The sequence below is a fragment of the Micropterus salmoides genome, unplaced genomic scaffold (genome assembly GCF_014851395.1).
Source record: "Micropterus salmoides isolate LMB-PRFRI ecotype aquatic unplaced genomic scaffold, ASM1485139v1 Ms_hic_scaffold_1, whole genome shotgun sequence".
NCBI classification, from domain to species: Eukaryota; Metazoa; Chordata; class Actinopteri; order Centrarchiformes; family Centrarchidae; genus Micropterus; species Micropterus salmoides.
Genome location: NW_024040040.1, coordinates 994244 through 1063437, shown reverse-complemented (window position 1 = coordinate 1063437; position 69194 = coordinate 994244). Strand labels below are relative to the sequence as shown.

General features: G+C 42.5%; 3 protein-coding genes and 1 long non-coding RNA gene across 5 annotated transcripts in view; 3 read left to right on the top strand and 1 right to left on the bottom strand.

Annotated features, from left to right (window-relative positions):
- Window positions 1-3019: 3019 nt before the first annotated feature.
- Window positions 3020-4225, bottom strand: LOC119912658 (stonustoxin subunit beta-like). Its single transcript, XM_038731976.1, has 2 exons — window positions 3961-4225; window positions 3020-3791 (listed from the first exon to the last, which is right to left on the bottom strand). The coding sequence occupies exons 1-2, from the start codon at window positions 4037-4039 to the stop codon at window positions 3238-3240; spliced, it is 633 nt and encodes a 210-aa protein (XP_038587904.1). The 5' UTR covers window positions 4040-4225; the 3' UTR covers window positions 3020-3237.
- Window positions 4226-8643: 4418 nt separating this feature from the next.
- LOC119915983 (NLR family CARD domain-containing protein 3-like) lies at window positions 8644-36011 on the top strand. The gene is made up of 10 exons (XM_038735840.1): window positions 8644-8709; window positions 12301-12414; window positions 12502-12639; window positions 25639-25717; window positions 25853-26081; window positions 26252-28058; window positions 28155-28328; window positions 30652-30825; window positions 34158-34204; window positions 34365-36011. The coding sequence occupies exons 2-10, from the start codon at window positions 12326-12328 to the stop codon at window positions 34982-34984; spliced, it is 3357 nt and encodes a 1118-aa protein (XP_038591768.1). The 5' UTR covers window positions 8644-8709; window positions 12301-12325; the 3' UTR covers window positions 34985-36011.
- A 9261-nt stretch (window positions 36012-45272) lies between these two features.
- Window positions 45273-69194, top strand: part of LOC119885568 (NLR family CARD domain-containing protein 3-like) — a 40173-nt gene continuing 16251 nt past the window's right edge. The window contains exons 1-11 of one of the 2 annotated variants that reach the window (XM_038696049.1): window positions 45274-45659; window positions 45747-45869; window positions 46260-46385; window positions 49138-49242; window positions 50543-50621; window positions 50783-51011; window positions 51157-52963; window positions 53051-53224; window positions 58333-58506; window positions 60050-60096; window positions 60266-63366. In XM_038696049.1, the coding sequence (XP_038551977.1) occupies window positions 45523-45659; window positions 45747-45869; window positions 46260-46385; window positions 49138-49242; window positions 50543-50621; window positions 50783-51011; window positions 51157-52963; window positions 53051-53224; window positions 58333-58506; window positions 60050-60096; window positions 60266-60819 (3555 nt within the window). In that variant the 5' untranslated portion in view covers window positions 45274-45522 and the 3' untranslated portion in view covers window positions 60820-63366. Of the gene's footprint in view, window positions 45660-45746; window positions 45870-46259; window positions 46386-49137; window positions 49243-50542; window positions 50622-50782; window positions 51012-51156; window positions 52964-53050; window positions 53225-58332; window positions 58507-60049; window positions 60097-60265; window positions 63367-69194 lie in introns of those variants that run through there. The other variant, XM_038696873.1, reaches the window with a different exon arrangement.
- The window catches only part of LOC119917858, a 3302-nt gene continuing 1032 nt past the window's right edge, over window positions 66925-69194 (top strand). Inside the window, exons 1-2 of the long non-coding RNA XR_005447359.1 lie at window positions 66925-66978; window positions 68870-68963. This is a non-coding gene — a long non-coding RNA (uncharacterized LOC119917858). The remainder of the gene's footprint in view (window positions 66979-68869; window positions 68964-69194) is intronic.

Below are 69194 nucleotides of genomic sequence, written 5' to 3'. Positions count from 1 at the left end.
GATTAGTGAAGAAAATTATCAGCAGCAGAATATATAAGAATGAAGAATGTATAATAAAGAAAAGTAGAAAAATTCTGAAAATGCTTAATTTATGCACTCAGTACTTGGTCAAGGCTCCTTTTGCATAAATTACTGTATTAATGCAGCATGGCATGGAGGTGAATTTTGATTTCCATGGGCTGTATGCCGTACTCATCAAAATTGAAACAAAAAAGGCCTGAAATATTTCACTTCACGTGTAATGAATATATCTCATTTTCTTTTTAAAAAGTGTAGGCTAATTGCCTTTTGTGTCTCGCCTTGTACATTTGTGTGTGTTATGATTGGTCTATTTCTAGGAAGTTTTTGAGGGTGCACCCATAATCTAAGCCTACCTTGAAAACACAGTGTTCAGATAGGCTACTTGTTGTCTCAAATGTTTGTATTATGTATTATGTGGAAAACGTTAATCCGAGTAGAACATAGTGGCCATAGTGAGTTTTTTGTGCCAGTGCGCCCCTGGGTCCTGAATTTCACGAATAAAATGAAAAGCATCCAAGTAAATATAAAAACTGTGAAGGTCATTAGTTTGTGTCTGTGACGTGAAGCCGTCCAGAGTGGTGTGACTGCTGCTCCTTGGATTCTGCTGGACCAGGTTGCAACCCCACTGTTAAGGTTGGGTGGTGGTAGAACTCAGGTGCAAACACAGACCCGGTCAAGGTGTGAAAAAAGGGTTTATTCTTGATAACAAAAACAATAACTAGGCAAGGGTAGGGAAGCTAGAGAGCTTGTGGATCCAGGAGTGTGGCTGGCGAGGCGAGGGGGCACGAGGCAGCAGAGGTCTGGAAACAAAAGAAGAGACAAAAAACAGTTAGGAACAACCTTTAACACGAAGGCTCGAGTGGAACGAGAATCGTCTGAGTAGGCCGACAACTGTTACCACGGATGGCGAAAAACAATCTGGCACCGGCCCTCCAGGAAGCTGGAGCTTAAGAGCACAGCGGTGATGAGTTGATCTGCTGCAGGTGTGGAGGAGAGCCAGGTGCCGAGCCAGCAACCACGCCCCCTGCACAGAGAGAACACACCTCCCAAGCAGCCATACAGCCCAAGCCGTAACACCCACACAAGTAAAGAAATAAAAGTGATTAATTTAATTTAAAAAACTACATATAGCCCCTTTAAATAAAAAGCTTTCAATACGTTCTCATATTTCTTATTACTTAATGTTACTTTTCATCCCAGGGCCCTTTCATACCTGAAAGTCTGCACCATACAATTTGGTACATTCGGTTAGTTTTGGTTTCACACTGCATTTATGCGACCGCACTAAAGAAATTTGTATGACAGACTTGAGTCCTGTTGTCATCATCTATGTGGTCATATCTTCCAATATTTGACATTGATTGGTTTGTAAAGAGTTAAGGAGTGGCTTGACAACAGCTGCATATTGTTGCTGCTACACTGTTATGGCAATACTACCTACAGCACCAACTGCGCCCGAGGCTAGTTCAAATTCACCAAATGAACGTCTGCATTGTGTGAACATTATATCGTTGCTGGCAGGAAAGGAGGAGTAGACAGTAAGCAATCCTTCTGCACCTCCGTTTGAGCAGAGATTAAGGACATGAGTGGCAGTTTGATTCCATATTTTCAGTGTTCAATGCATTTCCTCCTTCCTGTAAACAGTGAAATGCTTTCACACTAGAAACAAATTAACCTATGGTTCAGTTTGATCCGGACCGTGACTACCTATTTTCGGACCATGGTTTCACACCTGTAATTTTGGTTAGGATTAAATTCAAAAGTCCAAAAGTCCAGACCAAACGAAGTAGGTGTGAAAGCCCAGACTCTAGGCTGAACTGTGACATTTTACTCCTTTTGTTTGCTAAGCCAGACATTTTCTATCTGCGCTGCAGAGATAACAGTTACACCATTTAATAACAGACACATTTAACTAGTTTCAATCACATTTTGAACTGACTCGCTTAAAAGAGCTCCGAGATACAGACAGAAATGCCAAAAATGTTACAACCACGTCCATTCTGTCTATTCTACCTGCGGGAGCTTACTGTAAGCTTTGAACAATGACTGATCTTGCGACATTTACAAAGAAAAATGCAGCAAGATCAGACAAAAGGTGGTTCCAACTTTGTGCAGCTTGAGAAAAGCAACTACTGATGGCAGCTGTCTTGCGGACACAATTTCTAACATGCATTCCTTCTGTTAAGTCCAGCAGGCATCACATACAGTCATCTCTGTGCAGCACCACATGAAGTCAAACGCACCTATTGATCTTGAAATGATTAGGTTTTTTGCCCTCAGGTGGTCACAGTGAGGAATTATACCTGAAAACATGATGAAAGAATTGCTATGCCAGGACATTGACACTGTAATTACTTCAGACGATGTACTGTTAAAATACAAGAGCGGGACACACACTGTAAAAAATGGCAACAGAGGATGTCCTGTCAAATACAAGCCCAGGACGTAAACTGTAAAAATTACTATAGAGGATGTACTGTTAAATACAAGACCAGGATATACACTGTAAAACTATTTGAAATGAGCTGTTAAAGTAGAAGAACAAACAGTGCATTGTAAAAATGACTACAGAGGATATACTGTAAAAATACAAGTAGAATTAATACAAAGGATGAGCTGTTAAAATAGAAGGCTGGGATTAATAAAGTAAATAATGACTATAGAAAACGGACTGTTAAAATACAAGAACTAACTGAATAAAACTGCGAAGAGAATAAACTTATAAAATTGAAGACCAGAGTGCATTATTATATAGTAAAACCAGGAAATACTGTAAAAAATGATTCAGGTTGATAAACAGGACATCCGAGCATCAGTGAGGTTCAACACCAATGCTGTGATCAGGTCTGACTCACAGTTTGTTTTCCACTTTATCCCAAAGGCGAGAGATGGGGCCAAAGGTCTGAGCTCTGTGCAGGCCAGCCCAGATCTTCCAAACCAAACTGGGAAAAGCATTTCTTTATGGTCAACGGCGTCCACAAACTTTTGACCATATACTTTATATACTATACTTCCAGCTTACTCATGTCAGTGAGACAGACATGGAAGTGGAAGAAGTTTACAATAGAAAAGAAAACAGAAAAGGAAACTTTGAATCAATTCTAAATTTATTGATGAATTTATTACAACCTATAAGATTTCCGTAACAGTGATTCTGTTGAGACTCAACTTACTTGTTCTCTAAGAGTAAGAGACTTACTCCCTAGTAAGTCCCTCCTACACAGAACACAGAGACACAGAGGAACCAGACAACCTGGACCAGAGCCCAAAACCAGGATAAAGAGGTTCGGTGAATGTGGTGTTGAAGGTGTGGAGGTGGATCAGTGTGTCAGAGGAGACTCTGTAGAAGGACAGAGAGCCAGCAGGACAGTCCACATACACTGCTACTCGTTCAGAGATAGAGGAGGAGGAGGAGATGGAGGAAGAGAAGGATGTTGCTCTCTTATTGTGCCAGATACAGTAACCCCTAACGTTAGAGCAGGTCAGACTCCAGGACTGATCATTCCATCCAAACATACAGTCTTTGCTGCCTCCTCTTCTTTTTATTCCTCTATAAGTCACTGATATATTAACCTCTCCTCTCCACTCGACCTCCCAGTAACAGCGACCAGTCAGACCATCTCTACACAGCAGCTGAGGCCAGTCTTCAAACCTGTCTGGATGATCAGGATATGGCTGATCCTCCTCCACACATATCGCCTTCTTGTTGTTGTCAGACAGTTTGAGATTTCTGTGTACTGTGTTTGTGTCGAGTGTGAAATCACAGGAATCTGATGGAGAGAACGAGACACAATAAAGCTGCAGTTATTGATCTATCATCCGTTCATTGATTGACACTTTGACAATGACATCAGAGCTTTGACTGAGTGATGTAACAGTCTGAAGATGGTTGAATATGTGCTGCTTTGTTTTCATGAATCAAATGAAAAACACACTTACACTTTCTCAGACCTGGTCTCAACCATCGGACTCCAGCAGGCTCCACCCTGAAAGGAGGAGGGGGGTCAGAGCAGCACATCCTCTTTCAGCATCAAACATGGACATTACATTCCTCTCATACACATACGATATCTCACAAAAGTAAGTACACCCCTCACATTTTTGTAAATATTTGATTATATCTTTTTATGTGACAACACTGAAGAAATGACACTTTGACACTTTTGTAGAGATTCCACAAGGTCGATCTCGTTCCATAGTCAGCACCTACAGTAGCTCTTTCCCAGACTCACACAATCTTGGCTACACACCGGTTCATCCTCAGAGCAGCTCACATTCCTGGCCACTACAAGACCATTAGTGATTTGTCTCGTCTCTCATCCAAATTCAGACACTGATCCCCAGAATTGTATCTTCTTCCCATTCCAGTCTTACCGTTTTCAGCTATATCATTCAACCAGCTCCACAGCTGAGAAACCTCTCTACGCTTCACAAGAAGTCATCCTCAACAGCCTCGGCCCAAGCTTCTCTCAGCATACCTAACTGGCTGGAATCGCTTCAAGGCATCAAGCCACCTTTTATCGGTCATTCTCCTCTCAGGCCCTCAAGTTCAACAACAATTTCAGCACATACGCTCTTTCAGTCCAAGTCCGTTCCTCCGCTATAACATGCTAAGCAAGGCTCAAGGAAATTTGAACCCAATCTTAATCTGACTCTTTAATCTATCCTCTATAATCAATGCATTCCACATTTTCGTCTGCATTTGGGTTCAATCCCCATTGTCCAGCATAACCCACATTGACACATACGCTGTTTGTAACACCCTCGTTAAAAGCTGCATCCAGTAGCAACATCTGGCCTAAGACTTGGCGTGCATGAATGCTGAAGACTGCAGGACACTGCCTCTGGACTCGAATTCAAACTCAAAAAGTAGGGGGAAGCATGTCACACATCAGGTCATAACTGCTTCTAATTGCCGTTAGCTAGTTTAGGTCGCAGTGGAGCTAACTTTTCTGTCTTTGTACAGGAGCTTTGGACCCCCAGTAGGAGGTTTTCAGGCCAGGCCAGCAGGAAATGAGCCAAGTTTAGCAGCCTCCCAGTGAACACGGACTGGGACTGAACACAGCCTCCAATAAAGCAGGTCAGACCCAGGGACTATGAAGACATGGCGGGTTCAGGCAGGGATAGGCGATTGTGACAAGCAGTAGACCACCAAACCAGAGCGGGTGATTGTTGGAACAGACTAACCACAATTGTTTTGGTGAGGTTTTTTTTGTTTCTGTTGAGTTTTATGATGAGTTAACAAGGCGATTAGTTAAACTTATATATTCTCAAATCCATTCTTACATATTGCGCCCTTAACATGCAGAGAGATCTGTCCAAAATGTATTATTTAATTATTACCAACAGGCAATTACGATGCTTGTTCTTAAAGATGTTTCACTTAGAGACCTCCTTTTCCAGTTTTTTTGTTCTGAGCAAAGGCCTACATGTGTTTGTTCAAATAAGCCTTATATCCACCATTAACAAAAAAATACCTCCTCTATCAGATTGATCAGGTTTTCTGTGGTCGCAGCAGGCCTCTTCATACCTGAGATTGTCCAGTCTCCAGTGTGGACCCTCTAGTCCTGCAGAGAGCATCGTAACTCCTGAGTCTTCTAGATGATTGTAGCTCAGGTCCAGCTCTCTCAGATGGGAGGGGTTGGAGCTCAGAGCTGAGGCCAGAGAAGCACAGCCTTCCTCTGTGATCAGACAGCCTGACAGCCTGCAAACACACCAAAGAATGCTCATGGCAGATCATCTGAGGTTCCTGCAGTGTTAGTCAGTTACAGGAGGAAATTATAATAATAATTTGGGGAGTTAACACCACCATGTCACTGTAATCTCCATGTTAAAGTGTATACTGCCATGCTAACAGCTTTGTGAGGCTGTATTAGCTAAATGGTAACATCAGTATGCTCACAATGACAATCTAGCCTATTTAGAAGGTACAATGTTATTTTCTAACTTGCTAATCTGTAGTAATATACAGTGGCCTGGTGGTGGTATACAATTGAAGCAGCTCTATATATGAAAATGAACACCTTAAACTAAATCCTGAACCTGACAGGGTGCCAATGTAAGGAAGACAGGATTGGTCTTATGTGACTTGTCTGTCTAGACCAGGTCAACACTTGCAGCAGTGTTTCAGACCAGGGCCGGCTTGTGGCATAGGCGACATAGCAAATTGCCTAGGGTGGAAAATGTCAGGGGGCGCCACAAGAGAAAGTTTTTGACTTGGTGTGAATCTACTCAGCCCAGCTAATACAACACCGGCGTAAACCGTGATAGTAATCAAGTGCACCTCGCGCTGTGAGACCAGTCCGTTGTGACGAGTGATAACGTAACTTGTAGAGTTTTGCAATATAAACCTAATTAAAACTGATGCGCAACCTTTCTCTGAGCAGAAATCCTTCTGAAACACAGGAGATATCAAAGTCCAGGAGTTTGTTACTGAATTAAAATGAATTAATTTATCGTTGAGGTGGAAAGTTGCAATATACACATTTAAAGAGGTTACTTCCCCAAACAAAGACACATTCCTGACGTTTGCTCTACAGCCAATGAAAGTGACCCAGTAAGCTGAGTGATCATGGGAGCTATGCTATTGGGTGCAACAATAAGGACCTCTGTCTTGATTGTATTGAACTGTAAAAAATGGTTAGCCATCTAGTCCTTAATGACCAAAGGAGAGAAATTAATTGCAATCAAAGTACATCAGGGGGTGAAGAAGTGACAGTGTTTTTGATTTTGTTAAACAGGACTTTAGGGTTGGGTTTACTATAAGAAATTAATGTAGCAAAGTAAGAGGCCCTCGCATCCTTTATCACATTATTTAACTCAGTTAAAAGGTCCTTGTAATAAAAGTGGTGAATGTGAAGCTTAATGGATTTCCAGTCATGATTATGCATGGAGGACTCATCGTTAACATGTACAAACTGAAATCGATCTGATAAATAGGACTTAAACCAGCTTAGAGCGGTTCCTTAAATGCCAATGAAATGTTCCAGTCTCTGCAATAGGATCTGATGGTCAATGGTATCAAATGCAGCACTAAGATCTAATAAAACCAGTACAGAGACAAGTCCTTTGTCTGATGCAATAAGGAGGTCATTAGTAATTTTCACCAGTGCTGTCTCTGTGCTATGATGAGCTCTAAATCCTGACTGAAAATCCTCAAATAAACTATTGCTCTGTAGAAAGTCACACAGCTGTTTAGCAACTGCTTTCTCCAGAACCTTAGAGAGAAATGGAAGGTTAGATATAGGTCTATAGTTGGCTAAAACATCCGGATCAAGTTTGGGCTTTTTCAGAAGAGGTTTAATTACAGCTACTTTAAAGTACTGTGGTACATAGCCTGTTGATAAAGATAGATTGATCATATCTAGTATAGAAGTGCTGACTAAGGGTAAAACATCTTTAAGCAACCTAGTCGGGATGGGGTCACATATTGGAACACAGTTACGTCTTTAGAAACATCGAAATCACGGTGAAATAGGCTATTCGTTTTTTTTCCCTCAAACATGATCTTTAACATGACGCTTTTATGATCAATCTGTCATGGATGTATGGACAGAGAGTTATCTTTGGACATCGTAAATTTATCCACAGCACAGAATAAAATCTATAAGCTACACTGTCCTTTATGACACAGTGACTCTGTGGACATTAAGGCAAAAAACTTACTGTGCGCTACAGTGCTGCAGTTTAAAGTAATCTGTATAAAACAGATCAGTGAACAGTAACCTTTCATCTTGTTGTCGCACTGATCATAGTTGTCAGCTAGATTATGATGTGAATATCTCTGAGTGAGGATGACTGCGGTGCAGCTGAAACAAATAAATGTAATTTAAAAGTGAGTTTTTCATTATCTGCTGATCGTCTGAATGTGTTTTGACAGCATTTCATAAAATACTAAATGAGCAAGATTTTATTAATGTAACATAGACGTCTAAAACTTCACAGTCAGTTTGAACCTTGACACATTTTACATTATTAAAAAATCATTAATAGGCCGACTTAGTCAGACTGTCACCACAGGTCCATGAGGAGCCTAAACTGTGTCTAATCTGTTCGATTAATATTTTCATCTTCAGTTATTTCCACCGGCATTTAGTCCCGTCAGGTTCCAGCTGAATAAACAGGCCTGTAGCTGTTTAAAATGAACAACAGGCTGGAGGAGAATCCTGCACTTTATCAGTCATTAAGGAAACTCCAGTCTGGTAAATGATGAATGAGCAACGCTGTAATAAATGTAATGTTGTTCACGTATCGATCCTCCGCTCCTGTGTTTTAGAGCCAATCATGTTGACACGTTGGCAGCATTCATATTTGTAGCTCCACCCGATTAAAATGGAGGCTCTGCCTTTATTTAGCCGTTGCCATGGTGAATCATAGTATCGGAGGTCTATTGATGAGGCTTTTTTTCATCCTCACGCACACGCTTCAATCAGGCTCAACATACTCTGAGTTGACTGAACTTATTTTGATCAGCCTTTCTGAAATGGAAAACTCGGAGTTTGACAGCTCAGAGTTCAGGTTTACAACTCAGAGTCTGTTGAACCTGCTTTCTGAAATGGGGCCCAGAGGTACTGTGGTCTGTGTTCACACATGCGCGTCTCACTGGGTGTTTCCTGTTTAAATTTTAGTTTCACTTTCTGCAGACTTGTGGCGCAATTAGTTTTCACCGTCTGAACCTCCAGCTGAAGGTAGGCTACTGTAAAATGTTTGAAAGGTTTTCCTCGTTAACCAAAGCTGTGGTTATCTTAGTTACACTAGAAGCAGCAGAAATCTGCCGCTTGATGAGTTTCACTGTGAACTCAGGTCGAAGGAGGAGAAAAAGCTGCTATTAAGATACATATGGCCGCCATGTTGTGTGTCTGGTTAAAGTCGATTTATTCTCAGGAGTTGAACACGTAGTAGTTGTTACTATGTAAGTAGACCAACACTGAATCAACGTTGAATCAACGAAACTATCATTGAATTGAATGCAGTTAGTTGAAATGCAGCATTCATTGTTAATCAGGTTTGCACCCTGAAATAATGTTATTTCAATTATGAAAAATAGATCAAAACGGTCATGAAAGCATTAGTTCAGCCGAAATTCAATCGTTGATTTAACGTTAAATCATCATTAAAACAACATAAAATCAGCTTTATCTACAGCAGGATTCTGTGCAACTTGCCAGCAAATCATGTCAAGAGTTTTGTTTTGACACATAACAGTGGATGAGAGTTTTTAGCAGCTATAGCAGCACAGAAAGAGAAGCTGCCTCTGGTAGCAGTGCAGCCTTCTCTTTGATAGAAACACATGTCAAAAGGTCAGAACCTTGTTGCCTATTGGCAACAGAGTCAATGTTCTGCAGCCATAGATTGTATCTTCAATGCCTTTGAAAGCATGTATGTGCTATATATGTTGAATAAATGTTGTATGGATTCTCTTCACTTGCATGACACAATGGGAGTGTTGTATGTTACACACTGGAATGTGTACGGAGAAGAAAGATTCACACAGTATAAAGCACACTGGTAAATCCTTCTTTTGGCCAGATGGTGACATTTGGACATTTCTGATGTGAGTTTGTTGTCAGAGCTGCTGAGAAGCTGACAGCAGAGTTAGAACCAGGTTAGAACAGAAGGGCATGCAGGTTTAACTCTGGGCTGAGGGTGGATGATGAAGAGGATAACTAGGCTGCAAATAAGACATAAAGATAAAAAACCAAATGAAATGAACAACAATAAATCCATATATATCAGTAATCTGGATTTTAAAAAAACGTGACTCGTATTCGTATCTTTCAATTCTTGCTTCTCTTAGTTGAGTACATGTCTTCACTGTAATTATCTAATTATTTCCATCCATCCATCGTCAACCACTTACCCTGCATACAGGGTCGCGGGGGGCTGGAGCCAATCCCAGCTTACACTGGGCGAAAGGCGGGGTACACCCTGGACAGGTTGCCAGATTATCTAATTATTATTTTTCTTATTATTTGAGTGGGGGCTAAGGACCATGTTTGGGTAGCTTTCGCCTCCCTAAAATAGGCCTAACAACGTCCGTGCTAGCGTTCCTTCTTTAAGTCAGTTTGAAATGAAATCTAATTAATAAGTCCTTCACAGACTCAACAACAGAAGGGATCGAGCTTTCTCAGTCGCAGACCCAAGACTACAGAATGAATTGCCTCTTCATGTCAGACTGACCCCCAGCCTTACGTTTTTTAAATCGCTACTTGAAACTCATTTTTACTCCTTGGATTTTAATACAGGATGAGCTGTATGTTGCTGTTTTGTTTGGTGTTGTATTTTTGTCTATTTATTGATTCATGTCAATGTACAGCACTTTGGTCAATTTGGTTGTTTTTAAATGTGCTTTAGAAATAAAGCTGGATTGGATTGGATAATTAATAATTAATTAATTAACTTTTAATATTTTATCAATGAGCTTTATTGAGACTATCAGTCTTTTATTTTGGTAGGCTGTATCTGCTTGGGTAACAGTAGTGGAAACTAAGTAATCCAGTAGGCTCCAAATGTAAAGTACTTTCTTGAGTATTTCTGCTCCTTTCTACTGTAAAGGAGGATTTGAGTTGATGTGCAGATGAATGATTTGTGTTTCCTCTCCAGGTGAAAGTGGATGTGAGTTGAGCAGCATGAGTCAGTGTGAGGACAGAGAGGAGGGAGTCCCTCCCTCTAAAAGCACTCTGTGTGGGGAACATGACAGCCAGACCAAAGCTCAGAGGTGAGATGAGGATCTCTAACTGTCCAGGACTCAAATCACTCCACCATCATTATTCACTCTCAAAGCTCTGTGTGTGTTGTGTTGAAGCCCAGAGCAGCAGCAGGGACCAGACTCTGCTGGACCTGGACCTGGACCTGGACCTGAGCCCAGCTGTGTGTCCTTCAAGAGTGACCAGTCAATGGGTCGACTTAATGAATTTAAGCGAGGACGTGAATCTGACAGACAGTAAGTATCAGTCAGTATTAAACAGTGTTGGCCAATCAGAGCTAAATGTTCATGTCTCCCTCCTCATGTTGCTCCCTGCTGATGTTTGTCCTCATTAAAACCAGTCTGACCAGTTGTCCTTATAATGTCCATGTTCTCCTAGAATGATGATGAAGATTCAGCTGAGGATACAATGAGGCTTCAGCAGTCTGAGTTACACTAATCAAGTATTTTTAGTTTGAAGCATTCTCTTTAAATTTAGTCCTAAAATGTTTCACTTTCCAAAGACTTTAAATAAGGGATTTGAGCTGAAACAATTCATTGAGACATTTGAATAACCTGATTACTAAAAATCATATAAGACAGAAAGTGTCCAAAGTATGGCATCATTTTAAGTTAAAAGAAACTACAACTCTGTACAGTGTGTATAATGTAAAACAGAGCTAGCCTACTATAACAGCACAAAGGCAATGCTTCAGCATCCAAACAGAAAGCACCCGGTCTAATGCGGCTTTCAGACCAAACGTAAATTTAATCCTCCCAAATCTCTCTTTGCTGGACAACTGTTCACACACAACGTGATAACGTAAATAAACACAATCCGCGATAGCTACAGCTGTATGAACCGAAAGTAAACATTTAGCTGTGATTTAATTGCAATAAACAGATCAAACTGATGCAGAAATAACTACAATATAATGCCGATTTGTTAAAACATATAACATACATATGTTTTCTGAATGGAGTTCGGATCGATCAGGGCTATGCAAACTTGTTCACACTAAAGTATAACGACAGCTGGAATAAATTTACAGACACATCTTTTCTGGACTCACCAGATAGCTCAACCTTCTTCCTTTCTTTTCTCCAAGTAATGTCCAGTTTTGTCCATTTCTTATATAAATATGAATTAGTAGTCAAACAGAGCTCTGGGTGAACACTGACGCTAACAACAACGGTGTGAAAATGCACAGAAGCTAGCTGCTGAGAAGCTTGAGTAAGTATAAATCAATGTTGTAATCCCAAAAACTAAAGTAAAGAGATAATTTTACTTAGTTTACTCCGAGCTCCTCCTACGAGTAAACGGCCTAGTTGTCCGAGCAGAATCCAGACCGACTAGGGGTGTCTAAAAGCTGCAGCGCTGCTCCCGGCTCTGTTCAACTTCTCCCCCAAGTTTAGCAGCTCTCCGCCGGCCAGTGGTATTTCAATCCCCCACTCTGCCGGGTCTTCTCCACACAGCGCTTTGAAGCAGTCTGTGACGTCCGGACAATCTCAACTCTGACAGGCTATTGCGACTCAGCATCATGCGACTTTCTTGGTCGAGTTGAAAATTTTCAACTCACGTGAAGGCCTCTGCTTGAAAGTGGATGTGAGTTGAGCAGCATGAGTCAGTGTGAGGACAGAGAGGAGGGAGTCCCTCCCTCTAAAAGCACTCTGTGTGGGGAACATGACAGCCAGACCAAAGCTCAGAGGTGAGATGAGGATCTCTAACTGTCCAGGACTCAAATCACTCCACCATCATTATTCACTCTCAAAGCTCTGTGTGTGTTGTGTTGAAGCCCAGAGCAGCAGCAGGGACCAGACTCTGCTGGACCTGGACCTGGACCTGGACCTGAGCCCAGCTGTGTGTCCTTCAAGAGTGACCAGTCAATGGGTCGACTTAATGAATTTAAGCGAGGACGTGAATCTGACAGACAGTAAGTATCAGTCAGTATTAAACAGTGTTGGCCAATCAGAGCTAAATGTTCATGTCTCCCTCCTCATGTTGCTCCCTGCTGATGTCCTCATTAAATCCAGTCTGACCAGTTGTCCTTACAAAGTCCATGTTCTCCTAGAATGATGATGAAGATTCAGCTGAGGATACAATGAGGCTTCAGCAGTCTGAGTTACACTAATCAAGTATTTTTAGTTTGAAGCATTCTCTTTAAATTTTGTCCTAAAATGTTTCACTTTCCAAAGACTTTAAATAAGGGATTTGAGCTGAAACAATTCATTGAGACATTTGAATAACCTGATTACTAAAAATCATATAAGACAGAAAGTGTCCAAAGTATGGCATCATTTTAAGTTAAAAGAAACTACAACTCTGTACAGTGTGTATAATGTAAAACAGAGCTAGCCTACTATAACAGCACAAAGGCAATGCTTCAGCATCCAAACAGAAAGCACCCGGTCTAATGCGGCTTTCAGACCAAATGTAAATTTAATCCTCCCAAATCTCTCTTTGCTGGACAACTGTTCACACACAACGCGATAACGTAAATAAACACAATCCGCGATAGCTACAGCTGTATGAACCGAAAGTAAACATTTAGCTGTGATTTAATTGCAATAAACAGATCAAACTGATCATGCGACTTTCTTGCTGAAAATTTTCAACTCACGCGAAGGCCTTTGTGTCACCGGCAGCGCCCCCTACTCATTGCCCCCTTCGCATCGCCCGACAGGAAATCACGGCTCTCTGCATCTTTGGATTGACTTTGTATGTTAATGCACCACCCCCAACGCTCACTTCTCTTTTGGTCTGAATGAACCTTAAGCATTAAATCAACAGAGCGGAGCCCGAAAAAAGGTAATGGTTAGCATTTAACGTAAATCACAATTGATAGCTGAGATGAAGTTCATTTCGCAGAGCAAGAACAGACTGATGAGTTTCAGAAGAAAGTTCTTTGTTTCTGGCCATTTTGAGCCTATACTGCTGATGCTCCAGATACTCAACTAATCTAAAAAAGGCAACTTTTATTGCTTCTTCCACTCATTAAGACTATGCAATGTTTGCGTGCTTCTCTCTTTAAGACTGGCTGCCAAGGATCCATTGGTGATGGTTGCTAAAATTGGGCTCTGTACGCCTCTGTAGATATTCCATTACAAATCAGCCGTCATATTGATATTATTTCTGCTTTTCTTCTGAAAACAAAGAATGTGTATGTAGGTAGAAATGACTCATTCCAAAGTGTGATTTATACTTCTGCGTCTAATCGATGGTGTAAACTACGCAAAACCATGTATCCTTTGCAGTAGCTACGTGCATAGCTGATGCCGTAGGCTACGGCGTAGACCTGAAGCAGGAATATAAATCACCCTTAAGGTAATAAAAATATAACTTAAAAAATATAACTTCATTGTGTAAGTCAGTAGATCCTCCTAAATACTACACACCGGATCATGAAGAATTAGGGCTGAACGATTTAATTTTTAAGATCTTTACCTTCTGTATTATTAAAAATGGACAAGCAGTAAATCAGTGTATAGTATGACCAACACAATATTAGATAGAAGGAACATACACTATTCTTTCTTGACAGTCAGGCCAGGTTATGATGAATTAGGTAGAGAGGTTATGATTATTATTATTATTATGAGCAATGGTGGAGAAGATATATCAAATTATAATAATATGAAAAAGATCATTTGAGTCAAGTCATGGCATTAAGTAATATTGTTGGTGAGAGCTATGACTGTATGTTGCTCTAGGGGATTCGCTGGAACACCTCATCCACACAGACACTCCGATTAGAGAGCGAGGCCGGACACAGTAGGACTGTTAACTCTGCTTTACTGATGAAGCACAACTCCAAATGAAATACAGCTCTGTGTTCCTGGTTTGCTGTTTACAGTTTGATTCATTAGAATTTATCTCTATTATCTGTTCTGTCTGAGACTTCACATTGGACTGATTGACTCTGTTTCTGTACTGGTATCAAATCAGCCAGCACGTTAAACATCACATAAACACTGCTACGTTAGTAACGTTATGTTACATTAGCGGCGAAATTCACCGTTTCATTTGCATATCAACGGAACTAATTAGCAATCATTAGCCGATCGTTGCCACCCACCTTCATCACAAACGCAGACAGGTATTGACGTAAAATAAACAAGAATGCCGTGAACGGCTGAATATTATAAGGACCCCCTTAGCTGCCTAACGAGGTGCCTGATGCAAAACACTAAATTCAGCACTGAACAAATCCTGCACCACAAACAGTAATAATAGGGAATTTACAACAGCCGCCCCCAGAATAGCCTAGCTATTATGTAAAGACTACTAAATTCCCGAAGGTGCTGATGGAGTCCCTGAACTGGTTCCGTCGTCATCTGAAATGGCCGGCAGCTGGACCAGACGCGCTACTGGCCGCAGGTAGGTCTTCTCCCCGACTCGGACCTCGGCCGACCGGACACGGCCATCTGCACTCTCAATCACCTTGACGATCTTCCCAATGGGCCACTGCGCTCTCGGAAGCTGGGGATCGATAATCATGACAACCGTGCTCTGAGTGATGTCATCAGTGGGCCGCCGCCACTTCTGACGGACTTGTAGGGAAGGAAGGTAATGTCTAAGAAACTGAGCCCAGAAGTGGTCCACCATCATCTGACAGTGGCGCCAACGTCGTCTCGTGAGGGTGTCAGGAGCGTATGACACTTGTGGTAAGGAGGCGTCCCTCCGCCCCATCAGCAGCATGTTAGGCGTCACTGGATCGGGATCAGCTATGTCTGACGATACATAGCCTAAGGGCTTTGCATTGAGGATGCCCTCAACTTCGATCAGAAGGGTGAGAAGGACATCTTCATAGAGTGATTGCGTGCCAACAACCACTTGGAGAGCCTTCTTGACGGATTGTATTTCACGCTCCCAAGCACCGCCGAAGTGAGGCGCTGCTGGTGGGTTGAACTGAAACTTAATCTGGTTCTTGATGAGTCTCTCCTTTAGATCTGGGCCCATAGCCGCAAAGGCCTCTTTAAGCTCCCTCTCAGCCCCTCGAAAATTAGTCCCTTGGTCTGAGAGTATCTCGGCGGGGGTCCCTCTTCGTGCTACAAACCTTCTCAGTGCCAAGAGGAAAGTGTCTGTGTCGAGGCCTGCCAGCAGGTCTAGGTGGACACAGCGTGTCGTGAGGCACTTGACGATCACTCCCCATCGCTTCTCATTCCGGCGTCCAACTTTAATGATGTATGGACCGAAACAGTCAACTCCTGTGGAGTAGAAGGGGGGCTTTAGGAGTCGCAGGCGGGCCGGAGGAAGATCTGCCATCGTGGGGACAGAAGGCTTTCCTCTCCATTTGGTGCACTCCAAGCAGGTTCTCTGATATTTCTTCACGGCCTGTCTCCCACGTAGGATCCAGTATTGCCGCCTGAGCTCGGCGAAGACTCTGTCTGGGCCCGGGTGGAGCAGGCGTGCGTCCATGTCTTTGATGAGGAGTTCCTAAGTCGACCTCCAACTTGAATAAGACCAGACTCCGGGTCTATCTCTGGAGCAAGTGAACTCAGCTTACTGCTGGGGAACACAGGCTTACTAGCCTTTAGGCGCTTGACTTCTTCAGGAAAGCTCTCTGCTTGGCTGGTCTTCAGCAGGAGGACCTCCGCGTGACGGAGATTAGGAGGCCCTGATGATGGGTCTGCGGCCGCCCCGTGAAGCGACTGGTGCGTAGCCCTAACCAAGTCTGCCCAGTTGTTGAACTGTGAGGTGTCTAGAAGTGGGTCTGGAGGGCGTGTTTGCATGAATCCGCAGAAGATTGTCTGCTTGAGCTCAGAGGTATCTGCTGGGTTGACGGAGTCTGGAACCGAAGGCCATTCTTGTGGTGGAGAGCGGAGGAATGCTGGACCCTGGATCCAACGATTTGAAGTGATTAGCTCGGCCAAGGTCATACCCCTCGTTAGGTCGTCAGCCGGATTGTTTGTCGTATCTACGTACTGCCAGGTGTGAGAAGCAGTCAGGTCTTGGATCTCGGAGACTCTGGTCCCAACGAAAACCTTGAACCTGCAGGACTCAGATGTCAGCCAGGTCAGGACTGTAGTGGAGTCGGTCCAAAGATAAGTCTCTGTGATGTTTAGAGTGAGCTCTCGATGGATGAGGGAGGACAGCTGAGCCCCTGTTAGCGCTGCGCAGAGCTCTAGACGTGGCATTGACTGTTGGCGTTTTGGGGCTACTCTTGACCTGGCCATGACGAAAGAGACGTGCACTGCCTTGTTGACGGTGGTTGTGGTGAGATAAGCGACCGAACCATACGCCTGTTCCGAGGCGTCACAGAAGACATGGAGAGTGTACTCTGTAGCTTCAGTAGCCACTTCCGATGGATTGATGTTCGGGGAATGGACACACCAGCCAGTTCAGGAAGCTCACTCTCCCAGCTCGACCAGGCCTTGATGATCTCTGGAGGAAGATTAGGGTCGTCCCAGCTCCTCTTCTTGGCCCACAACCTTTGAACGAGAACTTTAGCTCTTGTTGTGTAAGGGATGATGATCCCAAGCGGGTCGTATTGCCGGGCGAGCACCTTGTAGACGTGGCGCATGGTGAGTGTTTGACTCTCCGGAGGCTTGGCTCGGAAGCCGAGTTGGTCAGTTGGACAATACCAGCGCAGGCCCAGCGTTGGCTCTTGCGGGTCAGGGCCTTTCTCTGCCAGCCATTGCTCTGCACTCTCGGAGCGGGCAGTAGGGGGTAGATGGGCGACGACAGATGGGACGTTGCTTGCCCACTGCCGAATCTCAAAACCACCCAAAGCGAGGAACTGCCTTAGCTTATCGATGAGAGCCTTTGCTGACTCGGGCGTTGAGAGGCTCTGCAGGCAGTTGTCAACGTAAAAACACTGTTCAATGGACTGCAGGATGTCCTCATGCCCTTCAACGTGGTCCTTGGTGTGTCTTTGCAGCGCAAACGTGGCGCAGCAGGGGCTACTAGTCGTCCCGAATGGGAGGACACACCACTGGTAGACCTGCGGTTGCTGTTCTCGTTGTAGGTTTCTCCAGACGAATCTCAGTAGGGGCTGGTCATCTGGCAGGAGACGAACCTGGTGGAACATTGCTCGAATATCCCCGCTTATGGCCACTGCATACTGACGAAATCGCAGGAGGACACCAATGAGAGATGGACCGAGGGTGGGACCTGCGAGGAGCTGTTCATTGAGTGAGAAGCCATTATGTACGAAGGAGCAGTCCCACACGAGACGGGGCTTGCCGTTGTGGTGAACGAGGTGATGGGGTATGAACCATGACTCATTGGATGTCTTTACCTCGTCTTCACCGAGCTTGACAACACAGCCTCCACTGATGAGCTTCTGGATCTCTGCCTCGTATTGTTTAGCTAGAACTGGGTCTCTTCGTAGTCGCCTCTCTGTGCCACGGAGAAGGGGGATGACTGCTTCAGGTGTGGCCTTGAGTGGTGGTGCCCCTTTGATACGGAGTAGTGGTGTGGCATAGCGGAGTGTGTCGACCACTTTGACTCTTTCGGTGCGTGTCTCAAGGATGTTGATGGCATCTTGGTCTAGACGGGATCGGACTGCTAGCTTCTCGTTTCGAAATGGGAGGGTGTCTAGCTGCCAGAGATGTTCGACATGTTGGTAGAGGTCATCTGGGGCTGGTGTGAGGGAGGTAAAGTAGCAGGAAGCAGCAGTAGAAACCATACTGTCTGGACCTTGAAGTGCCCAACCAAGGCTTGTGTGGATAGCCGTTGGGCTGCCCTTGGGCCCAACTCTCACTGGCTCTGCAGCTGTGATCAGGTGGGTGCAATCTGCGCCGATTAGTAGCAGTGGTTGCACTCCACTAAATTCTGGGAGTGGGAGGCCCTGTAGATGGCGGTAACGTTCCTGTAGTGCAGCCATGGGGTAGGATTGCTGTGCTAAAGCAAGTTGGCCTGCTGTATAGGCGTCTCTAATAAGGTGGCACTCTTTCGGGTGTGCTAGTGGGGCTACATAGAAAGACACAGACTCACCAGCAAGATGGGCGACGTCTTGGCGGATGGTGCGGAGAGTGAGGGTCTCTGCTTTACCTTTGAGGCCTAGACGTTGGGCAGCCGCTGGTAGTATTATTGTTCGTTCGGCTCCATCATCCATAATGGCGTAGGTCTTCAGTGACTTGTGGCCGTAACTTATTATGATGGGCACCACCTTGAGATATACCTTTCCTCCTTGCTTAGAGTTGCTGAGGGTGGCTTGGTCACGTGGAGTGATGAGGTAGACACGTGAGTCTGACTCAGCAACGTTGTGTAGAACTCTCAGATGAATTTCTTGACAGTCGCTGCATGGTTTCTTTAAGGTGCATGCTTCGGGCTGGTGGCTTGTCCGACCACAATTACGACAGCGCTTACTACGTTCGAGCCATTTCCTGACTTCATCTGGTGACCGCTGAACGATATCAGTGCACTGTGACAGATAGTGCTCTGTGCTCTTACAGAAGAGACATAACTTCTTGGACCTTTGTGATTTGGGATTAGAGCGGGCTGTCTCTGCAGGATGACTGTTATCAGCTTTGGGTTTGTCAGAGCCGTGATAAACAGACACAGACTGCACTCGGGGCTTGGAAGCTGAAGCGTGTCTGTCTCTCCTGGAGACATGGGACTCTTCAGAACGATGGCGCTGTGCCATTCTTGCAGATAGTCTTTGAGCTTCTGCCTTAACTTTGAGCCAATTGGCGAGGTCTCTGAGGTTGTAGGGGTTGAGTCGACTTGTGTTGAGACGACCTTGTGTTTGGAGGTGCTCTACAAAACTGTCTGGGCAGCTTACTAAGCAGTCTGTCGACATGGCCAGTTGACATCAGTTCTGTCCCATTGGGCCCTTCTAGTGAAGTGAGCATTCCTACTAGCAAGTCAACACTGAGGGCGAAACTCTGGAAGCCGTTTATGTCTCCCGATCTAACTTCAGGGACATTTAAGATTGCAGCAATCTCACTTTGTGCGAGCTGATGTGGTTGTCCATACTGGCGCTGTAATGCTTCCATTGCAGCCAAGTAGGGTTGGGTATAATGTCTGCAGGACTGAGCAATTAGCTTGGCTTCATCCAGGACTAGGTGCTCCATGAGTACCCGGTACTTGTAGTGCTCTGACAGCTCTGTGTGGGGGCCAAGCAGGTGGTCTAGCGCCATCTTGAGGTCAGTGAATTCTCTCTCACTGTCATGCACCAGCTTGGGCAGTTCAGGTACAGGAACAGGCTGCTTCGGCATCTGGAAACTGTATGGAGACTGCAGCATGGCGTACTGCGGCAGGGAAGTATTGTATACCTGATTAGAATGACCTGGCATTATGGGCACTGGCTGGTAGACAGGCTGCACTGCGGACGGAGGCTGAGGCTGGAGAACAGGTTGTATAGGCAGACCTGGCTGATAGCTCTGTGACTGGATCATAGGCTGCGCCATAATGGCCGATGGAAGCTGGTACACAGTGTGTGCAGTGATAGCTGGTGGAGGCTGGTACGCAGGGTGTGGAACTGCAGCAGGAGTGTATGACAACTGGTCGTAATGTGCAACGTTACTTGACAGAGTGGTGGGTTGAAGCACAGGGAGCAGTGCTGGTGAAGCCAGGGGTTGGCATGCTGGATAGGTTGGAGTTGCAGAACAGGGCTGGTATTGGACTGGCATATGTGTAGATGGGCTACTATGCTGGACACTTGCAGCCGTAATCACAGGATGCATTATTTGATAGGCTGGTTGGTATGGCGTAGATGCTGTTGGCTGTAACATGTTTGTTATTGTGGGGAGTGGTTGCTTGGGGACTGGTGCAAACTCTGATGCAGAGGTTAATGTCACTGGAAGGGATCGGGTTAGAATGTCACTTTGGCCATGGCTCTGGCTTGAGGTAGTGGATGTTATAACTTGGGACAGTAATACTGTACTTGCGGCACTGGCAGTAAATGCAGCTGCTTGTGTGTTTCGCCAAGTTGTAACATCTGGCAGGAAGCTTGGGCTAACTGATCGCTGTGATGCGGGAGAACCTGGCTCACTGAGGCCGTACTCTGTGAGGGGATGGCTGCGCAGGCTGCATTCACTTAGGGCAGGAGATGGTGGCCTCTCCCACACCATTGGTAAGCTAGGATATGTAGTAGCTTGTGGTGTTGCGTTCCACTGGCTCACCTTATCGACTACTGCTGCAGGGGGATGACAGGGTGGGTGTCTGAGTGCTTGAAGTAGCTGGCCATCATGAGAAACAGACCCGGTCTGCAAGCTGAGTGACTGCAGCTGCTGTGCACTGGCACCTAAGTCTCCATCCGGATGAGCAGCAGTATAAGGCATGAGGGACTGAGGGAGGCTGACCTGGTAGCCCTGGAGATAAGCTGGTAGCTGCCGTGGCCGTCCTGTCGCTTCACTTGCGATAGTTGATGTTCTCGTTGTGTCCATTTTGCTGATATGGGTGAAGCAATCCGGCTCGAAGGACCAGTGTTGGTGAGAGCTATGACTGTATGTTGCTCTAGGGGGATTCGCTGGAACACCTCATCCACACAGACACTCCGATTAGAGAGCGAGGCCGGACACAGTAGGACTGTTAACTCTGCTTTACTGATGAAGCACAACTCCAAATGAAATACAGCTCTGTGTTCCTGGTTTGCTGTTTACAGTTTGATTCATTAGAATTTATCTCTATTATCTGTTCTGTCTGAGACTTCACATTGGACTGATTGACTCTGTTTCTGTACTGGTATCAAATCAGCCAGCACGTTAAACATCACATAAACACTGCTACGTTAGTAACGTTATGTTACATTAGCGGCGAAATTCACCGTTTCATTTGCATATCAACGGAACTAATTAGCAATCATTAGCAGATCGTTGCCACCCACCTTCATCACAAACGCAGACAGGTATTGACGTAAAATAAACAAGAATGCCGTGAACGGCTGAATATTATAAGGACCCCCTTAGCTGCCTAACGAGGTGACTGATGCAAAACACTAAATTCAGCACTGAACAAATCCTGCACCACAAACAGTAATAATAGGGAATTTACAACAAATATGATATAATATCATCAGGTCGGCCTACCTGATATGTATGTACATATGTATGCAATAATTTCACCAGCAGTAATATGCACAATATTACCAAACCGAATATAAACAATAATGAATATCACTATATGTCTCTTAGACTTAATGGTCATACACAGAAGAAGTAATCAAATGACATTACATTACATTTCTCTCCACCTTTACACTAGTACTGCATTCCAAAAACACATTACATGGGATTTTCAGACATATTAACATTGTGTTAAGCTACTGTTAACACTGACATAAGACTTCATGTTATTTATGACTTTTGTTAAATCCTCCCACTGACGAAATAGCAGGATGGTATTATTGTGAAAAACCTACAGGTAGGGATGGGGATCGTTCATTTTTATTGATATTGATACCCTTATTGTGACTGTTTAACGATCCAATTCTTTATCGATACCACTATCGGTGCTTTACTATTATTTGGTAACGGTTATTTGGTAAGAGCAGACCCAACGGGCATGAGGTAGGCCTGCACGGTATGAGGAAAATATTCAATGTGCGATAACATTGTTACATATTGAGATGACATGTGACTTGCGATAAATCAAAATAAATATACTGAAGTGTGCATAGCTGCTTGGCTGTTTTTAAAATCATTATAGGATGAGAATTTAATGTTTTAAATACAGCTAAATGTTCTTTCTATATCAGCAACATTAACGTTTACAAGAACAAAGTCACTATATATAACTCATAACATCAGTCTGTATCAGTCTCTCCTCTTCCTCCTCTTCCTCCTCTCTGCTGTTATTCACTGCCTGCAGGTAACGTTACCTGGTCAAAGGACGAGCGGCTGGTTTGTCTCGGCCAGCAGCTGAGTTTTTAACAATGTGCCAAATTTTAAGACTTACAACCAGTCTATGCTACAGACAGGCAGCTTTCTATTTAGCTTGTTTTTAACATTTGGCTAATTGCCATGCTAATGTTAGCTGTGCTTGTATATAACATACAGGACGACAGATTGAAGACAGAGCAGTTTAAATGAACCCTTTCTATATGTTTACCTTACACACAGGTGTATTGATGAAGTATTGTGTTTTTACTCGCAAAGGTTTTATTGCACGTACTGACAGTAACGAGCGTAGCTGTCAGCCTTTCGCTGTGTGTGTGTGTATGTAGGAACAGAGAGCAGCAGAGGCTGCAGCCTGATGATAAACAGTCCCAGGCCCGTTTAATAAATAACATTAGTTTTCTTATCCATCAATTTAAACCAGATTTGACACTCTTTGGTTTTGAGAATATTTTGGACCGGGTCCTTTAAAACCAGATCTCAATACCCATCCCTACCTACAGGTATTCTAGTTAGCAAAGCCTCAATACCAGTACAGGTAACAATACTTGCCTCTTTGTATTGTAGCTTAACAATAAAACACTTAACAATACTAGTAACACGCAATAAATTAATGAACAAGTTTGAACTAATGAGGGGAGCAGAGGGCCATAAACTGGTGTGCTTGAAACTATATAATATAATGAGTGGAAGGATCACATGGCAAGCACCTTAACTCCGAATTCTTATCTATAATGGCTAACAGAAGCTATCTATAGTTGCATTAACCCAATGAAATACAGTATCAAAAGTAACGCAGTGGATTAAATATTCACTCTTTTTTATTCACACACAGATTACTTGTAGTGGAATGTATTGCACTGCACAACCGTAGTCCATCACTTGAACAACCCACTAAAGCACACTGCTTTTAACTGCGGGATATCAGTTCTATTACACCACCAGCACATGTGTTGACTCCTCTGATACAAGTACCAGCACTGAATAAACATATACCAAACAAAACATAGAAGCACCATGTGGGCAACAGAATGTAATAACACTAAGTTGGTCTCATTCCTCAAACACTGTTGATTTACTTTCCTTCCTTAACCTGTTAGGCTTTGGGCTTCCATTCTATGTTATTTAGACCTGGTTTGGACCTACAATGTATAATCTGGTGTCTGGTGTTTTTTAGCCCCATTTTTAGTAAAGGTATGCAGTGTACAGCTGTGGTCTGGTCTAATATCCATTTTCTTTTTATCTCAGACATTGTACAATGTTCTCTCTCAGTCCAACATTCTCTAATTTCATGTTTACACTGACTTTTTGCAAGCAAACCAAGAGTAGTAATAATCTTGTTATATTGTAGCCTTAGTTCCAGACATCCATTCAGCTTTTAAACCACAAATTTAATGTATGAGAATGCTCCTGAAAATGGACCAAGACCTTCCTTTTAAAGCCGTTGTTGGTTCATGCCACAGTTTGAATAAACCAAAATAGACTGGGAAAACACATCAGTGACCGTTTGAATTGAGCCAAACAGATTAAAGATATAATAAGAGTCACTTCAATTCCTACAGTTGTAAGTGAGAACAGCTAGGGTTCAGGGTTGTAAACAGTCGTAGTTATCACTGCTCTCCACCTGGAGTGTCGGCCAGAACACTACTTAAGTCCAGGAGGTACTTCTGTAGTATCAGGACAGACATTGACTTCTTAGAGGAAATGAGAGTCGAGATGGAAGGATGGTTCAACGTTATTGTATTCAGGACATAAAGGTGTGTGGGTGTGGGTGTTCTGTAGTAAAAAAATAAATTAAAACAATGAGAGCAATACTATTTTGCACATATACTGTACACCATACAACACTCTTATCATTATCTGAACAGGAATATGCAAGAATATACTGTCTAATGTATAACTAAAATGAAAGTGAAACTAAAATTAAATCCCACACCTTTAGTAACAGCATGTAGTGATCCATTTAACAGTAGCCACACAGCTCTTTAACACAGACATTCCTGTAAACATGTCCAACATGAAGTATGTCTGTTAACCAAATTGAAAAGTTTCTTAGGTCAATTTAATCCAAACAATATACACAATCATAGAACTAGGGTTACGTTGAGTAATTACCACTCGGCTTTCCCGCGATCATTTAACTCTGTAACAGCATTTAACTGCTATAAAACGTAATACACTCAAAGTTCATTTACACTTCCTTCTGTCATCGATGCACACCTCTTAAAGCCGTTATATTATGCACAATACAGTCCTCTCACCCGTAGTTCTGCATTTAGCACTGTCATCGGCTGATTTTACTACATTTATTCATTTAACGGACGCTTTTATCCAAAGCGACTTACAATCAGAGGTCAGAGGTCGCAACAAGGGTTAAGTGTCTTGTTCACACAATGGTGGATGGGTCACAGTGGGGGATTGAACCTGGGTCTCTCACACCACACGTATCCATTGCGCCATCATCCCACCCTGCGCCAGTTACCCAACCTGATTGCTCTCTCACTTTCTCAACTGAAATACTGGATATTACACAATAAAAGAGAACATTTAGAGTCTTTTGTACAACACGACTGTGCACAACAACAGATCAACATGCAGACTAATTTTGTAAAGATACAAATAATGAAAAGGCCAATGGAAAACTTTTTTTGTATTACCAGATGTTCTTACTGTTCAGGTAATTACATTGCTGACAATGTTCACATCAGTAGTTAGCAAAAAGAGCAACACTGATGGCTGCACCACGGTGCGTCACGTCAGGCTGTTCTGAGTTCTGTTTATGCAGAAAACGGGTGTTATGAGGGAACTACAGGCTGCTTAAGCTCAAAGAAGAGGAGAATGTTCAGCTCAAAAATGTCTTGTGTGTCAAACAAGTGGAAAACAACACAATATATGCATGTTCTTTAAGTACAAAAGGAACAGCCATACCAACTTCTATAAACAACAGCTGTGCCTGTTTACTTACATGTAGCCCAGATCAGTACATTTCTAACTTTCATTTGACATTCAGTTTGGTGTGAAATTGCAAATTAGCTTTGGTTTTATCGAGTATTGTCTGGTTTTCGCTTCAGCTGGAAGAACCTTTGTTTTGTGTTTGTCTCTGTGTGGACAGACATAATGTGAGCTAACTCTTCATGATTCCTCCACAGAGTCCACCAGCAGAGCTCAGAGGTTCCCAGAGGTCAGTCTGCCCAGCAGCATCAAACACACCTGGACTCCATATTTATGGTCTGTACATGTACAACAACTACTTTTACATCTATTCTGTTCTCAATAATCTCCACGCTGCACTTTTTGGTTGAATTGATTGCCAGTCTGTAACAACATGGATCTGATGTTTTGTTCCATGATTTTGACTTCCAGCTTCTGGAGGAGAACATTGTCACTTTTGTCAAGAATGAAATAAAGAAGATCCAGAATGTCCTGAGTTTAGATTACCCAGAATGCTTAGAGAGTCAGAGGGAGGATGAAGAGGTGTTGGAGGGTGAGGATGAAGAGCAGAGGAGGAACAGTAGAGAAGCATTTCTGAAGATCACACTGCACTTCCTGAGGAGAATGAAGCAGGATGAGCTGGCTGAGCGTCTGCAGAGCAGTAAGAGGATTTCTCTAAAGATTTAACCTGCTGGATAACCGGGACATTTACTGATGACATTTACTGATATATATATATATATATATATATATATATATATAATTCATTAGAAAAATGAAATTGTCATATTTGCTTTGTAACTCAGGTAATGATCTTCTTTGTTTGTTTAGACACGTTTGCTCCAGTTTGTTTCCAGCATAAACTAAAATCCAACCTGAAGAAGAAGTTCCAGTGTGTGTTTGAGGGCATTGCTAAAGCAGGAAACCAGACTCCTCTGAACCAGATCTACACAGAGCTCTACATCACAGAGGGAGGGACTGCAGAGGTCAATGATGAACATGAGGTCAGACAGATTGAAACAGCATCCAGGAAACCAGCCAGACCAGAAACAACCATCAGACAAGAAGACATCTTTAAAGCCTCACCTGGAAGAGATGAACCAATCAGAACAGTGATGACAAAGGGAGTGGCTGGCATTGGGAAAACAGTCTTAACACAGAAGTTCACTCTGGACTGGGCTGAAGACAAAGCCAACCAGGACATACATTTCACATTTCCATTCACTTTCAGAGAGCTGAATGTGCTGAAAGAGAAAAAGTACAGCTTGGTGGAACTTGTTCATCACTTCTTTGTTGACATCAAGGTAGCAAGAATCTGCAGGTTTGAAGAGTTCCAGATTGTGTTCATCTTTGACGGTCTGGATGAGTGTCGACTTCCTCTGGACTTCCACAACAATGAGGTCCTGACTGATGTTACAGAGTCCACCTCAGTGGATGTGCTGCTGACAAACCTCATCAGGGGGAACCTGCTTCCCTCTGCTCGCCTCTGGATAACCACACGACCTGCAGCAGCCAATCAGATCCCTCCTGAGTGTGTTGACATGATGACAGAGATCAGAGGGTTCACTGACCTACAGAAGGAGGAGTACTTCAGGAAGAGGTTCAGAGATGAGGAGCAGGCCAGCAGAATCATCTCCCACATCAAGACATCACGAAGCCTCCACATCATGTGCCACATCCCAGTCTTCTGCTGGATCACTGCTACAGTTCTGGAGGAGGTGTTGAAGACCAGAGAGGGAGGAGAGCTGCCCAAGACCCTGACTGAGATGTACATCCACTTCCTGGTGGTTCAGACAAAAGTGAAGAACGTCAAGTATGATGGAGGCTCTGAGACAGATCCACACTGGAGTCCAGAGAGCAGGAAGATGATTGAGTCTCTGGGAAAACTGGCTTTTGAGCAACTGCAGAAAGGAAACCTGATCTTCTATGAATCAGACCTGACAGAGTGTGGCATCGATATCAGAGCAGCCTCAGTGTACTCAGGAGTGTTCACACAGATCTTTAAAGAGGAGAGAGGGCTGTACCAGGACAAGGTGTTCTGCTTCGTCCATCTGAGCGTTCAGGAGTTTCTGGCTGCTCTTCATGTCCATCTGACCTTCATCAACTCTGGTGTCAACCTGCTGGCAGAAGAACAATCAACCTCCCAGAAGTCTGAAACAAGGAAAGATGAATCTGCTGTGACACAGTTCTACCAGAGTGCTGTGGACAAGGCCTTACAGAGTCCAAATGGACACCTGGACTTGTTCCTCCGCTTCCTCCTGGGACTTTCCCTGCAGACCAATCAGACTCTCCTACAAGGTCTGCTGACACAGACAGGGAGTAGCTCAAAAAACAATCAGGAAACAGTCGAGTACATCAAGAAGAAAATCGAAGAGACTCCCTCTGCAGAGAAAAGCATCAATCTGTTCCACTGTCTGAATGAACTGAAGGATCGTTCTCTAGTGGAGCAGATCCAACAGTCCCTGAGTTCAGGAAGTCTCTCCACAGATGAACTCTCTCCTGCTCAGTGGTCAGCTCTGGTCTTCATCTTACTGTCATCAGAAAAAGATCTGGACGTGTTTGACCTGAAGAAATACTCTGCTTCGGAGAAGACTTTTCTGAGACTGCTGCCAGTGGTCAAAGCCTCCAAGAAAGCTCTGTAAGTGGGATTTACTCATCAATAAATACTCTGCTGTCTTTCAAGAGGAGAAAATAAAATACTGTCTTACTTGTTTCCTTACTGTTGTTTCTTCAGACTGAGTTGCTGTAACCTCTCAGAGAGAAGCTGTGAAGCTCTGTCCTCAGTTCTCAGCCTGGAGTCCTGTAGTCTGAGAGAGCTGGACTTGAGTAATAATAACCTGCATGATTCAGGATTGAAGCTGCTGTCAGCTGGACTGGAGAGTCCGCACTGTACGCTGAAAATGCTCAGGTCAGGATTCATTTTCCCTTTTAATGGTTCACCATTTAAATTTTTTCGTCTTCTTTCACTAGTCATATTTTTGATTAATGCGCTTTGCACATGTCTAGTACATGTCTTTATTCTCCCTTTTCGGCTAAAACGTCACTCTTCATTAACACATGTTAATGTTTGCTGTTGTAACTATTGAATGGATTTTTCATCCCCTCAGGATGAACTTTACTAACGTTGGTGATCCTCAGACTGCTGTCATCACTTTGGTTTATGTCCAGTACATCGCAAAATTTATGACAGTCACATCAGCCTCAGCTAGTAAATTAGTAACAAACTATACTAATGCTAAACATGAACAGGCTAGCATTGTCATTGTAAGCATGCTGATAATAAGCATTTAGCTAGTACAGCCTCAGAGCTGCTAACATGGCTGTAGACTATTTGGGCCCTATTTTCACAATTTAAGAGCACAGCGTGAAGGTCATGGCAGCTTTGAGTTTGGCTCGTATTGAACTTGAATTCTGCTAGTTTAACATCGGAAGAAATGTTCAGTGTACCTGGTGGTATTGATATTGATAGAAATATTGATGATATTATATTATATTGGTGATAATATTGGTGATATTGATAGAAATGTATATGTAATATAAAAACTGTCTCTTATCATAAAGCCTAATGTTACTCTTCAGCTCTGTGGTTTATCAGTGAAGCAGACTGGACTCTGTTAACAGACATACAGTTGACGCTGTCTCCTCTATGACACATCTTGATCCTCACTGCGCTTCCATGTGTTTTTTTTTATTGTGAGTTTTATTGATGCATGAGTATTTTCTTTAATGATTTACTTTCATGATAAGAGAGGCTGCTGTCAGTTATTTTAAACATTTCCATGAACGCAGTGAAGTCGTAGCAAATATTGTGGGGCGTTTTAGCAGCAAAAGAATAAAACTGTAGTTATAAACTTTATATGAAAGGGCAGAGGACAGAAAATTCAACTTTTAGCTTCAGAAAAAATTTAGAAGCTCTGATGGAGCTCAGGATTGATCCGAACAGTTTCACTGTATGACCCTGGACTGTTTGTGAGACCTTAAATGTGTAGAAGAACACAGAACATGACAACACTCCCATGGACGCACAGGTTTGCGCAAGTGCATTAGCTGTTACATAACATTGGCACTGGGTGTGAAAATGTCAACTGTGTTGGTTGGAAACTAGCAATGCCACTTGCGCTGAGCTTTGCGTGGCTTTGTGCTGGGTGCAAGATATGTCCCTTTAACATTAAATCACAGTGACACGGTTACTGTTAACTCACTGATAAAGTAATTGTATTATTAGGGCCTCCAGCGTGCCTGTGGCGTGGCGTCCATTATCGACGATTCACCACAAAACAGGAAGTTGTTATAACTTCAGTGTACATGCTAACATCTGCACCAAATTTGATATGTATGATAAATGAACACATCCATATGCCAAACTCATAGTCATAGCGCTCCCGTGGCACGTTTTACCTACATGTAGGAAATTTCTGCGGCACATGTATCATGTCTAGATGCACAAAAAACTCTCTTGGAGCCATTGCCTAAAGCCAACAGGAAGTCGGCTATTTTGGATTTAATGGTCATTTTTGGTGATTTACAGGCTACTTACTTCAACAAACTCCTCCTAGAGAATTAGGTCGATCACCTTCCAATTTAGCTGAGCAGCCTAAACCCACTGACTATTAAAAGTTGTACAAACAGTGAGTTCTTTCATCAAACGTTGTGCCTGTGGCACCTAAAATTGATGATTCGCCATGAAACAGGACATTTTTGTAACTGTTTGATAAGAGCTTTGAACACATCTACAAGTCATAGCACCACCTACTGGTAACAGAAGTGACTACTTCTATGCCGTGATGAACCACATCTTGCAGATTGACAATATGTACTTCAAAACTATGTCAAAAATCATTAACACATTGAGGATGTTATGTTGTAATGCTTGTGAGTTTTCCTTCAATGACGTATCTGTGGCATGGCTGCGAAGTTCCATGCTTCGCCATGACAGAGGAAGTCATCGTAACTTCGCTGCACATGCTCAAATCTGTACAAAACTTTATGAACTTGATAACGGTCCCGCCCCGAACACATCTACATGCCAATTCAGTTATAGTCGTAGCGCCACCTATTGACAACAGGAAGTAAGTTCTGTGTGATACTGAGGTGTCTGGGGTGTGGATGCGGCACTCCCCCACGCTTTACGTACAATGGCCCGTTTAATTTATACAATTATTTGGAGATTGTTTCCTCTTGTATCTGACTGACACAGCAGGATCCACAGATGATGTTTTGCGTTTTTGCAGGCTGTCAGGCTGTCTGATCACAGAGCGAGGCTGTGCTTCTTTGGCCTCAGCTCTGAGATCCAACCCCTCCCACCTGAGAGAGCTGGACCTGAGCTACAATCATCCAGAGGAATCAGGGGTGAAGCAGCTGTCTGTTGGACTGGAGGATCCACAATGGAAACTGGATATTCTCAGGTATAAAGACTGACAGTTAGTCTTACAGAGGAGGGCCTTTTGTTTGATGGTGGATATGAGTGTTATATGAACAATCAAAGGTGTAAGAAGGCTTTTTCCTTCTCTCAAAACAGAAACCCTGGTTGAACACGAAAAGACATATTTGTGTATATTTCACTAGGCGATTTCACTATAAACCGCGCTCACGGTTTTGGAACTGTAAAGATTCAGATGGACGACTGTTTCTGTTCTCAAAAAAGGGACATCATGGCATCCATAACCTCTGCACAGTGAAAACAATTAACAACTGGACTTGGTTGAAGATACTAGAAGACGTTACATCCCTCATCCAAAGGACTTCAGTTCTGACTGACTAGTAGGGAAACTAAGCAATTAACCTCAGTGGGGACGTTTGCCAGGATCGTCGATACCACTAGTTCATTAGTGTTCCTGGCTGTTGCAACAACAGTTGTCATGGTTGTTAGGACTACCCAACGCCAAGACTGAACGGCCATCGTTGGCATCCTCACCTGAGGCCAATAGGTTACGTTTGTTGAGTTTCCTGGGAAGTGATGAAAGGACAGCATTGTAAGTGGGGGATAAGTGGTGGCATAGACCCTCTCCCCTGTTCAATGACGGCTTCTCCACCCTGGTGTAGATGCTTCCTTGACACCTCTTTCAAACCATCCATCTTCTCTGTCTAAAATGTGCACCTGGTGGTCCTCAAACGAGTGTCCTCTGTCCTTCAGATGTAAGTAGACAGCAGAGTCTTGACCTGAGGAGTTGGCCCTTCTGTGTTGAGCCATGCGTTTGTGTAGTGGTTGTTTAGTCTCCCCAATATACAGGTCTGTGCATTCCTCACTGCATTGGACCGCATACACTAGATTGCTTTTCTTGTGTTTGGGTGTGCGGTCTTTGGGGTGGACCAGCATCTGTCTTAGTGTGTTCTTGGTTTTAAAAAACACAGGGATGTTGTGTTTGTTGAAAATCCTCCTGAGTTTCTCTGATACTCCAGACACGTATGGCATCACAATGTTGTTGTATTTGGCCTTCTTTTCCTCCCCTGTAGTTTTGTTCTTCTTGGATCTTGTGGCTGTTTTCACAAAGGTCCATTTAGGGTATCCACAGGCTGTAAGTGCCCCCTTCAGGTGGTTCTGTTCCTTCTCTCTGGCTTTGGCGCTTGTTGGTATGTTTTCCGCTCTGTGGTGCAGTGTTCTCATGACCCCCAGCTTGTGCTCCAGTGGGTGGTGGGAATCGAAGAGTAGGTATTGATCTGTTTGTGTGTGTGTTTTCTGTAAACACCAATTTGCAGGCTCTTGTCTTCCTCAATGTGTACAGCGCAGTCCAGGAAGGCCAAACTGTTGTTGTGGACATCTCCTCATGTGAACTTGATGTTACTGTCCACAGAGTTGATGTGTTCTGTGAAGGCTTTCCAAGACTTTGATTTTGACCCATGTGTCGTCCACATACCTGTACCAGTGGCTCGGTGCTGTTCCTCTGAAGGAGTTGAGGGCTTTGCTCTCCACTTCTTCCATGTAGATGTTCGCCACAATCGGGGATATTGGTGAACCCATGGCACAGCCATTCTGTCTGTAGAATCCTCAGTTGTGCTGGAAATAGGTGGTGTTTAGACAGAGGTCGAGTAATTTGCAGAACTGGTCAGGGCTGAGGCTAGTTCTGTTGTCCAGGGTGTTGTCTTGTGTTAGCCGTTTCCTTACGGTTTCTACTGCTTCTATGGTGGGGATGCAGGTGAACAATGAAGTCACATCATAGGATATCATGGTTTCATCTGGGTCCAGACTATAGATGAAAAATAGCCTTCGGGCTAATTCTGGCATATTTACATTGCTGAAAAGCTAAGATGTCCATTAATATGCACTGTCCCTTTTAAATAAAATAAAAAATAAAATTTGCTTGTGGTCTTGCTGACAGACCTGACAAAGCATGATAAATGTTTATTTTGGGAACAGAAGGGAAATACTACTGACATGGATGTTTACAGAGGTAACTTAGATTTCATTCCATTTCAGATGTATAGACTTTCTCTTATGTACTGCATTATTTGGTTACTGTATTATTTCTGTGTGAAAAGCAGCCACTGAAAGCCAACAAAGAAATGTTAATGTGAATATAATATATATATAATGCTAATATAAAACCTCTCATTTAAGAATGCTATACATCCTTAGTGTTGTAAAATAAATTAATGCATAATTATCAAAAAACTTTATTCTCACACTGTAAGCGTACCATCAAAATCTATAATCGTTGCATCTCTAGTCTCCAAGGAGAATATCTCCAGAAACAAAGATGATGATTGCCTGTCAATAATAACTGATGAAGTTTGGACAGATCTCTGCATGTTAACTTAGCTTTCTCTCATTCTGAGAAATATCCTTTTGCGCTCTTTGCTAGGAGTTAATCAGTTTCATTTCTGTACAGAAAAAGGTCCAGGACATGGTTAATCTAGCCTTGCACAAAGAACGGACGCAGGGGGAAACTTCTAGTCTAACCCCATCAAAAAAGAAAACATAAAGCTTTAAATAACTCCAAAGCAGTTATGTTTAGTTAAAACTATGCTTGAACCAGATGACTAAAGGACAAGATATTTGAGATGCTACATTCAAGTGTATTTCTCAAAATGTTGGACTGTTCCTTTATCAATGTAGAACAATTGTAGTGAAAAAAAGTCTTCACAGCGAACATGGATTGTAAATATTAGGAGCCAAGTCACTCTTCTAGTTCTTGGGAACTTCAGGGACTTTGACATTTAAAGATTTAAACACCAAAGAGTCATGACAACTTCTCTCAGATATTTGGTAATTTATTTTCAATATTTACATTTCCAATGAACAAAGACAAAATAAATTAGATATGACAAGGAGAACATATCTAATTATAAATTAGTGAAGCTGCATTGGTTTATTTAGTCAAGACACTGTAACAATGATTGTTAAAAATAACAGGTGGGAGCGAGGCGGTAATCAATGATTGAAGCAACTTAGAACATAAGTATTCAAATAAGGAAACGACTAGATGAAGGGATACTGCTACCTGTAGAGCTGAATGAGACTATTTCTGGTAAGAAGACTTTGGAGGAGCTCATGAACGTCAGTGGGGCTCTTAATGGAGACAGGATGGTCCAAAAAGAGGTTTGTATGTTCTTTCACACAAACCAACATCCTGTGGGTGGCTCTGTGTATGAGGAGAGTGACAGAGGTGAAGAGGTTTAGGGGGAGCAGAGAGAAGCAGGCTGGATGCACATGTTGTGTAATTATTTATGTGAGGAATGTAATGTCTATGTTTGTGTGATGAAAGTGGATGTGCTGGTCTGACCCCCCTCCTCCTTTTAGGATGGAGCCTCGCGGAGTCCGATGGCTGAGACCAGGTCTGAGGAAGTGTAAGTGTGTTTTTCATTTGATTCATGAAAACAAAGCAGCACATATTCAACCATCTTCAGACTGTGACATCACTCATTCAAAGCTCTGATGTCATCATCAAAGTGCCAATCTAGATAAATTAATAACTGCAGCTGTATTGTGTCTCGTTCTCTTCATCAGATTCCTGTCAACTCACAATCGACACAAACACAGTAAACAGAGAGATCAAACTGTCTGACAACAACAGGAAGGTGACATGTGTGAAGGAGGATCAGCCATATCCTGATCATCCAGACAGGTTTGACTGCTATAGGCAGCTGCTGTGTAGAGATGGTCTCACTGGTCGCTGTTACTGGGAGGTTGAAAGGAGAGGAACTGTTGAAATATCAGTGAGCTACAAAGGAATCAGCAGGAGAGGAAACAGAGAAGATTGTGTGTTTGGAATGAATGATCAGTCCTGGAGTCTGAGGTGTTCTGATGATGGTGGTTACTGTGTCTGGCACAATAACAGAGCCTCATCCATCTCCTCCTCCTCCTCCTCCTCTTCCTCCTCCTCCTCCTCCTCTTCCTCCTCCTCTGGTAAGGTAGCAGTGTATTTGGACTGTCCTGCTGGCACTGTGTCCTATTTCAGAGTCTTCTCTGACACACTGATCCACCTCCACACCTTCAACACCACATTTACTGAACCTCTTTATCCTGGCTTTGGGTTCAGGTTCTGGTCCAGTTCTGGTCCCTCTTCAGTGTCTCTCTGTTCTCTGGAGGAGGGGGAGTCTCCTTCTGTTAGAGAACAGATCAGTTGAGTCTTTACAGGATCACAGTTGCAGAAATGTTTCAAGTTATTGTAATAAATTCAATGAACTTTGGATGATGGAAATTCTGTCATGGTTAAAACTGTTTTTGGTTTTTTTTTTAAAGAAATGTTTCAACAAACTCAGGAGGACTTTGTAAGAAAAAGGGAAATATCTTCAAACATGTCTGAACAGAAAAATAAATAGCTAATAATTAATGAAAGATAATGACGGTGTGAAATAAAATAATAGTGTTTGATGTTGATTAAGGATTCACAACAATTAATATAAGTTTATGTTCACATCAATGTCTTATTCGGCATAAAAAGTAAATGTTACCTTTAGGTGTGTTATTTTTCTCATCTGAATCTGCAGAAGCAGCAGTAAGGCTGTCATTCTTGGACATACAATTCATATATTACTTAAATTAACGATCAATTACTTTTTGTGTCCCCTGGTTATCTTCAACCAAGTTGCCCTTGATTTTGACCTTACTTGGATTACTATGACCTGGATGACTGCAAATCTTCACACACACCACCTGGTTATTTTTTTCAGTAAATATTGTGTTTATTTTCAGTCTGTCACCGGATTATTTTTTAAAGTGTACCCCTTGGTTTTTCCTAATAATAATAATAAAAATTATATCTTATATTTTTATCACGCCTTTCAAGGCACCCAAGGATGCTTTACACATAACTACAGAGACACAATCAACAACAGACAACAAAAGGAGGTCATTCTAGATTATAAGAGGTGGGTTTTTTACATTAACATTCTCACTGCTGAACAGATGAGTTGAGTCTGTACAGGATCACAGTTACAGAAATCTTTCAGGTTATTGTAATAAATTCATCAAAGTGATTCAAAGTGATTGAACAGATTCCTCATTTCCATTGTAAACGTCTTCCATTTCCAGTCCTTTAAAGAAGGAAGCTCTGATAACTAAATGGTGGAAATGCCGTTGACTTGTACCTTCAGTCATGTGTTCTTTTGAATTCTGGCTCTTGTGCCATTAAAAGCAGAATGTTACTGTGAATGTGTGTGTTGTGTTTCTCAGCTCAGGACTACTGACATGATTCACCTGGAAGATACAGTATATGGCCAAAAGTTTGTGGACGCCCTCGTCCATGAAAGACCCAACACTTTTTGTATGAAGTGGAATGGACTGCGGCCACACCTTTATGAAACTGTGCAAATTGTTGAATTCCTGTGTTTTGCTGCTCAGTAAAACACTGTTGTACTGTTGTACAATACTAATGTATTGATCACTACTGCTGTCTAGTACATACTAAGTGACATAATAATTCTCACTACTGGACAGCAGCCAGTATGAAGCAGTGACATGGAGCAGTGTGTCTCTGTGGTGAAAAAAGTACTCCATTTTTACCACACTAAAATGTTACTCAAGTAAAAGTCATCCAGTAAAATACTACTCAAGTAAAAGTAAATAAGTACCTTGTACAAAATACTTAAGTATAAAAAGGAAATAAACTTTACCCTGCTATATTTTCAAATATGTTGATCTTCTTAAAACCAACCTATGTTTTTAACTTCACTCAAGACAGGTTTGAATACAGCTTTATAGGTTATAGTGACTCACAATAAGGACAACTCAGGACAAGTGGATATTTCCTATACTGAGCAGGGGATTAGCTTGCGTTATTGCTCTGCTGATGTGGCAATATCTCCTTCAAACCATGTCACAGACAAAGAACCCCGTTAGCTCACAGTTACAAACAGCAAGGTTGGCGCCTCCGTTTTTATATGTTTATATTGCAAAACTCTACCAGTTGCGTTAACACTTGGTCACAAACTGGCTGCAATTCCCAGCATGAGAGCAGAGCTGGTCCAGACCTCTGTGGGCCTCTAAGCAAAATTCTACCTAATTTTTAGTATTTGGATTCAGAAACTAAAAATGTAAATATGACTCTGTTTTTCCCGTATGTTCTTTTTGTGGTTCATTTTGTGGACTATGAATGATTCAGTACAGAGCTGGCCGAGCCACTAAGCAACCTTTGCGGTGGCATAGAAAAAGAAATTTAAAATAATAAAATGAAAGACCTCTTTATTAGGCACCATAAACATAGTGATTATTTTATTTTATTAGTGAGACCTTGTGAAAGAGCTCCATTAAGGTGCTTCTGTTGTCAGGAGTATAGAAAGGTATAGCAGCAGTATGTAGAGGAGTCAGAAGATGTGGGAAGAACAACTGTGAAAGTGAGGAGTGTGAAGAGGAACAAGTAAAGTGCATTCATTGTGCAGGAAATCACCATGCGCAATGTCTGGAAAACAAATAAAAGTGAGTAAAATCAGAACATCAGAGGGTCTATCATATGCCAAAGCTACCAAGAGACTAGAAAGGAAGGATGAACGAGCAGCATGGCAAAAGGAACAGGAGCCTGAAAGGAAGGGAGATGATCAGAATATAATCTGCATGGACAAGAAGCAATCTCTGGCATTTACTGCTATGGTGGTTTATTGTGCTGTAGAAATTAAGAGAGAGTCAGAGAGGATTAAGGTGGTGCTGGACGCAGCAAGGAGATTCTTGGACATTGCAGACATCAGGAGAATAAATGAATCACTACACTGAGGGAAGGATTCACACCATCTCAGACAATTCATAGAACAGACAATGCATTGAATTGGAGTACTTTGGGGGGACACTGTAAATTTATTGGACTAGGAAAACTATAAACCACGAGAAAAAAAAAGACGAATAACGAACAGTGGAGGGCAGCAATGCGCCATATATGCTTCTAGTCTGCTTAATACAAGAAGAAAATGACAACAGAAGACCCTTGAAGAAGAGAGGCAAGAAGATAAATTTACGTAAGCCCACAGGCTCCATATTCCTATGCCTGTATTTTTAAATAATCTGAACTAAAGGTCTTACATTAGCCTTAGTTAGCTGCGTTGGTATTAACAATGCTAATGCTATACTTGCTAACAAGTAACAACTTTCACAAACTGCATAAAATTAGTATTTGTGTTATGCCATAGTATAGGAAAAAAATAAATCATATTATTAAAGTCAGTTGATTAAGTTAATAAGTTAATATTGTCATTAGGACATGGGTCTTCTTCAATTTAAGCATTAGCATCTAGCATTATCTTTGGAGCTGAACTGTTCACATCTGGTGTTATGAAGCATTTAACAGAACAAAACCAGATAGGCCAGGTTTGAACATGGTCATGTAACCACCTATAGAGATGCCCTGTCCTTTGATTATAAGTCAAATCTGTCAGGCAGGGAGTGAGTAGTAGCTGTTTATGTGAGCAGATTATTGAGCAACATCATGGAGCCTCCTCCAAAGCTGCCTCAAAGGCATCTCATCTAAAGTCATGATAAAAATCATTGGTATCATCCAAGAAGCTGACCATCCTGGAAAGTTTAGGCCTACATCAACAATAAATGAACAATTATTCACCTCTAGGAGCACCCAGTGTATGAACATGTCAACTTACTAAAATTACTTATTTTCTGTGCTAATCTTCCTCATAGGTGTACCTGTGCCCAGTGGATAGCAGTATCATTGTGCTCACCACGACACCCGGCCCCACAGTTTCTACTCCTCCCGTGGATCCAGCTGACTGGCCATCAGTCCTTAATGACCAGTAACATGTTGATGTGGTGAGCAGGGAACCAGCACAGGTTGACAGAGACATTTTTACATTTTCAAAAAGACAGACAGTAAAAGTCTTTTCTGTCATTACATGTTTAGATCACTCATAAAGAAGCTGGTTGAGAAAATGATGCTATCAACAGTTTTGTAGTTTTTGTCTCTTAAACTGGTGTTTGGCTGTTATTAAATATTTAAGCTTTGGTCAGTCAGAATCACTTTATCAGTCTTTTTATTCAGAAGTTCAGAAGAACTTTCCGGTTGGCTGGTTTAATGCATCTTTTGTTCTGTACAACAGTAATTGAATGCCGACAGTTCTTGGCCAGGCGTCCATATGTGAAGAGTTGCGAGTGAGAATGGGTTGTCAGGCGAGTCTGGATCTTATTTGGCACATCTTCCCACAACCATTCTGACTGTCCTTATTTCTGAATACTGTGCCATGATGTGTTCAGGTGTCTCCAGAAAAGCTGAGTGGTTCTCACTGTCCAGTCTGATGTGACTCTTGTGCTCGTCTCAGTGTCAGTCTTCGTGTTGAGGGCTCAGATGTTTCCAGCCACACATCTTCCCCCCACCGCTCTGACTGTCCTTATTTCTGAACGCTGTGCATCTGAAAAAGTATGTTGTCGATCCTGTCCTGAGTTTCTCTGTGAGTTTGTTCATTTGTCAGTTCTGTATCTGTCATTAAGGTCCGTTGTGTTTTTGGGTTTCTGTCCTGTCTGTCGTCTTGTATCCAGTCTTCTTTGTGTGTTTGTGTGTTTGTGTGTTTGTGTGTTTGTGTGTTTGCGTTTAGATTTGGTCCTGTCTGTTTATGTCTTGTGGAGTTGGTCTATGTAGTTATGTCTTCTGCTTGTTCTGTGTGGTGGTTCTGGTCTGATTGCTCCTGTTATCTCAGTGTCTGCCTTAGTACTTGTTCAGTTCTGTTCCTGTCTTGTGTTAGATCTGTACTATCATTCCTCCTCGGGAGGAGTTTAGGTTCACAGGATAAGTTGGAAAACAGTCAGTTTCTCTCCTCCTGCGGAGCCTGAGGCGGCTGTCTGACACACCGTTTCATTTCCTCATTCATTCTGTCGATATCAAACCACATATCTGAACGCATTTACATCTTTAAAAACTTTAAAATCCTGGTTAGATAGGCTATTAGTTTTTTTCCCCAAACATGATCTTGAACATGACTGCTTTTATGATCAATCTGTCGTCGATAGTATATGGACAGATCTCCACACAACGTAGATTTATCCTCAGCCCGGAATAAAATCTGTGTCCGTCTTTAGTTTAGGCTATAACGCTGCACAGTTGCACTGAAAACACTTACTGTGGTTGCGGGTCACCTGCTGCCCCCGTGTTCCTGCTCGACACCCTCTGCTGCAACGACTATTGTTACTAGTCCTATTATTATTATTGTTATTATAATCATTAACATTATGATTGTTACCATTAACACTATTATAAATATCTGTACCATTTTTCATTTAGTCTATAGCAACATCACCTTTACTGTCTGTACCTCTGTGTGGATATTGTGTAGGCTGCCTCCCTCCCCTCTCTCTCTCTCTCTCTCCCTCTCTCTCTCCTTCACCCCCAACCGGTGGAGGCAGATGGTCGCCCACCCTGAGTCATGGTTCTGCTCGAGGTTTCTGCCTCTTAAAGGAAGTTTTTCCTTGCCTCTGTCTCCTAGTGCTGCTCTTGGTGGGAACTGTTGGGCTTCTGTAAATAGCATCACAGAGTACGGTCTAGACCTGCTCTTTTATGAAAAGCACTGTGAGATAACTGTTGTTGTGATTTGGCGCTATATAAATAAAATTGAATTGGGCTACATTACTGCAGAAATCACTGTTTAATATGTAACCTATAAAGCTGATCAGTGAACAGTAATCTTTCATATTGTAGGCTAGTCGCACTGATTGGAGCATGACCTGTAATTTTCTAATGTTAAACTCAGATAAAACTGTGACGCATTATCTAAAGATATAGTTTCCCTGGATGGCATCGCCTTGGCCTCCAGCACCACTGTGAGGAATCTTGGAGTTATCTTTGATCAGGACATGTCGTTTAAGTCTCACATTAAGCAAATTTCAAGGGCCGCCTTTTTTCACCTACGTAATATTGTGAAAATCAGGAACATCCTGTCTAAAAATGATGCAGAAAAACTAGTCCATGCATTTGTTACTTCTAGGCTGGATTACTGCAATTCCTTATTATCAGGCTGCTCGAAAAAGTCCATTAAGACTCTTCAGCTGATCCAGAATGCTGCAGCACGTGTTCTGACAGGAACCAGGAAAAGAGATCACATTTCTCCTGTTTTAGCTTCTTTGCATTGACTTCCAGTAAAATCCAGAATAGAATTTAAAATCATTCTTCTTACCTACAAAGCTCTTAATGGTCAGGCACCATCTTATCTTAAAGAGCTCATAGTACCTTACTACCCCACCAGAGCACTGCGCTCCCAGAATGCAGGGTTACTTGTGGTTCCTAGAGTCTCCAAAAGTAGACTAGGAGCCAGAGCGTTCAGCTATCAAGCTCCTCTCCTGTGGAACCAGGTTCCAGTTTGGGTTCAGGAGGCAGACACCATCTCCACATTTAAGAGTAGGCTTAAGACTTTCCTCTTTGATAAAGCTTATAGTTAGGGCTGGCTCAGGTAGTCCTGAACCATCCCTTAGTTATGCTGCTATAGGCCTAGACTGCCGGGGGATTTCCCATTCCCTCTGTTGCCTAGTGCTTGCTCTTCGTGGGAACTTTTGGGTATCTGTAAATAGCATCATAGAGTATGGTCTAGACCTGCTCTTTTATGAAAAGCACAACTGTTGTTGTGCTTTAGCACTATATAATAAAAATTTAATTGAACTGAATTGAAAAAGGCATAGGGCTGCCAGTGGCTCAGTGGATAAGACACATTCACCATTGTCACCCTGAGCAAGACGCTTAATCCATAATTGCTTCAGAGGCGTGCGACCTCTGACATATAAAGCAGTTGTAAGTTGCTTTGGATAAGCTTCAGCTAAATGAGTAAATGTCAATACTTTAACTATATGAAGCTGATAATACTTGTGTACTTTTACAAGTAGTAAAAGTAGTCCAGTAATTTCCTCAAGTAAAAGTACTAGTGAGAAAGTCCTTCATGTTCTTCTCCATGTTCACTGGATCTACTGTTTGATTGAAAGTGTGATTGTTGTGAAGAAAGTAAAAAGTGCTCAGAGTTTAATGAACATGACAGAAGGCAACATGAGCGCTCAGCTTCAGTCAGATAATGAAATATATGTAGTCCTGTACGTGTAGAGCAACATATCACTGAAATACTTGCCAGACTTTAGTTGTCCCCCTGATTTTTAGACACAACGAAAAGAGTTCTTCTTGCAGACGGTCTTCTTTTTGAACATAAATGTGGAGACTCCCTCGGCCTGTAGAGTTTGGGGAGATTATTACTGACTGTACAAACCAGCTGCGTTTACTCATCCGTCCCGAGAGACCCATTCTCTCCAGTCCTAATATAATTAACTTCTAGTACTAGTACTATTACTGCTACCACTAAACAGACAGCACATCTAAATATACAACTATCAGTGAGCTGTTTGATTGAAAGAATCAGAGAGAATTTCACTCATTGCCTTCAGAACAACAAATCCTTCAGCTGTCAGAGAGAAATGTATTAAACGCCTGTGGGGCCTATTGTAGAGTAGTACAGGTACAGAAATATTCCAGCTCACTGCAGATGATTACATGTCACAGCTTGCCCGACACAAACTACCAGGATAACCGATTACTGGAACTGATTACTTTGCCTTCAGACCAGTTGGACAACATTCTTTGAGGAAGACATGGTGACACAGCAGCAGCAGAGACAGGACTGATTATAGGAGGAGTCATCTATAATATAAATCAGCAGGTCTCTCAGTTTACAGATGGACTTGGACGAGACGCCGGCAAGCTGCTGATCTGACGGACATCCACAGGAACGAGCTGAGTGAGTCTGATCTTTTTAACACCTGTAAAAAAAGTGGTGGGAGGGAACCAGATCTTATGGTTCTCTTCATTTTCAGAGACCCACTCAAAACCACCAGTATCATTTAATTTTGCATGTGTGGACTGAGTTTAGGTTTTAAAGTAGGGCTGTGAAATCCCAGCAAGAATTATTTATAATTGTTATAGTTACTTGATTGCTTGACTTTTTACCATTTTAAAGATTTTAGTTACAGTGCACAGATTGTAGTTGACCTTTAATTAATTCTATTGAGGGAGCCATTTTGTGTCTTGTTGTTCCGGGGCACATGGTGGCATCTCTCCCTTGGTGGTGGCTCTCTAGGGGTGCGGTGCCCTCATCCAGGGTCTGGGCCGGTCTCGGGTTTGCGAGGCCACAGGCTCTGCCTGCACTTAAGAGGTCTTGCCTCTGGCTGGGCTGGTGGACTGTCGTTCCTGGTTTTCCTGTAGTCTCGCGTACTTGCTGCATGGGCTCCCCAGTGCAGCTCTCTGCCATTCTCCCTTGGGGCGTAAACAGTGTCCACCTCTCTGCTATGAAATGTTTTCTTGAAATAGTCTGAAACTTATCGAACAGGCTTTGAGGTATGTTTCACCTCATTGCTGTCTGTGAGGTGTTACCCAACCAGCAGCAATGTGTATATAAACCCTGCAATAGTTAAAATGTACCCAACAGGGTGTTCAACACACCACTGTTTAAACGTTTAGCTAAGCTGTGTCGGGGCTGAATGCACATGATTACTATCCGATTTAATCAAAAAAACAGAGCTGAGCTGACTTTACTGCTGAGATATGAGGAAGATTCAGAACTGGTCTGACAGCCTGAATAAGTTTCGTACTCTGACACAAACGTGATCATTTTTTTTCTCTCTACACAGCAGCAAATCAGAGGGCACCAGAGGTTTGTCTCTTCACCTGGAAAATAATTTATGAATGTTGTGATGTCAGACCCTCTAGGAGGTGGGGCTTGTGTTTTATTCCCTGGGTTTGATTAGCCAGGTTTGTCAGTCACCTTTTTTCCCCCCCAGTCCTACGCCCCTGTCTGCAAACATGTGCCCTGTGTGGATACTAATAAAAGATCACAATTAGGGTTTCATTTACCTCGGAAGTCGGAGCTGGGAATGACATCACACCTGAGCTGACTGCGTTCCAGTTAACAAGTCGATAAAACCTCACTCGACCAGCCATTGGTTACAACTAGCCAGGTTAGCCGTTGTTACCAATGCCGCATTACGCATACTAAACACAGTAGCAACATGTCCACAGACAGCAGTTGGAAAATACTTTGTGTACGATAATTTCTGTGAGACACAAATACACAGTAGTGCTAATAAACAGTACAAACTACAGCTTTCACTACTGTTAATCCACAGAGCATCAATCTAGGAACGTTGTGGGCAGTGTGGTTCCTACAACTTTCTGAGTTGGAATTTTGACTTAAGGGGGTTTCCAGTTGAAATTTCTGACTGACAACGTGGAAATTCCGACTTCCCAGTATAACTGGAACGCACCATTATCACTGCAGTCTGTAGCTGGTATCTGTGTAAAAAAAACACCTGTACATAAACAACAACCTGCCGGATCAGTTCTTTTATTTATTGATTATCTCCATCTGTATTATTTATTTATCTTCTGATGAATGTGAATTAATTATTGAAGAACCCAGAATATGATCATGGTGTCTTTTGATTTTTTTAGACAACACTTTTTTTTCAACACTTTGGAGGCTTTGAAGTTGCTTTGATAGTTTTACAACAAGATCGTCTTTAGTTAGGGTTTGTTTCTTGCTGTCTAATGTTTGTAGTAGTTGTTCACTTCTTAATTCATTTGATAGTCTGAAGAACTCTTGTGTTTGAAGAGAAATCTACATGTTGGCTTATTGATTTAGTGGAATGAAATAATATGATGAACAGCTGATGTTCATTTCCTTTCTTCAGCTGTCAGAAAACAAACTACATTGGAGTTTCAAACCAGCGTCTCCACCAGCGTGGAGTCCAGCATGTTCTCATTACCAAAGCATCAAATATCTGTGCTTTGTCACGTCTTTTGGTTTCTGGTACCAATGCATATGGCATCCTTTCACATCATAGTCTAACGCTAAATCAACTGCGTGCCGTTTTCATATAAATAACCGAGAAGTCAGAGTAAATGTTGGAGAAAGACACTTAACCCCTAGGTGTGACCGCTGACATGTATAGCAATTGTAAGTTGCTTTGGATAAAAGTGTCCGCTAAATGAATAAATGTAAATAAGAACAGAAAATTGATCAGACCTGAAGAAGTTCATGGTAAGAAACTTTAGGTTTCCAGCTTTCCATAAATTTTTATGCGTATATTTGATCTGTTAACTGGTTACATATGTGGTATCTTATTTTAAATTTACATTTTGACGTATCTTCGCCCATCCCTGCTAACGTTTCCTGTCAGACCTGAAGGGGATGACTATTTTGTCTTTGGTGGGGGCGGGGTGCTGCATGCTGGTAGAGCTGAGGTCTATTTGATTAAAATCAGCACCAATAATTAAAACACCATCTGTAATGTGACCAGGACATAGCACAAAAATCTGAACCGTGTACATTGGCATTCTCTACTGACCCCTCCCCACATCCACGGCTATTCATTCTAGCATCTCTGTGGGCCCTTCTCATATGAGTGTCCTTTCTACTCAGACCCCTTTCCCCTCCAGAGTTTGTGTCATGTTTCCTATCAGTCCTTCAATGAATGTAGTCGCTCCTCCATGCAGGTGTGTGTGCTGGGCTGCAGCTTCATGCCTCCATCTAGTGGACTGATAGTAGAAGTCCAGCAGCTGATGGCAGCTTCCTCTGCCTCACGCTGCTGTCTGACTGCATTCAGCTGCCACTGATATGAAACAGAAACTAGCAGCCAATCAGTGGAGGAGCAGCTGATCTTTTTCCAGGAGGAATGATGGAAAGGAGGATTTGAGTTGATGTGCAGATGAATGATTTGTGTTTCCTCTCCAGGTGAAAGTGGATGTGAGTTGAGCAGCATGAGTCAGTGTGAGGACAGAGAGGAGGGAGTCCCTCCCTCTAAAAGCACTCTGTGTGGGGAACATGACAGCCAGACCAAAGCTCAGAGGTGAGATGAGGATCTCTAACTGTCCAGGACTCAAATCACTCCACCATCATTATTCACTCTCAAAGCTCTGTGTGTGTTGTGTTGAAGCCCAGTGCTGCAGAGACCAAACTTCTCTGGACCTGGACCTGGACCCAGCTGTGTCTCCTTCAAGAGTGACCAGTCAATGGTTGATATCATTGATTTTAAGAGAGGACATGTGTCTGACAGACAGTGAGTATCAGTCAGTATTAAACAGTGTTGGCCAATCAGAGCTAAATGTTCATGTCTCCCTCCTCATGTTGCTCCCTGCTGATGTTTGTCCTCATTAAATCCAGTCTGACCAGTTGTCCTTCTAATGTCCATGTTCTCCTAGAATGATGATGAAGGTCAGAGCCAGATTAGGATTAAAGGACAGGTCCACGTGTTTTCCACTCTGTCCCTAAACAACACTGACATGCCCATATGTCCACTGAAAGAGTTGGTGGTGGCTGTAGCTTTATGGGAAAAGAAACCAACGATGCTTTTATTGAGCTTTAGAGAAGCTGCTAGTTTCTCCTGCAGCTTCTCTGGCCAAAGACTAAAAAGTGAATTTCCATCCCTGGTGGTCTTCCTCTCTAACAGGACAACTTATGAAGGACCAGACTCTGCTGGACCTGGACCTGAGCCCAGCTGTGTCTCCTTCAAGAGTGACCGGTTAATGGGAGGCTTCAATGATTTTAAAGGAGGACAATGCTCTGCTGCAAAGAGGTCAGCTGTTAATAACATTAAAATATTACTGATTCATGTTCAGCTGTTACCCAGAGAAGTTCATCTCATACATTTATATTCTCAAATCAGGTTGCTCTTTGAGAACTACCCACACTTCTTCTGTAAATTTAGGCAGCCTCAGTTGCTTCTCTCTCTTCATGTAATCCCCTTTAGGCTTGATGATGTAAAGATTAAGGCTCCATTGGGGCCACACCATCACTTCCAGGACTCCTTGTCCTTCTTTAAGCTGAAAATTGTTCTTAATTGTGGGTCTTTGTCATGCCACAGAATAAATCTGGGACCAATTAGATGCCTCCCTGTTGGTAATGCTGAATGATGAATAAGTATTGTTATTGTTATTAGTATTAGTTTGTATTGTTATTGTTAAGTTTCTTCAAAAGAGCATGGACAGCACATCTGGAAACCTCTGTCTGCCTTGAAATGAATGCCTGGGAGAGACCTTGTTGATGCAGTTTAATTACCTTGTGTCTTGTTGCTGTGCTCAGTCTTGCCATGTTGAATGACTTTGACAAGAAACAGTCTTCAGCCAACCTCACCTTGTTAGTTGAGTTTGGTTATCCAGGTAGCCCAGCTCCTCCAGGATGGCACATTCATACGTGCTGTCGCCTAAGGGCGATACTGTACAACACATTATGGCCTCAGACAAAGTGACGTTAACACCGAATTTTCAGGATGTAACCAGTCTTTAAGAAAGAAAACATAATATTACAAGACTAACTAATTTCATGAGTATCCTCTTCAGACTGTTTGTCCGACACAGTTTGGGACTCCATGTTGCATGTGAAACTGAAACTAACTGAAACACTTCTGATGGGCAGAAATCTCACCACAAATCCACACACATGAAACCTCAGCACCTCTGATAAAGTGCAGCTCACAGTCCCAAACAGCAAGTCTGCACCTAAGTTTTTAGATGTTTTTATATTGCAAAACTCTACCAGCTACATCATGTTCACACCACTGTGAACTTTATACACGTGTGGGCTGGCCAGCACTGGAAAATCGTAGACTCAGTCATTGGTATATGTTTATTTATAAGGGTATTCTGCGTCTGCTCCCCTCATATCTGTGTGAATATATTCAACCAAAAGGGGCTGGACTGTATTCTTTACGCTCACAAGACTCACTGCTACTGTCTGTACCAAGTGTCCGCACAGAAGCTGGTAAGGTGGCATTTCACTTTTCTGCCCCCACAACATGGAACAATTTACAAAAATTCTGGAAATTAAAGGAACTGGTTTCAATAGGCCAATTTAAACTCTTGCTCAAAGGTTTGGAAATGAAATCTATGGTTTGTAAATGTTTTTAAATAGTCTTATGAAATTGTTATGAAATTGTCTGAAATGTACTGAATTGTTGTGTCTTGGCCAGGACTCCCTTGAAAAAGAGATTAGTAATCTCAATGGGATTTTCCTGGTTAAATAAAGGTTTAATAATAATAATGGGTGTAGCACAAAATTCTGGACCTCTTTGCAGAAGCATTCTTAACGGGCCCCTCCCCGCATCCACAGCTACTCATTCTTGTATAGTGTTCTAGTATACCCCCAGTCTTACGCTCCTGAGCTACGTTACCGCTCAGTCACAAGTATAGGGATTCTCAGCGTGAGAGTGGGTTCACTTGATTAATATCACGGCGAATGCTGGTGTTGCATGAGCTGGACGGAGCCGATTAGCTCCGTGAGTCGATGTCACTGCACGATATATATATATATATATATATACGATATATATATATATATATATATATATATATATATATATATATATATATATACACACATACACACACATGTGTGTGTATATATATATATATATATATATATATATATATATATATATATATATATATATATATATATATATATATATATATATATATATATATATATATATATATATATGTGTGTGTGTGTGTGTGTATATATATATATGTATATGTATATGTATACACCCAGGGCCCACTGCACCAGTGTAATGTCTGACAATGGCTCGTGGGGGAAGGATGTGCCTTCCCAGACCATCACTGAACCACTGCCATACCGAAAGGCATGCTGGATGAGGTTGCAGGCAGCATAAAGTTCACCACAGTGTCTCCAGACTCTTTGTCTGTCACATGTGCTCAGTGTGAACCTGCTCTTATCTGTGAAGAGAATGTATATGAATATGTATATGTGTGTACATATATGTGTGTGTATGTATATATGTGTATATATGTATGTTAATTTCACCTATACGTAGTAAGATGCGTTATATTAATCAGGAGTGATACAAATATGACTACATCCTTCCTTAACTCAAATAATTGTAAACAGAGGAATTAATCAAATGGGTATAATTACTCCCTGAGTGGCAGCAGGCAGAAATCAGTGAGTTAAACGATGGGATTAAACTGACCCACCTCTACTTCTTAACTCTAAAAAAATGCAGACTGATGTTGGGAAAGTAATCTAAACAATGTTGTTGATAGGAGGATCAGTTAGTAGACTTTGGCGTGCTGGTTTAGTTTCAGACCAACTTAAAACAGTGAAAACTTGTGAAGTCAGCTAACTGCAGAACATACAAGTCACTTTTGTTTTTCCTGCAGCTCTTTACTGGGGTATCTAGAGTGGCAGAAAACAGTTCTGTTGGATAGCCAGACAAAACAGAGAGAAAATGTCAAATGACTCCGCAACATATCGTCTGACTGTGTTCTGGTTGGGTGTAGATTATATTTTATTTTTATGTATTTCAGATGGAAGCTGGAAACACTAGAACCCAGCTGTGTGTCAATGAAGAGTGACAACTCTATGGAACCTCCTATATGCTTCAAAGATGGACGTCACTCTATTGATCCAAGGTGAGGATTTAAAACTGATTACAAAAAACTACAATAAAAAAACAGTGTGTTTGTATCAAAAACTCAGTTTTCAGATTTCCATTTTTTAAACATTTCCTGACTTATAATGAAGTTCTCTGAGGACAATGGCAGGCCAACATGGAGACAATGTTAGTAAAGTTACACCTAATGAAAAGGCCAATAGAAAACTAGACTTTGTTTAGAACTCTTGCAATTGTTTGTCTTATTACATTGTGCACAATGTCCACATCAAAAGTTTTGTTCCCCAAAAAGTAAAGTACCTCAGCTGACAGCAGCATAACGGTGCATCACATCAGGCTGGAGTTCTGCCACTGTCAACATGTCTGTCTATGCAGAGGAGGGTGTTATGGATAACTGCAGAAGATCACCTTTTACCAACTTCTCTGAACAATACCTGTGCCTGTTTGCATACATGTAGCCCAGAGAAGTATTCAGTGTGAAATCAGGCTTAGCTTTGGTTTTCTCTGGTTTTATTTTTTTATTTTCCTTATGTTTCACTCACTTCACCTGCCACATGTCTATTGTGACTACCAATTGGCACTGGAGAGGTAAAGTCCAATTATCTTGTGTGAGCTGTGCATTGCTGTCCACAGTGTCAATAAGAGCTTGAAATACTAAATCTGACAAGCTGGTGTACCAACACAGTAAACCAGAAGCTACACAGAAATGCAGACTGGACTGTTGAGTCACAGTGGGATCAGCAGTATGAACTATAATTTAATGTCAGGAGAAACTATCTGATTCAATGTTGTAATCAACACTTTAACTCTAAGGACCTTTCCTTGTATTTTTCTCTGTTTAGACAGACACAATGGGAGCTAATCCTAAATTATGTAATGGGACTTTTCTTCTAGTGAGCCTCCTGAAATAAAGATTTTAATCCTGACATCATTGTTTTATTTTTTGCAAAGGGTCAGACAAACATACAGACTGCCATCAGCGTCAGAGTGCAATAAGTCTGAAAAGTGTAATAACAGAGCCAGTGAAGAAACATGTTACTTTACATTAGTCTATATTACTATTTATATAGTTTATTATGCAGCTGGGAGGAACTACCCTAAGATGATGACACTTTATTTCCTATCAAGGACAGTCAGATATGAAATCCTTTAACAAGCTACCTTCCCATGAGAACTGCTTTCCAACAACATAGTAACATAGTAAACAACATTGTAAAGCATTAAGCACCACATGGTGAAACCTATAATACTAAGACACATAAAGGTAAACAGTAAATACTGTAAAACATACAATTTTCATCACAATGATTCCTCCATAGAGTCGACCAGGAGAGCTCAGAGGTTCCCAGTGGTATCTCTGCCCAGCAGCATCAAACACACCTGGACTCCATATTTATGGTCTGTACATGTACAACAACTACTTTCCATCTATACTGTTCACAATAATCTCCACGCTGCACTTTTTAGACCAGTGGATTGTCAGTCTGTCCAACATGGATCTGATGTTTGGTTCCATGATTTGACTTTGATTGTGTCCTTCATATAATATTCTGTTCCAGCTGCTGGAGGAGAACATTGTCACTTTTGTGAAGAACGAACTGAAGAAGTTCCAAAAGGTTCTGAGTTCAGATTACCCAGAATTCTTAGAGAGTCAGATGGAGGATGAGAACGTGTTGGACGGTGAGGAGAAAGAGCAGAGGAGGAGCAGCAAAGAGGCTTTTCTGAAGATCACACTGCACTTCCTGAGGAGAATGAAGCAGGAGAAGCTGGCTGAGCGTCTGCAGAGCGGTAAGAGTATTTCTCTAAATATTTTACATGCTGAATAAACGGGACATTTACTGATATCTCAAGGGATGGAGGGCAATACGTTTATATATGCATTTCTTAGAACTGTCAAATTATTTATGATCTTATTTGTTTTGTGTTCGTTCAGACACATTTGCTCCAGTTTGTTTCCAGCATAAACTTAAATCTAAGCTGAAGAAGAAGTTCCAGTGTGTGTTTGAGGGGATTGCTAAAGCAGGAAACCCAACACTTCTGAACCAGATCTACACAGAGCTCTACATCACAGAGGGAGGGACTGTAGAGGTCAATGATGAACATGAGGTCAGACAGATTGAAACAGCATCCAGGAAACCAGCCAGACCAGAAACAACCATCAGACAAGAAGACATCTTTAAACCCTCACCTGGAAGAGATGAACCAATCAGAACAGTGATGACAAAGGGAGTGGCTGGCATTGGGAAAACAGTCTTAACACAGAAGTTCACTCTGGACTGGGCTGAAGACAAAGCCAACCAGGACATACAGTTCACATTTCCTTTCACTTTCAGAGAGCTGAATGTGCTGAAAGAGAAAAAGTACAGCTTGGTGGAACTTGTTCATCACTTCTTTCCTGAAACCAAAGAAGCAGGAATCTGCAGCTTTGAAGAGTTCCAGGTTGTCTTCATCTTTGACGGTCTGGATGAGTGTCGACTTCCTCTGGACTTCCACAACAATGAGGTCCTGACTGATGTTACAGAGTCCACCTCAGTGGATGTGCTGCTGACAAACCTCATCAGGGGGAACCTGCTTCCCTCTGCTCGCCTCTGGATAACCACACGACCTGCAGCAGCCAATCAGATCCCTCCTGAGTGTGTTGACATGATGACAGAGGTCAGAGGGTTCAATGATCCACAGAAGGAGGAGTATTTCTGGAAGAGATTCAGAGATGAGGAGCAGGCCAGCAGAATCATCTCCCACATCAAGACATCACGAAGCCTCCACATCATGTGCCACATCCCAGTCTTCTGCTGGATCACTGCTACAGTTCTGGAGGAGGTGTTGAAGACCAGAGAGGGAGGAGAGCTGCCCAAGACCCTGACTGAGATGTACATCCATTTCCTGGTGGTTCAGACAAAAGTGAAGAACATCAAGTATGATGGAGGATCTGAGACAGATCCACACTGGAGTCCAGAGAGCAGGAAGATGATTGAGTCTCTGGGAAAACTGGCTTTTGAGCAGCTGCAGAAAGGAAACCTGATCTTCTATGAATCAGACCTGACAGAGTGTGGCATCGATATCAGAGCAGCCTCAGTGTACTCAGGAGTGTTCACACAGATCTTTAAAGAGGAGAGAGGGCTGTACCAGGACAAGGTGTTCTGCTTCGTCCATCTGAGCGTTCAGGAGTTTCTGGCTGCTCTTCATGTCCATCTGACCTTCATCAACTCTGGTGTCAACCTGCTGGCAGAAGAACAATCAACCTCCCAGAAGTCTGAAACAAGAAAAGATGAATCTGCAGTGATACAGTTCTACCAGAGTGCTGTGGACCAGGCCTTACAGAGTCCAAATGGACACCTGGACTTGTTCCTTCGCTTCCTCCTGGGACTTTCACTGCAGACCAATCAGACTTTCCTACGAGGCCTGCTGACACAGACAGGAAGTGACTCAAATACAAATCAGGAGAAAGTCCAGTACATCAAGAAGAAGATTGAAGAGATTCCCTCTGCAGAGAAAAGCATCAATCTGTTCCACTGTCTGAATGAACTGAAGGATTGTTCTCTTGTGGAGCAGATCCAACGCTCCCTGAATTCAGGAAGTCTCTCCACAGATGAACTCTCTCCTGCTCAGTGGTCAGCTCTAGTCTTCATCTTACTGTCATCAGAAAGAGATCTGGACGTGTTTGACCTGAAGAAATACTCTGCTTCAGAAGAGGCTCTTCTGAGGCTGCTGCCAGTGGTCAAAGCCTCCAAGAAAGCTCTGTAAGTGGGATTTATTTATCAACACATACTCTTCAATAATCTTTCAATAAAAAATAAATAACTGTTTCCTGACTATTGTCTCTCCAGACTGAGTGGCTGTAAACTGTCAGAGAGAAGCTGTAAAGCTCTGTCCTCAGTTCTCAGCTCCCAGTCTTCTAATCTGAGAGAGCTGGACCTGAGTAACAACAACCTGCAGGATTCAGGAATGAAGCTGCTGTCTGCTGGACTCGAGAGTCCAAACTGTACGCTGAAAATGCTCAGGTCAGGATTCATTTACCCATTCATCTGATGACCATTTCAAATATTGGGTCTTCTTCTTCTAACTAACATTTCACTTTTGTGAGTACACACAGCGCTTTGTTGAAAGTGCATGTCATTAGTGACGTACTGTGACTCCAGATTCTATGACTATAGGCGCAGCCCTAAGGCTATTGCTAAATGGCTTATTCCTCCCGCACATGCGCAGCACTGACGAGCTTTGTTCAGGCCCACCAAGATAGAGCTGATTTGAAAATTTGCTACTATGTTTTTTCAGAGATGTGAGGTCCTGCTGTCATCAAGTCAGGTTGTATGTCAAAGTGTCCTTGGGCAAGATACTGAACCCTGAATTGACTTCATGAATTGTGGCGTGTATGAATGTGTGTGACTGGTGAATGCAGATGTAGTGTAAAAGCTCTTTGAGTGGTCGAAAAGAATAGAAAGGCGCTATACAAATACGGAGCATTTACAAGTCCGCTGGATTGCAGAAAGATGGACTGCGTGCCCCCATCCCTTGAAGTTTGTACTTCTCGAATTATTTACATGATATTACCGTTTGTGTATTATTACCATAATATCAAATGAAGTTTATAAACTAGATTCGGGAACTAAGACCCCGCCTTGAACTCATCCAATTTCCGCACACCAAGTACTTAAGCACACCTTTTCCGTTCACCTCCCCTTGACTCAGCTTTCTCATGAGCGTTACAAACAAAAACCAAAAAATCACTTACCTTTAACAATGGATTCAGAACTCGTTCTTAATTCTTCAGCGACATGTTCGACAATCATCTGACATCGGAAATACCGGAGTCTTCTTCTTCTCACGATCAACCTCATTTGAAACGTCCGCTGTGTTCAGCTATCCATATTCCCCAGCGCTCTCAGCCTACAATCTCTGACAATTTGAACATTGTCGAGCCTGCCAGCAGCTCCAGGGGGAGATCCCCGCTTCGGTTCCCCCGAGCATGCAGCCTCGACCAGCCACCGTTCGCCGACCCGCTCAAGGTCCAGGCGCTTGAGCGATAATTGGAGCTATCACTACCAGCAACCACCAAGCCAACACTCCAACTGTCCCTCCACTCCAAATATTACCGAGTGGACAGTTGTCCGGATCAAACAAGAACTCAACCAGAGAAACATTTCTTTCCACTACTGCGACAACAAAGCGAACATTTTTCCAGCAGTACAAGGACTCGCTATGACACATATCTCTCCAACGCTGAGCTTCCCCAGCATTTACGGGTCACCAGCACAACCTCCGGGGCAACACCAACGACTTTGTGATGCATCCTACAGCAAAAGAACCTGGATACAACCCCGCATCAGCCCTCACACAGGGCCAGGTTGTATCAAACCCTGTTACACCACAACCTCTTTCTCTACCTCTCAAACATCACTATCAACCTGAGCACGTGCATCCCTCCATCCCAGCATCCTTTCCAACTTTCCCTATCCCATCTCCTCTGGATCCATCAGTCCTTCCTGCCTCAAAACCTGCTACACATATGCCCAGACCTCACCTACACATGTGACCCATCTGTTCCTCCTGTCTATTCTTTTCCCCCTCCCCCACCCCATTTCCCAAATGCATCCAATGTGACTGTTACCTCCTCTAATATACCCCTATTCTCCGCATCTCCAGCCACAGCCACTCCAACCGGTCTTTCCACATATCCGCCCCCGTCTAATCACTTTAGCCACAACTATACCTTCCGTGTGCCCCTCAGGGCCAGCCAAACCATCCCCAGTGTCAACGTCACTCAGGCAACAGATTCTCGCCGGTAACCAGATTGACGTCGCTTTCCTGATTACGCCATCCTTACATAACCTGCTTATTCCCAGGGAACTGCAAACCTCTCTTGCCGCTATCGAACTCAAGCAACCACTTCCCACCAAATCCAATGGCTAAAGAAATCAAAGAAACCTTCATGCTGGGCCCATTTTCCAGCCCACCGTTTCCCACATTCAGAATAAGTCCCATTGGCGTGAAATATTCCTTTCCATGTATTATTCAACCTTCGATCATGCCATCTCCCTCATCTGCACCGCAGGGCAAGAAGCCTGGTCATCCAAGGTAGATATCACCAGCGCTTTCAAATTGCTTCCCATCCATCCCGACTACAGGCACCTTTTCGGTGTTCTCTGGAAGGGTGCTCACTACTTAGCAGTTCGTCTAACCTTTGGGTGTAAGAGCAGCCCAAAAATATTTAACTCCCTTTCCGAAGCACTCTGCTGGATCCTGACAAACAACTACAAACTCCCATTCGTCATCCACCTTTTAGATGACTTTCTCACTGTTAAACCACCCTCTTTGCCGCCATCTTGCGGCCTCACCATTTTGACTTCCAAATTCCGCGAACTTGAGTCCCTCTCTCCCAGAGAAAACAGAAGATCCCAACACATCACTGTAGTTCCTGGGCATCACTCTCGACTCAATGTTACTCCAGGCATCCTTGCCCCACGAAAAAACCCTATTTCCCTACGAATTTTAAATTTTCACTCTGGCTCACCGTTGCACCAAACGCCAACTTCTCTCACTACTAGGCCATTTTAACTACACCACCCAGATTGGTCCTTTCTGTGGCATCTCCTTTCCATAGCAGCTTCCGTCCCATCTCTCCATGACCACATCACGCTAGACACTGCATGCAAGATTGAGCTTAAACTGTGGCACCATTTCCTTTCATCCTGGAACAGCATCTTTGATTGAGGAGCTGTATTGAGGACCATATTCGTGCAGCACCTTCTCACTTGCTCCCTCTTTCTCTCTCTCCTGAACACCACTGCACAAACCTGTCCAAAGTTAGAATTACCTCTGTTCGTCACACAGATAGGAAAAGTAGCCACACATTTCTGGTTTCACCAACACATTCACCAAATTTTATCCAAATCTGGGATATTCTCCCAACTATACTCCGGGTATTCATTCTGAATTAGAACCGCCTCCACTGCCTCCAGGCAGGGAATCCCGGATAATATCAACAAAATCCTTGGCCGCTGGTCCTCACCAGCATACCTCACTTACATTCGTAACGATTTAAATGATATCAGAAACGTACACGCACACCTTTCCACCTGATGTTCTTTTGGGGTTTTCCGCTCTCCTGCCAACGAAGAGACGGCTCCCCCACCCTGAGTCTTGACTCTGCCGGTTCCCGCACACCGGTGTGTTCTTCATTCCGACATCCATCGGCACGGATTCGACTCCTCTCCTTCATGCCTGACCTGTCATCCCCTCTACCCTTCATCCATCACACCTTGACCCCTACCCCTCATCCCTCGATCCTCTTCCCCATCCCTGCATCCCTCACCCCATCCTCCGGGCACTCGAGCCGTTCTTCCCATACAATCTGATCTCAGCTCCATTATAACCAATTAACCATCTTAAATCTGCATCTTTGCAGGCGTGGTCTTTGTTAGTGAATATTACATTTTGTTTAATTAACACAGTTGTTGTCAATACTGGTATATCACGACACCCCTAATCGGTGATTTTAATATTCACATTGTTGATGCCACTTGAAGTTTTGCTGCTGAGTTTCTAAGTATCACTGAATCATTTAATTTTATTCAGCAACTGTCTGTTCCCACAAAAATTAAGGGTCATACCATGGACCTTCTTTTTACTCTTGGTTTAAATATTGAATTTATCTGCTCAAAGGAGTTGCATGTCATTCACCATGACTGTGTTTTGTTCACCTTGTCTTTTAATTTGGGCTTCGTGCTGATGTAAGTTGCTCTCCCATTATAAATAGCTTCTCAGCTGAGAAATCTTCCGCAGCTTTTGACCAAAGCACAGTTCTGTCTCCTCAAGCTGACATTAATAATCTGGTCCACTTAATTTAACTTGCTTTGCAGTTTTGGATAAAGTGACTCCCACTAAAATGAAACAGTTCCCTCCATAAATCCACCCCTCTGGCTGAATGACACCATTTGGTGTTTCAGATGTAAATGTAGACAGTGTATAAAGTGACTGTGGAAATCCACTAAGCTTCACATTCACCACTTTTATTACAAGGACCTTTTAACTGAGTTAAATAATGTGATAAAGGATGCGAGGGCCTCTTACTTTGCTACATTAATTTCTTATAGTAAACCCAACCCTAAAGTCCTGTTTAACAAAATCAAAAACACTGTCACTTCTTCACCCCCTGATGTACTTTGATTGCAATTAATTTCTCTCCTACAGTTCAATACAATCAAGACAGAGGTCCTTATTGTTGCACCCAATAGCATAGCTCCCATGATCACTCAGCTTACTGGGTCACTTTCATTGGCTGTAGAGCAAACGTCAGGAATGTGTCTTTGTTTGGGGAAGTAACCTCTTTAAATGTGTATATTGCAACTTTCCACCTCAACGATAAATTAATTCATTTTAATTCAGTAACAAACTCCTGGACTTTGATATCTCCTGTGTTTCAGAAGGATTTCTGCTCAGAGAAAGGTTGCGCATCAGTTTTAATTAGGTTTATATTGCAAAACTCTACAAGTTACGTTATCACTCATCACAACGGACTGGTCTCACAGCGCGAGGTGCACTTGATTACTATCACGGTTTACGCCGGTGTTGTATTAGCTGGGCTGAGTAGATTCACACCAAGTCAAAAACTTTCTCTTGTGGCGCCCCCTGACATTTTCCACCCTAGGCAATTTGCTATGTCGCCTATGCCACAAGCCGGCCCTGGTCTGAAACACTGCTGCAAGTGTTGACCTGGTCTAGACAGACAAGTCACATAAGACCAATCCTGTCTTCCTTGCATTGGCACCCTGTCAGGTTCAGGATTTAGTTTAAGGTGTTCATTTTCATATATAGAGCTGCTTCAATCGTATACCACCACCAGGCCACTGTATATTACTACAGATTAGCAAGTTAGAAAATAACATTGTACCTTATAGGCTAGATTGTCATTGTGAGCATACTGATGTTACCATTTAGCTAATACAGCCTCACAAAGCTGTTAGCATGGCAGTATACACTTTAACATGGAGATTACAGTGACATGGTGGTGTTAACTCCCCAAATTATTATTATAATTTCCTCCTGTAACTGACTAACACTGTAGGAACCTCAGATGATCTGCCATGAGCATTCTTTGGTGTGTTTGCAGGCTGTCAGGCTGTCTGATCACAGAGGAAGGCTGTGCTTCTCTGGCCTCAGCTCTGAGCTCCAACCCCTCCCATCTGAGAGAGCTGGACCTGAGCTACAATCATCTAGAAGACTCAGGAGTTACGATGCTCTCTGCAGGACTAGAGGGTCCACACTGGAGACTGGACAATCTCAGGTATGAAGAGGCCTGCTGCGACCACAGAAAACCTGATCAATCTGATAGAGGAGGTATTTTTTTGTTAATGGTGGATATAAGGCTTATTTGAACAAACACATGTAGGCCTTTGCTCAGAACAAAAAAACTGGAAAAGGAGGTCTCTAAGTGAAACATCTTTAAGAACAAGCATCGTAATTGCCTGTTGGTAATAATTAAATAATACATTTTGGACAGATCTCTCTGCATGTTAAGGGCGCAATATGTAAGAATGGATTTGAGAATATATAAGTTTAACTAATCGCCTTGTTAACTCATCATAAAACTCAACAGAAACAAAAAAAACCTCACCAAAACAATTGTGGTTAGTCTGTTCCAACAATCACCCGCTCTGGTTTGGTGGTCTACTGCTTGTCACAATCGCCTATCCCTGCCTGAACCCGCCATGTCTTCATAGTCCCTGGGTCTGACCTGCTTTATTGGAGGCTGTGTTCAGTCCCAGTCCGTGTTCACTGGGAGGCTGCTAAACTTGGTTCATTTCCTGCTGGCCTGGCCTGAAAACCTCCTACTGGGGGTCCAAAGCTCCTGTACAAAGACAGAAAAGTTAGCTCCACTGCGACCTAAACTAGCTAACGGCAATTAGAAGCAGTTATGACCTGATGTGTGACATGCTTCCCCCTACTTTTTGAGTTTGAATTCGAGTCCAGAGGCAGTGTCCTGCAGTCTTCAGCATTCATGCACGCCAAGTCTTAGGCCAGATGTTGCTACTGGATGCAGCTTTTAACGAGGGTGTTACAAACAGCGTATGTGTCAATGTGGGTTATGCTGGACAATGGGGATTGAACCCCAATGCAGACAAAAATGTGGAATGCATTGATTATAGAGGATGGATTAAAGAGTCAGATTAAGATTGGGTTCAAATTTCCTTGAGCCTTGCTTAGCATGTTATAGCGGAGGAACGGACTTGGACTAAAAGAGCGTATGTGCTGAAATTGTTGTTGAACTTGAGGGCCTGAGAGGAGAATGACCGATAAAAGGTGGCTTGATGCCTTGAAGCGATTCCAGCCAGTTAGGTATGCTGAGAGAAGCTTGGGCCGAGGCTGTTGAGGATGACTTCTTGTGAAGCGTAGAGAGGTTTCTCAGCTGTGGAGCTGGTTGAATGATATAGCTGAAAACGGTAAGACTGGAATGGGAAGAAGATACAATTCTGGGGATCAGTGTCTGAATTTGGATGAGAGACGAGACAAATCACTAATGGTGTTGTAGTGGCAGGAATGTGAGCTGCTCTGAGGATGAACCGGTGTGTAGCCAAGATTCGTGTGAGTCTGGGAAAGAGCTACTGTAGGTGCTGACTATGGAACGAGATCGACCTTGTGGAATCTCTACAAAAGTGTCAAAGTGTCATTTCTTCAGTGTTGTCACATAAAAAGATATAATCAAATATTTACAAAAATGTGAGGGGTGTACTTACTTTTGTGAGATATCGTATGTGTATGAGAGGAATGTAATGTCCATGTTTGATGCTGAAAGAGGATGTGCTGCTCTGACCCCCTCCTCCTTTCAGGGTGGAGCCTGGTGGAGTCCGATGGTTGAGACCAGGTCTGAGAAAGTGTAAGTGTGTTTTTCATTTGATTCATGAAAACAAAGCAGCACATATTCAACCATCTTCAAACTGTGACATCACTCAGTCAAAGCTCTGATGTCATTGTCAAAGTGTCAATCAATGAACGGATGATAGATCAATAACTGCAGCTTTATTGTGTCTCGTTCTCTCCATCAGATTCCTGTGATTTCACACTCGACACAAACACAGTACACAGAAATCTCAAACTGTCTGACAACAACAAGAAGGCGATATGTGTGGAGGAGGATCAGCCATATCCTGATCATCCAGACAGGTTTGAAGACTGGCCTCAGCTGCTGTGTAGAGATGGTCTGACTGGTCGCTGTTACTGGGAGGTCGAGTGGAGAGGAGAGGTTAATATATCAGTGACTTATAGAGGAATAAAAAGAAGAGGAGGCAGCAAAGACTGTATGTTTGGATGGAATGATCAGTCCTGGAGTCTGACCTGCTCTAACGTTAGGGGTTACTGTATCTGGCACAATAAGAGAGCAACATCCTTCTCTTCCTCCATCTCCTCCTCCTCCTCTATCTCTGAACGAGTAGCAGTGTATGTGGACTGTCCTGCTGGCTCTCTGTCCTTCTACAGAGTCTCCTCTGACACACTGATCCACCTCCACACCTTCAACACCACATTCACCGAACCTCTTTATCCTGGTTTTGGGCTCTGGTCCAGGTTGTCTGGTTCCTCTGTGTCTCTGTGTTCTGTGTAGGAGGGACTTACTAGGGAGTAAGTCTCTTACTCTTAGAGAACAAGTAAGTTGAGTCTCAACAGAATCACTGTTACGGAAATCTTATAGGTTGTAATAAATTCATCAATAAATTTAGAATTGATTCAAAGTTTCCTTTTCTGTTTTCTTTTCTATTGTAAACTTCTTCCACTTCCATGTCTGTCTCACTGACATGAGTAAGCTGGAAGTATAGTATATAAAGTATATGGTCAAAAGTTTGTGGACGCCGTTGTCCATAAAGAAATGCTTTTCCCAGTTTGGTTTGGAAGATCTGGGCTGGCCTGCACAGAGCTCAGACCTTTGGCCCCATCTCTCGCCTTTGGGATAAAGTGGAAAACAAACTGTGAGTCAGACCTGATCACAGCATTGGTGTTGAACCTCACTGATGCTCGGATGTCCTGTTTATCAACCTGAATCATTTTTTACAGTATTTCCTGGTTTTACTATATAATAATGCACTCTGGTCTTCAATTTTATAAGTTTATTCTCTTCGCAGTTTTATTCAGTTAGTTCTTGTATTTTAACAGTCCGTTTTCTATAGTCATTATTTACTTTATTAATCCCAGCCTTCTATTTTAACAGCTCATCCTTTGTATTAATTCTACTTGTATTTTAACAGTACATCCTCTATAGTCATTTTTACAATGCACTGTTTGTTCTTCTACTTTAACAGCTCATTTCAAATAGTTTTACAGTGTATATCCTGGTCTTGTATTTAACAGTACATCCTCTATAGTAATTTTTACAGTTTACGTCCTGGGCTTGTATTTGACAGGACATCCTCTGTTGCCATTTTTTACAGTGTGTGTCCCGCTCTTGTATTTTAACAGTACATCGTCTGAAGTAATTACAGTGTCAATGTCCTGGCATAGCAATTCTTTCATCATGTTTTCAGGTATAATTCCTCACTGTGACCACCTGAGGGCAAAAAACCTAATCATTTCAAGATCAATAGGTGCGTTTGACTTCATGTGGTGCTGCACAGAGATGACTGTATGTGATGCCTGCTGGACTTAACAGAAGGCATGCATGTTAGAAATTGTGTCCGCAAGACAGCTGCCATCAGTAGTTGCTTTTCTCAAGCTGCACAAAGTTGGAACCACCTTTTGTCTGATCTTGCTGCATTTTTCTTTGTAAATGTCGCAAGATCAGTCATTGTTCAAAGCTTACAGTAAGCTCCCGCAGGTAGAATAGACAGAATGGACGTGGTTGTAACATTTTTAGCATTTCTGTCTGTATCTCGGAGCTCTTTTAAGCGAGTCAGTTCAAAATGTGATTGAAACTAGTTAAATGTGTCTGTTATTAAATGGTGTAACTGTTATCTCTGCAGCGCAGATAGAAAATGTCTGGCTTAGTCTCAAACAAAAGGAGTAAAATGTCACAGTTCAGCCTAGAGTCTGGGCTTTCACACCTACTTCGTTTGGTCTGGACTTTTGGACTTTTGAATTTAATCCTAACCAAAATTACAGGTGTGAAACCATGGTCCGAAAATAGGTAGTCACGGTCCGGATCAAACTGAACCATAGGTTAATTTGTTTCTAGCGTGAAAGCATTTCACTGTTTACAGGAAGGAGGAAATGCATTGAACACTGAAAATATGGAATCAAACTGCCACTCATGTCCTTAATCTCTGCTCAAACGGAGGTGCAGAAGGATTGCTTACTGTCTACTCCTCCTTTCCTGCCAGCAACGATATAATGTTCACACAATGCAGACGTTCATTTGGTGAATTTGAACTAGCCTCGGGCGCAGTTGGTGCTGTAGGTAGTATTGCCATAACAGTGTAGCAGCAACAATATGCAGCTGTTGTCAAGCCACTCCTTAACTCTTTACAAACCAATCAATGTCAAATATTGGAAGATATGACCTACATAGATGATGACAACAGGACTCAAGTCTGTCATACAAATTTCTTTAGTGCGGTCGCATAAATGCAGTGTGAAACCAAAACTAACCGAATGTACCAAATTGTATGGTGCAGACTTTCAGGTATGAAAGGGCCCTGGGATGAAAAGTAACATTAAGTAATAAGAAATATGAGAACGTATTGAAAGCTTTTTATTTAAAGGGGCTATATGTAGTTTTTTAAATTAAATTAATCACTTTTATTTCTTTACTTGTGTGGGTGTTACGGCTTGGGCTGTATGGCTGCTTGGGAGGTGTGTTCTCTCTGTGCAGGGGGCGTGGTTGCTGGCTCGGCACCTGGCTCTCCTCCACACCTGCAGCAGATCAACTCATCACCGCTGTGCTCTTAAGCTCCAGCTTCCTGGAGGGCCGGTGCCAGATTGTTTTTCGCCATCCGTGGTAACAGTTGTCGGCCTACTCAGACGATTCTCGTTCCACTCGAGCCTTCGTGTTAAAGGTTGTTCCTAACTGTTTTTTGTCTCTTCTTTTGTTTCCAGACCTCTGCTGCCTCGTGCCCCCTCGCCTCGCCAGCCACACTCCTGGATCCACAAGCTCTCTAGCTTCCCTACCCTTGCCTAGTTATTGTTTTTGTTATCAAGAATAAACCCTTTTTTCACACCTTGACCGGGTCTGTGTTTGCACCTGAGTTCTACCACCACCCAACCTTAACAGTGGGGTTGCAACCTGGTCCAGCAGAATCCAAGGAGCAGCAGTCACACCACTCTGGACGGCTTCACGTCACAGACACAAACTAATGACCTTCACAGTTTTTATATTTACTTGGATGCTTTTCATTTTATTCGTGAAATTCAGGACCCAGGGGCGCACTGGCACAAAAAACTCACTATGGCCACTATGTTCTACTCGGATTAACGTTTTCCACATAATACATAATACAAACATTTGAGACAACAAGTAGCCTATCTGAACACTGTGTTTTCAAGGTAGGCTTAGATTATGGGTGCACCCTCAAAAACTTCCTAGAAATAGACCAATCATAACACACACAAATGTACAAGGCGAGACACAAAAGGCAATTAGCCTACACTTTTTAAAAAGAAAATGAGATATATTCATTACACGTGAAGTGAAATATTTCAGGCCTTTTTTGTTTCAATTTTGATGAGTACGGCATACAGCCCATGGAAATCAAAATTCACCTCCATGCCACGCTGCATTAATACAGTAATTTATGCAAAAGGAGCCTTGACCAAGTACTGAGTGCATAAATTAAGCATTTTCAGAATTTTTCTACTTTTCTTTATTATACATTCTTCATTCTTATATATTCTGCTGCTGATAATTTTCTTCACTAATCAATATTTGAAATTCTGAAAATAGTGACAAATGCTGTGACAATTACCCAGAGCCCAAAGTGACACTTCACAATGCTTGCTTTGTCAGGTACCATGCTCAAAATTATTACATACAAGTTAAATAAAAATAAAAAATGAGTGAGATGAAACTCTGAAGAAAATTCAGTTGTACCAACGGGATTCACTAGCGCACAGAAGCTGTTGCCATGGTTACTACCTATGGAGCACATGGTGTTTATTTGCAGAGCGCTCCTCTACTAGTCAGTTCACACGAGGAGCCTGCGGATCCATTTAGTTGCAGGCGTCGCTCCCTGTCTGTAAAAGGCCTAGACAGCCTAATGCGTGATTTCTACTGCTTGCTATATGATTTTTAAAATATTGCTGCAGCTGATCAAGTTGTCAATTAAGGGCAGGCCAAAACGGCCCTTCAGGACGTGAGTCACAAACTTGAAGATTATCAGCACTTCGACACAGACCAATAGGATGCTGGAAAGGCTGTGGTTTGAATTCAGGAATAACCTGCTGGGCTGGATTCTTGACTTCTGAACTAACAGGACACACACACAGTGAGAGGAAATGAATTCAGTCTGACCAAGTTTGCTCCCCTACTGGCTCCCCTCAAGGATTGTAAGTAAGTAAGTAAAGCTTATTTATAAAGCGCTTTTCTCAGATAAAATCACAATGTGCTGTACAAAAGATTAAATTTAAAAAAAACAGTATAAAATGTATATAAAAATAAAATAAAAAATTTAATTAAAACGACACTAGTGAAGACCCATCAACCAAAAGCCTTCTTGAATAGACATGTTTTCAGATCCTTTTTAAAAGAGACAACAGTGTCTGCCAGACGCATGGACAGGGGCAGAGCGTTCCACGGTCTGGGAGCAACAGACTGAAATGACATGTCCCTTCGGTCTTAGGGACTGTAAGCTGGTTCTGGCCAGAGGACCGAAGAGTGCGGTCAGGGGAATACGGTTTCAAAAGGTCCAGGATGTAATGTGGGGCCTGACCATTTAAGGCTCTGTAAGTCAGCACTAAAATCTTAAAATCAATCCTGAATTTTACAGGGAGCCAATGGAGGTCCATTATCTTTGATCAGGACATGTCGTTTAAGTCCCACATTAAGCAAATTTCAAGGACCGCCTTTTTTCACCTACGTAATATTGCGAAAATCAGGAACATCCTGTCTAAAAATGATGCAGAAAAACTAGTCCATGCATTTGTTACTTCTAGGCTGGATTACTGCAATTCCTTATTATCAGGCTGCTCGAAAAAGTCCATTAAGACTCTTCAGCTGATCCAGAATGCTGCAGCACGTGTTCTGACAGGAACCAGGAAAAGAGATACATTTTCTGTTTTAGCTTCTTGCATTGGCTTCCAGTAAAATCCAGAATAGAATTTAAAATCATTCTTCTTACCTACAAAGCTCTTAATGGTCAGGCACCATCTTATCTTAAAGAGCTCATAGTACCTTACTACCCCACCAGAGCACTGCGCTCCCAGAATGCAGGGTTACTTGTGGTTCCTAGAGTCTCCAAAAGTAGACTAGGAGCCAGAGCGTTCAGCTATCAAGCTCCTCTCCTGTGGAACCAGGTTCCAGTTTGGGTTCAGGAGGCAGACACCATCTCCACATTTAAGAGTAGGCTTAAGACTTTCCTCTTTGATAAAGCTTATAGTTAGGGCTGGCTCAGGTAGTCCTGAACCATCCCTTAGTTATGCTGCTATAGGCCTAGACTGCCGGGGGATTTCCCATGATGCACTGAGCTCCTCTCTCCTCTATTTCTCTCCCTCTGTATGCAACCTTATCCCATTATTGCATGTTACTAACACAACTTCTCCCCTTTCCGGTAGTCTTGTGCTTTCTCGTCCTCTCCTCTCTCCTCCTATCACTTCCTGCAGGTTTTCTGGCTCTGGAGCTGTGGAGTCTGGATCTGTGGTTGCGGGTCACCTGCTGCCCCCGTGTTCCTGCTCGACACCCTCTGCTGCAACGACTATTGTTACTAGTCCTATTGTTATTATTGTTATTATAATCATTAACATTACGATGTGTTACATTAACACTATTATAAATATCTGTACCATTTTTCATTTAGTTATAGCAACATCACCTTCTGTCTGTACCTCTGTGTGTATATTGTGTAGGCTGCCTCCCTCCCCTCTCTCTCTCCTTACATCCCTCTCTCTCTCTCTCTCTCTCTCTCTCTCTCTCTCTTTCTCTCTCTCTCTCTCTCTTTCTCTCTCTCCTTCACCCCAACCGGTGGGCAGATGGCCGCCCACCCTGAGTCATGGTTCTGCTCGAGGTTTCTGCCTCTTAAAGGAAGTTTTTCCTTGCCTCTGTCTCCTAGTGCTGCTCTTGGTGGGAACTGTTGGGCTTCTGTAAATATCATCATAGAGTACGGTCTAGACCTGCTCTTTTATGAAAAGCGCTGTGAGATAACTGTTGTTGTGATTTGGCGCTATATATTATTATTATAAATTATATATTTATAACAACTACTTTTCATTGTCTAATATGATTATCGTGTTTCAATTCAAAGTGTCATACTGCAGTAAAATATATGACTTTAGTTGGTTTACAAAAAATTACATGAAATAACAGGATTGTTGCACTTTTACACTTTTGTTTGATACAACCAGATAACTTTAAATGACCAACAAGGTAACCATAGCAACAGCTCTCAGTTAAGGAGATATGAGTTTAAAACTCCCTAAAGCTGCTTTGTGAAACCCAAGTAACTACAAACCAACATGTCCTCAACCTTCAGCTATTTCACCTTTTTAAGCTGCCATCAAACAACGACTCATCACAACCCGTTAACCTATCACGCGACATCACGCGCCTCTCCTGTTTCCTGTTTAGTTTTACTTTCTGTGAAGTTGTTGCGAAGATATTTTTCTACACCTGAACCTCCAGCTGAAGGTAATGTAACATGTTTGAAAAACAGAAATCTGCCGCTCGATGCTTCATTTCTTCAAACACTCTGAGTTTCTTTGTGAACTCGGGACAACTTTACAAATGTCCGCCATGCTGTGGATACTTGGGAGTAAACAGTGGAGTTACGGCAGAAGTTAGTTTATGCTCAGGAGTCGTTATTTACTGTGTAGCTCCACTTTCTGATGAGTGAAGGCAGCTTTTCCTGCCTGAAGCAGCCTGTGGAGGAGGCGGAGACGAGCCGCTGCTCTCCGCTGTCTGAGACTCTAACACCGGACAGCCGCTGGAGAACAGCTGCTAGTGTCTGTGAATGCTGTCAGGAGATTTACCTGCAGGACAGATCAGATCAGACTCAGTCTGCAGGCAGAGGGGGGCTCCCAGCTTTCTGAAAGCTCAGTAGCTTCTTCACAAAGACCATGAACTTATATCAGTTTGAACTTAAATCTGATCAATAATCAAATCAAAGAGATTTCCGTTCAATCTATCTTTATTATCTTCAGGAAGCACTTCATTGAGACAGTCAATCTTATATTTTGTTAGGAGCTATCTGCTTGTAATTCAGTAGTGGAAAGTAAATAATCCAGTACTGTAGGCTACCTAAGTGCAACCTTGAAGTAGCCTATTTTTAGTTTCCATGAGTAGCTTATTTCTGCTCCTTTCTACATCACAGAGATAGCCTACATGACTTTTTACTTCACAACATTTTGTTACTATTCAGATTAAGATTTAAAATACAAATCAAATGATCAGTTTCTAAATTAAGATCCAATATTAAACATTAAACTAACCCAAAATATGAAAACCAGTTCTGGTTCCACCTCCACCAGCTTACACCACCACAAAAAAAGTAGGCTACTTGTCACCCCCCAGTTCTTGCCTGACTGCATTGTGCCAAGTGTAAAGTTTGGTGGAGGGGGGATTACGTTTGGGGATGTTTTTCAGGGCTTGGCCCCTTAGTAGTGAAAGGAACTGTTAATGCTTCAGCATACCAAGACATTTTTGGACAATTTCATGCTCCCAACTTTGTGGTAACAGTTTGGGGACGGCCCCTTCCTGCTCCAACACGACTGAGCACCAGTGCACAAAGGGAGGTCCATAAAGACATGGATGAGCGAGTTTGGTGTGAAGAACTTGACTGGCCTGCACGAGTCCTGACCTCAACCCAATAGAACAGCTTTGGGATGCGACACAGGCCTTCTAGTCCAACATCTGTGCCTGACCACACAAATGTGCTTCTAGAAGAATGGACAAAAATTCCCATGAACAAACTCCTAAACCTGGTGGACAGCCTTCCCAGAAGAGTTGTAGAGTTGTTGCTGTTGTAGCTGCAAAGGGTGGGCCAACTCCATATTAGTACACTTAGCCAACAACCTGACCTGGACTATCAACAGCTCTGTTAACTGGGAATTTTGTACTTTTAACTATATTTATCTGACAGCTGTAGTTACCAGTTGCAGATTAAGATTTTACAAACCAAACCTTATAAAACATTATTAAACTAGCCAACAATATAAAAAGTAGGTACATATTGATGTGAACTCATTTGGAGAACACCATGACATTCAAAATACTGAGTGAATGACGAAGGAACTGTGTTTAATGCAGTGGTCCTCAAACCCCCTGACTCCAACAAAAATGGATTTCATTTTTAGCAATTAACAATACGGCCCATTGAAATAAAACAGCAGATCCAGGTTAGCAATATAGCCATGTTTGCATCATTTTTTGTCTATGCCAACACATGAATCACAATTGCTGGACTTGTTCACAAACTTCAAACTGACAATAGTTAAACTGAGAAGCCATCTGTACCACAAGACATAAACACCACCAAAAAAACCATCCTGTCATCTTCTTGTGAAAATCTGTCCTGTTGCAGCCTTTCCTACCTGGCCTGCTGCCATTCCAGGTGTGGCTCTGACTGATTCCAGGAAATCATCTGCGCGTGGATGCCTTTTCTCTGCAGGCGTCAAGTAAGAGTCTTCTTCTCCAACACTTTGGACGCTTTGAAGAAACTGTTGCGATAGTTTAACAACAAGTTTGTCTTTAGTCCCTTTAGGTTTTGTTTCTTGCTGTCGAATGTTTGTAGTAGTGTAGTCTCTATTTTATTAGAGAGTTAGAGAAATCTGCATGTTGTTGGATTATTGATTTACTGGAATCAAACAGTTGGATGAAAAGCTGATGTTTATTTCCTATCTTCAGCT

Coding starts and splice junctions, on each gene's coding strand:
- LOC119912658 (XM_038731976.1), bottom strand. CDS start 4,039: ATGTGCTGCTCTGACCCCCCTCCTCCTTTCAGGGTGGAGCCTGCTGGA. Junction 3,792..3,960: donor GAGACCAGGTCTGAGAAAGT/GTAAGTGTGTTT, acceptor TCTCTCCATCAG/ATTCCTGTGATTTCACACTC.
- LOC119915983 (XM_038735840.1), top strand. CDS start 12,326: ATGAGTCAGTGTGAGGACAGAGAGGAGGGAGTCCCTCCCTCTAAAAGC. Junction 12,415..12,501: donor AGCCAGACCAAAGCTCAGAG/GTGAGATGAGGA, acceptor GTTGTGTTGAAG/CCCAGAGCAGCAGCAGGGAC. Junction 28,059..28,154: donor AAAGCCTCCAAGAAAGCTCT/GTAAGTGGGATT, acceptor TTGTTTCTTCAG/ACTGAGTTGCTGTAACCTCT.